Here is a 71812-nt window from a genome sequence, read left to right as displayed (position 1 = left end):
ATATATTATACTTATTTAGTGTAATGTGTCCTAAGAGTGTAGACGTCCTACTTTTTAAAAAATTATCGTATCCATACGTTCCCGTATCTTGTGTCACTTGTCTATGCAATTTATCTCCCTGCTATATGAGACTACTCTATATACCAAGCTAATCAATCAATGTCTTTTTTTTTATATCCAAGAAAAAAGGAATGTTTTTTTTTTTTTAAATTGTGTCTTTTTTTATTATTGAATGATTAAAAATACTCATTTAATTTAATTTTTTTCTAAAAGAATCATTTAATTTAATTTAATAGTCTAGGTTACATGTATTTTAATTTAATTTTAACTTAATTTAATGGCATTATCTTGATGAGATGTAACTAATAGATATTATATTGGTGAATACATTATCTGAAAATATAAAACAACCGATCTTTCTTTCTTACAATAGTGTTAAATAACTGCTTTCACAATTTTATAGCTGTCATTTAGGATAGACTTATCAGCTTTTATATATTATTATATAGATGATTTTAACTTTTTGACAATTATATCTCTAATTAGCGCTTATGCCTCAAATTTAAATGGAAAAATTATATTTTATGAGACCCACATTAAAATTTGGGTTAACTAAACTGCACCATAATTGAACTTATGGTGGTTAGAAATTTTAGTTTTTTTCACTCTCTTTGATGCAAATACGGAAGATTGGGATGGTGAAAAACAACTGCAATCCTGAAGAACTAACCCACTCATTTGATTTCACCGTTTTAGCCTGTGCTTTATAAATTGTTTGTAAAAATAAAAATAGATTCCTATTGAATAATAAGACTGTTCCTATTCTAATATTGTTTCATTACAATTGTTAATGTTTGAATCAATTTATAAGTGTTTCCACTTGGTCATTTATTGTTTCATTTTTATAAAGTGAAGAGGTTGCTAGATGAATTAAAACTTTTTCTAGATGAATTATTATGATACTTTCATCGAAGCTCTATTCAATGAGAAGTTTCATTCAATATACCATAGCTTGAGAACAAAAATCTTTGTATTTCCTTTCACGGCTTGTTTGTTCCTTTGGGCTTAACGACTTTAAAAGACTATATCTAGCAAAAAATAATTTTATAAAAATTGGAATAAAAACAAACTTGATTGATGTTGCTACTTATGATTCACGTAATAGTCATCTTTTTTTTTTTTCCTTGAAAATAATCTTATATTTTATTATTGTCAGTTATTAATATTTAACAAAAAAAAATCAAGAATAACTTTAAAATTAATTATTTAATAATCTAATATTTTTAAAACTTTAAAATTAAGAATAATAAATATGAGTTCAAAAATCTAATGATATTTATATAAAGATTTTTGAAATTTAATCAATATTTGTACCCTTTCACATCCAATAACTATTAATATTTTAAGCATTCAATATTGTCGTTTTAAAATTTTTATTTTAAAATATATAAAATTATAAATAAGTTTAGAAAATTTATCTGAAGCATTAATAAAAAGAATAAAATTCTTAAATTAATGAAGGTCTAGCAATTATGGTTGTCTTACCAAATAATATCTAAAAAATGTATATAACGTAGACTAACATAGCAATCCGCTGGCCTTCGCTTAGTTATTGATAAAAGGAATGAAATATCTGTTAAAACATTTTTTTTTTAATTTGGGATTTATGAAATTATGTATTTGATGATAAATGAATTTGTATTTAATTCACTCCATAATTGAAACTATGGTGTTTCAATATCGTTCTGTCAAATGCAACATTAATATTTTAGACTAAAAATTATGATATCGTATCATTAATTAATGTAATATCATATTAATATGAATTAAATTATGTTTGATAAATTGTAATGCAATATAATGATAATAACATTACATAAAATACTAAACATTGCCTAAGATCTTAAAAATATTAAAAATACCTTGAATTGATATTTTGGTGCATGAAATTGGATTCCCATCCTATATGTAATTTACATAATAGTTAGAGATTCAAAACCATAAATTTTCTTAATGGTATTTTGAATTGATATTTTTTAATTGAGTTGCTAAATATTTAATTTTCTTAAAATTAATTTTTGTATGAAAAATATAATTTATTTTGAGAGATTCTGATTCAAATCCACATAATTTATGCAAAAAGATTCTGTTTATACTTTAAAATTTGTAAACACCATATGTTAAAAGAAAAGCAAATTTATTAAAAATTAAATCAACAATTCACTGATAGATAAATATATATATTGTTTTCACAAATCCCACCATAGAAAATGTGAAGAAATTGCATAATTTAAATGAAACAAGAAATAAAAATAAATAAATAATTAACACACATATTACATAATATTCATATCACTTGGAGGCTTGATGGAGAAAGTAGAGAATGCCAAGCAAAGTGATCGCAAGGAGAAGCAACAAAAGAGGAGAAGGTGGATGCAAAGAGCTCATTCCCAGAGGAGCAAGCAAGAGGAAAAAAGCAACACCCAAAAGACCTATTGTTGAACCAATTCCCCATCCATATTCTTCTTCCATTTTTATTTCTCTGTTGCTATGGCGGCAGAGGCACAAACAGTTATATCACAAACCTGAAAGTTTTAATAGATTTACTTGTATTTATAGGGTTGCATGGGGACTCTTTTGAAGAGTCCTAACGGTTGGCCAAGTATATTCGTATATGAATTGCGATGTTTATGAATATTATTTTTCTTTTTCTGTTTTTCTTTTTTTTTTTTTGGGTTTTTATACTTCTTACTTTTAGTTTTATTTTTATTTTTATTTTTTTGGTTTTTATATTTCTTATTTATTTTTCATTCTTTTTTCCTTTGAAAAACAAGAAATAATCATATATTTATTGGATTAATTTTTTATTGGTAAAAAAAAAAAATGAATAGAACATTTTGCTAATAGACTTTTCCTTTTTGTTATGTACAATCATTTTAAATTTTGTTAAATCAACATGCACGTAAAAAGTATAATCACCGTCAACATGAGTCGATTCGAGTGGAAGGGGTTCGATCATCCTATGCAAATGATGTTGAGCTTTATTCTGGATCTTATGTATGGAAAAAATTCACAATAGAGAATATTCCTTTGCAACACCAAAAAAAAAAAAAAAAAAAAAAAGGCTTATATATTTCTTATTTTATCAATATTAAAATTTCATTCTAATTCTCAAAAGAGGAAACAAAAAATAAATAAATGAACATATTTTTCTTTTTTATTGATCCTTCGATTAACGAAAGAAATATCCATAAGAAATTACAATAAAAAAGTACATTTTTCAAATACTAAAATTGAATCATTTTTATGTTTTAAAAAAAAAAAAAACTCTTACCAAAAGAGATTATAAGCGTTCAAGATGATAGTTTTTTTCAAGCTAAATGGTATAACAGACCATTTTCTGGATTACCCTATTGTGTCTACTTTTGCAATCCAATGTGGGGAAGAGGGCAAAAGTGGAACACTGAATTTATAATATAGAGAAATAGAAGCTATCTTTAAGAAAAAATAAATAAATTATTTTTATAGAAAAACATTGTAGAAAATGTTAATCTTAAATAAATCATGCCAATAATATTTTTATATAAAAAATCATCTAAATGTGATCTAATTGATTTTCTTATTCTTAACACGAGGAATGATAACTCTCAATTTCAAACCTTTCGATTACAATGGCTTTCATCAACTTAGTGATTCAAAATGTACCAATCATCTATCCATCATCAAAGTGAAGGAATACGATGGATTGAAGCCACGAACTTGATTACCCTTATGGATCGTTCTGTCTTTGGCTATTCAGCTATAAGCTTATAACTATTCATTTGGTCGTGAATATTTATATATATATATCGCAAGCATTGTAATCCTGACTTTAAGAGACTGTTTACATAATTTATATTTTATTTAATATGAAAATTTTTAAATTTTAATTTTAATTAAAATTAAGATAATAAATTTCATAAATCTATTTATGATTAATGATAGTTTTGCTAAAAATAATTAATCATATGTATTTAATCAATAATGTATGTTAAAAAATATATGATACGAAGTTGCATATACTAATAAAGATTATTGCCTTTCAAAAAAAAAAAAAAAAAAAAAAAAGATTATTGCATATACTAACAAAGACTATGTACACTTGTATACAGATAATTTCATAAATAAAAACCAAATAGATTGTAGTAAAATACTTATTTCAATGAATAATGAATTAAAATTTTTAATTTATATATTAAATAAAATTCAAAAACAAATGAAATAAAATATTTTTTTTTTTGTAGACGATGAAAATAAAAATTATCATATGGACATATATTAATTAATAATATAAAAGGTGCTATTAATTTGTAAATTGTAATATTGCATCTCTATTTGCATCAAGGGAAATTCTTACATACAACACCAAATCAAACCAAACTAGAGTATACCTGTAAAAAAAATACAAAACAACAATATGTTTTTTAAAAAAACCTTTTTTTTATGGGACTGCGAAATATTTTCCTTGCATTAATATAGGAAATTAATTAAGCTTCTCAGAAAAAAGAGAGGGAGAGAAAATGAAGGGAATTAAATGACTAGTGCAAGCAAAACACACTATAAAGCAGAAAACACCAACCAAACAGAAATTTAAAAACCAAGCCTTGTTCCAATACAACAAATCCCAAACACACTAACCTCTCAGTTTCTTGAGTAACTATTAGATTAGCAAGTACATCTGGTTAGTGCAGCTATCGATCTCTGCAACCTCATTTGTGCTGCCCAAACGACTCGCCGTTGGCCAATGCATGCTGTGAAGAAGTTGCATTGGAAGGATCCCTGGTATATCCACCCATAGCCGCTGCAGCTCCTCCAAAAAACCCATGGTGATGATGAGACATATGGAATGCTGGCGCAAAAGCAGTTGCAACCCCTAATGGACCAAACTCAACATTCCTCTTCACCAATGGCTCACTTCTTATCGAGCTACGGTCCCCTTCCATCTCCCGATAGCGGTGTAGATACACAGTCAAGGGTTCAATGTAGTCATCAAACCCTAGCTTGCTCATTGCATAAAGCACATCCTCAGCTGTTATAGTCTTGCGCTGCTCGCGTTGGCAGCGCTCATTAGCTTCGCTAGTAATGAAGCTTATGTACTCAGACACGCATTCTTGGATTGTCTCTTTGGCGTCATCTGAGATTTTGGCGTGCGGAGGGAGTATCTTGCGCATGATGCGGATAACATTGGCAATTGGCATGAACCTGTCTTGTTCCCTCACAGTGCACTCATTGTCATCACCAGTAGAGTTAGTGTTGTTCTTGTTGTTGTTGCTGCCGCCACTGCCCCCGCTGCGATTGATTTCATCAAGCCTCATGTTCATCTCGGACAGCTTCAGTCCTGCAACAAATTTAGAAGCATACAAGTTAAAAAAAAAAAAAAGAAGAAGAAGAAGAATTTTTATTATAATAAAGCCATAAATTTTTTATTTTACTATATTGAAAATTTTTCCTTTGTACTATTTGGATTTAAGGCAAAAAATAATGATTATTTTGAGAAAAAAAAAAGAGTGAAAATTCAATGATCTTCAAAATTACAGAAGTTCAAACGCGATTTTGAATATAATTAAAAAAATAATTAAATAATTGCTTAATATATTTAGCTTTCTCAATGAGATAAATGACATGAAAGCAAAGGTAAGTTAAGAACAAGGATTACAAGAACTGCCTTCTTCTTCTTTATAATGGGTTTTGTTAATAAGAAAACAACTAAGAAATTTTTGAATCAGAAATGGTTAATAGTTAATACTACGAATTGGAAAGGAGAAAGTGTGTCAAAGTCCACTCTAATGGACCCCACATCCTGATTGTCTTTATATATAAGACGTAATAAAATAGGTTTTGGCCCCTTTTTTTCTTTTGCATGGTTGGACTTGTCTACCCTATACGGTGGACCAAGGAGCGTTTTGAATAAAAGTGAACGGAAAAGTGGGGCTTTTTGAAGGTAGAAAATGCATGGATGCCACGTGTTTGAGTGGGGTCAGAAATTGCATGGACTTCTCTTGCCACTTGTAAAAACCTGCGTGTTTACTGTTTCATTCATTCACCTGCTATTTTCTTTTCCAGTTAATTACCATTTCACACTTGTAGTTGTTGACTCTAGACCACTACGTTTCTCTTGCCAAATGCAAATTATGAATAAATAATTAAATAATTCTACATTGGTTGGTTGTTGCCTTTTATTCACTTGCACTGAACACTTTCTTTCTTTGGAGATTCTTATCTAATTTTATATAATTAAAATTTGAAGATATAAAACTAAAAATAAAAAATAAAAAATAATGAAATTAAAGAAAGCATTATTTGTTTGGTTAACAATATAAAAAATCACTATAATCTCAAAACTTGATTTTGTTCTAAGAATATTTTATTTTAAAAAAAATAGAGAAAGTGCACAGATTTCACCTGTTCAAACCAGAAAATTTTAACAAGCAAAAAAAATCATAAAAAGAAAAACGGAAGGATATATCATCACTCACGGATGATAAACCAGCTACGACATTGCTAGGCTTAAAATGGAGGACAGTTAACAGAGAGAAAGAACCGAAACAAAAGATATAATTTGCATGCAAGAGATGATAATCTCTCTCTGTACATATATACATAAATGTATGCGTTTATATGAGATATAGGAAGAGAGACATTTACCAGAGCTTGTAGTAGGGAGCTTGCGATAGCCATGGAAGCCTCCGCGTTCCATCTTTCTGTTTATCTCTCTTGAAAGGAAAATAAACTCTTTTACTTCCTTCAAATGAAACTGATCAATCAAATGACTGTGCTACAACTAAATCAACACTGACACATTTATAGTAAAAAATAAAGAAGTGGTTCCACGTGGCAGCTGGCGACTTCAACGAGGAAGTGCGTTTTCTCTGTAATCACTAATTAATAAGCTGTAGAGACCATGGTTTTGAACTATCGATAACCGCTACTCTTTCATCGTTGGCCGTCCGGCGGTAGCTTCTTGCGGTTCTGACTCATAGTTAACAACCTAATTTATGTACTAGTAAATTGTGATGCATAGCTGAGATGGAATGTACTGTTGCAAGGGCGTTGAGTTGCCTAAATCCGATCTATCACCCGCTTATGAACTAAACTAACAAGAAATATTTCCTCCATTATAAGATTATTGTCTAAGATTTAATTTCTATTTGGTTGCTCTAAAATAATAGTCTCATTTACATTTTTTAAAATATTTCTTTTCACTTTTCCGCGGTATCTTTATATAATAATCCGTGTAAACAATTAATATAAGTTGAATTTTCTCTAGAAAAAAGTCTTAAAATACTCTTTCCATCCACAAATATAAATGATTTGAAGTTTTTGCATTGTAGTTAAGAAAATAATTAATTTTCTGTATGATAGAAAGTTTCATTAATTTAACTAAATTACCCTTTATTCCATTATTAATAATTGATGTGTTTAATATATATAAAGGTAAAGCAGATAAAAATTTATCAATTACTTCTCAAGCAACTTATATTTATGAACAAAAAGATTACTCTAAAACGACTTATACTGGTGTACAAGGAGAGCAATTAATTTTAAAACCTTTGATACATTCATCCTATTTGAAAATTTCAAAGAGAATACAATCTTTAAAGCTTTTAAGGGTATTATTGGAAAAATAAGAAAAAAATTCCATTTAAACTTACTCAACTAATTATTATTTTTAACCTATACAAAAAATATCTGAGACTATAATTTTAAAGACGAACCAATTAATTGTTTTATTTTCAATAATTCATAAAAAAATAAAGTGGAAACAATTTTTGAACAACCACTGTTTGATTGGTTTGGTGAATTTTTGGATCAAATATATTAAATCTAAGTATACTTCCTTTATAAGAATGTTTTTATATAACAATAAATTCTTCTATAGTTGGATTAAATTGTTACATGTATTTATTCCTAAACTATGTTTTAAAGTACCAATCGAATTAAATTTAAATTGGTTTAAACAGTTTAGTAATGAATTGAAGTAATTCTCTAAGAAAATTATTATAATTATTGATCATATAAGGTTCTACGTGAAAAAAATATTTATTACTCATTAAACAATAAATGTGATAATTATTTAAAAATAAATTATTTTTTAAAATATAACAAATATTATAGACAGAAATAATACTTATATTACATCCCATGAGTAACAGAGCAATAATATTTAATTTAATAAAGTTATTACTCGTTAGATGTAACTGAATACGAATTATTATATTGAATAATAGGTCAATGCTAGTCAGAATGTAGACCTTCTTGTCTCCTAAGTTTTGATTTTATCTTGTCCTATAGAAGTAACGTTGGTTGTGGTTGAGATGTGATTGAGGTGTACAAAGACGTTACTTGAGCCCACTAACAAAAAGATTAAATAATAAATAAATAAATAAGAAAAATCTAATCTAATAATAAGATAAGATACGAGTACCATTGACCAATAACCAAACAAGTTTGCTACAAATACACGTGGAAGCCATGTAAAGCCGCTGTCAGAAATATTATACAAACTCGGAACTCTCCGGAAAAACATACTTTTCTTTCTCTCACTTTTTAGGGATAATATTATATTTAGTGCCTAAATTTTTTCAAAGATTCTGTTTTTGGTGTTTAAACGAAAACTATATTAATTAAGCATTAATTACTATCTATGTTCCATAATATTGGTTACATTTGAAATTTTACATTTTTTAAAAAAATCATTAAATACACGTGGAAGACATGTAAAGTTGCTGTCAGAAATATTATACAAACTCGGAACTCTCCGAAAAACATACTTTTCTTTCTCTTATTTGCATACAATTTTTAGGGATAATATTATTTTTAGTGCCTAAAATTTTTTCAAAAATTCTGTTTTTGGTGTTTAAACGAAAATTGTATTAATTGAGCATGAATTATTATCTATGTTCCATAATACTTATCACATTTGAAATTTTACATTTCTTAAGAAAATATTTAAATGTGTCTAAGTTACAATAAATTATCGAGTAAATTGACTATATTACCTTTAATTTAATATTAATTCTCCAAAAAAAAATCATTAAATTGAAATAATAATTATTGGTCATATACAAAGGGTAAACATGAAAAAAAACTATTTATTACTCTTTGAAACCACAAATGTAGCAAGTATTTTAGAACAAACTATTTTCTCAAATGTTACAAGTATTATGAAACAGAGGCAGTATCTAAATAAACCAATTAAATGTCTCATGCTTATTTAAACCATCAAAAAGCTGATTGTATCAAAATGGGCCTCCTTTTTATATTGGAAAAAATAATTATTTTGTTTTTGAAGTTTTATAAAATTAATTAATTCATTTCTGCATTTAACTATTAGGTATTTAGTCCTTGAGTTCAGGTTCTGTCCTATTAAATCGTTCTTTCGTTCAAAAATAGAGACTTTTCCCGTTAAATGTAGGTAAAAATACTAAAATACTGCTCAATAATTAAAACAAACATTGAATAAAAATTAAATCTCACCATCTCTCATCTCCATCGTCGTCAATTCCTCAAAGTTACCTCCGGTGACCTTGACAAATATATGACAGAGATAAATAGAGGGTGTGGTTTTCAGTGTCTACTTTTTTCTTTTTTCTTTTTCTTTTTTTTTTTTTTTTTTTTACACATTAGCTTAACAATGAATAGATATTGTTGTTGTGGTTCTCATAATCCACAATCTCGATGAGTTGGTCTCATAGTAAAAATTCTGGCATTTCTCGTCAGCAAAGAACACTTAGTTGCCTTCTTTTTTTTAAGTTCTTACAGTCAATTGATAGTGGTTTTTGTTCAGCACCAAAATAGAAAGATTTATGAAGTTTAGACATTACTCTATAATTACTAGTCTTTTTTATGACGTGCATTGCACGTTGATTGTGCTCATTACATACTCATTTTTTATATTTTTTTAATTTTTTTATCTATTAAACATAATTTTTGTTTAGATTAAAATAAATATAAGTTGTTAATTTGTATTATATTTTGTTGTACAAGCTAATCGTGATGCTATTTCTTATGTACTTAATTTTATTTTTATATAATGAAGCGGTCTTAAAATAAAGTTCAACACAATCCCTAGCTGACCTAATATTTCAGTCCCTAATTTATAAATACAAATTCTTAAAACTCTAATAGCTACCCAAAAAAAAAAAAAAATCAAGTCATCCCCAATCCCAAATCAATATTTATATACAACTATAATGAAAAATAATAATAAATTATTTTTTTACTGCTAGGTAAAAGTAGATAAACGAGAAGATGATTTGAATTGTTAAAGATAATCACTTTAGCTACAATGACAGTATTAATTACCGAGTGTATTAGAGAAAAGAATATATGAACATACACACAAATTCTTGAAATTTCAAAAAATGAACCAAAACAGAAATATATAGTTCTAGTTTTTTTTCAAGTTTTCTAATCACTATTTTCTTTCAAATCAAACAGATTAAGGATATAAGAGAAAAATATCAAAAAAAATTAAAAATGCTTAATTAATTAAGATGTCATATATTTATTGCAAGGAAAATATAAGTCTCTTATTAAATTAAAATTAAAATGATAATAGTTACAAATTACTATTTGGTTATGATTGTGATTTACTATTTCTTACTTTCAATTCTCCAAGAATTAATTCTATGATTTCATGATTTCTATATCTACAGGTTTTAGGTAAATTAATTTTTTTTTTTCTTTCCTTTGTAATTATTTCTCCTCTTTCGATTTCCAGTTTCAAGATTATTAATTTTCATTTTGATTTTGTAGATGGTTTGAATTAAGAGTAGCAGTAGAGTTGTGATTAGAATTGATTCTAGCAAATGTACTGTCACCATTTGTCATTTCCATTCAGAACGCTATCACCACCACTGCCCTTTCGCCATTTTCATTACATATCTCTTGTCCTGCTTCTCTACCTCTATTAATTTCTTTTTTCTACTCAACTCCGGAAAAGAAAACTGAAACCCTCTTTGATCTTTGTTTTTGTGCCTGCGTACAAATGTGTTTTTAGTTTTCACTTCTATTTCCAAGTTTTAAGCTTTCTTTAATTTTGTAGTTTAAGAGGTTTCTTTAATTTCAGTAATACCCATAGAAAAAGATGTTGCTATTTGGTTATGATTGTGATTTACTATTTTTTACTTTCAATTCTCCAAGAATTACTTCTATGAGTTTATGATTTCTATATTTGCAGGTTTTAGGTAAATGAAAATTATTTTCTTTCTTTTTTAATTATTTCTCCTCTCTCGATTTTCAGTTTTGATTTTCTAGATGATTTGAATTTCAAAATTCAGGTAATACTTTATTTCGTCACCTGTAATCAATATTTAACTTGCTCTGTAATGGCTTCTATGTTATTGTTTTGCTCTATAACAGTTTCAAGGAGAGAAAGCGAGAAGATGACACGAAATAAGATTAGATTTTTCATTTGCCCTTAATTTGTTCCTTATTGAGAGGATTTTGTAATGCAACCATGCTCATATTTCTTCGACGCAGGAATGATTACAATTTTTGTATATTATTATATTTATCTATATCCTGGAATGTTGGTACCGCGCGTACCCTCATCTAACCCCGGATTAGTAGGATATTGTCCGCTTTGGGTCAAGACCTCACAGATTTGTTTTTAGGCACCTCCCAAAAGGCCTCGTACTAATGGATTGGGTTTGAACCATTATATTTTGATTCCTCTTCTCATTTTTATTCGGTGTGGGACTTGGAAGGATATCTCAACACTCAAATAATAATGTATTTAATTCAAAGACTTCGAAAATTTTTTATGTATCCATAACATGATCCTAAAACGCGACAAAATATTTTTGATATGTGATGAAAGGTAAATTTAAAGACTTGAAAATTTAAACAGGCTTCGTTTAAATTCATTTTATCAAAAAAAAACTTCTAATTATTTTTATTATTTATTTAGTATAAAGTTATTTTTATTATTTATTTAGTATAAAGTTACGAATTAAAAGTTTCTCCAAATAAAGTACAATGTGCATTAAATAAAGCAACCTGTACAATGCGTGGGCCTTAGTTACGTGTAGTCTATTTGAAATTTTTATTTAAAAAAATATATCTAATTAAATCATACAAATATAAAGAAAAAAATATTAATAAAAATTATAATTTTTATTTTTTTATATTTTTCCTAAACAAAATATTTTAAATTATAATCAAAATAGAATAAATATTTAAAAAATAAAATATAAAAATTTTCAAATGTTTTGTATCAACTAATAAAGTGTAATTTTCTATTTAATTGCCTATGATATTATCGAAAATTCCATTAGTCCTCCTCCCTGCTTATTTTCACATTTATATATACTAGTTCTTTTTATGACGTGCGATACACGTTGACTATATTTATTATATGCATATTTTTTACACTCGTTTAGCTTTTTTATTTATGTAAATAAAGTATAAATTCTTATTTAGATTGCAATAAATATAATGGTCTTTATTTATATAGTAAAATATTATTTTTAATTATATATCTTGCACTATAATATCTCATTGAAAAAAATTGATATATTTATGTCACGACCCATTTCCATGGACCGGACCGGCACTAGGACCTGGGTGGGCTTAAGGCCCCCGAAGCCCGTAGTAAGCCTATATTATGCAACCCTCATTTCCACAATCATAACTGTGGATACAGGCCCAACAATTTATTTCAATTATGTATCACTAATACAGTTCATTTACAACCCACTAGAATACAATTGCGGAACTCTACCTGTACATTTATATCATCATTTGTTTTTCGTTTACAGTCTTCTATACTTATGTCTCAACTCCATAGGATTTTTCTTTCTTCTATTACCTGGAAAAAAAATAGGTAGGCAGGGGTGAGCGCCAAACTCAATGAGTAGGGTTAGATAACCCTCTCACCCCACACAATCATACAGATGCTAAAATATTTTTATTTGTTCATCGATTAAATTTATGATCATGCAGTGTCACACAAATGGCAATACAACAGCAACCACAATTATTATCACATTCATATAATCACATCACGTGGAAATTAGTCAGTGGCACCACCTAAAACCCCAACGAGCCGTCCTCACATATGGCTCGCCCTCTCATACATGTGCACCAGGGAGCCGATCCCCCATACGGCCAACTGGTCTAATCCTCACTGACCAGTCCTCTCATTGCTTTTCCATTCTCTCTTTTCTTTTCCATACCAACAGGAGGCAACCCGGTGGTCTCCATCCAATCTAGATCATCAAGTGCTCACAACAGGAGGCCACCCTGCGGGCTACAATCAAATCTAGATTATCAGGTGCGCAACAACAAGAAGCCATCCTGTGGTTTTCCATACAATCCACATCATCAGGTGCACACGGGGGCGCCGATCTCCCATTTTCCCGGCCGACGGTCAAATATCATATCATATTCAGGATCCATATAACAGACCGTCCTCACAAACCCATGGTGGTCCACTTCATCCCAATTCCACACAAACAAGGCATAGTATATTCATAGCACAAGTAATCAAACAACTTTCAATATCAACAGATAGTACATAATAATATGGCAATTCAACAAAATAATGCATGCCAACATTTAGCCGTGAATGCATGAATGCAAGCGGATGATACTAGTTATCTAACACTACTCACAGTTCTTTATCGTCCTCTAAGGAGACTGTTTTCTAGCAACATGCTTCCAGCCGTTTTTCCTCGCATTTCGGAATTTTATAGACCTTTAAAATAAACAATAAAATTCTAAATAAGAATTTTAATTCGAAAGATTATATTAAATATTCGTTCATTAGTTTTGGTTATCAGGTCTTTAATTCACTTATTAATTAAATTATACATATATTTATAGATATATATTGGGTTTCCTTATTTATTTATCTATTCTAATGTATCACTTTTAAATAAAACGTTTAGGTATTTGTTAAGTAATATTTTATAATAATACGAATAATAATAATAATAATAATAATAATACGATTGATAATATAATATTAATAACAATAATCATTTTAATCGTACTTCCTATTGAAAATTCGACAGCATTTCCTCTATAATCAGTACTACCCAAATTTTATATTTTTCCGCATGTCAACATACAGCCCATCCATCGGGCAATTCACATCAAACAATCCCGTCCACCATAACCATCATTTATTAGTCACCCGTCATACATGCATAGGCACTTGTTAATCCTATCTCTAATTCATTTTAAATTTCCATAATATCATAATTACTTATACCGTAAATTATAATTTTCTTCTAGTTATACTTCTTAAAATTCCGGCAATTAACATATATAATTATTAGTTACAATTCATATATCAATATCAATACTGAATTTCTAATCAAACTCATAGCCCACAGTCTAGCAAATTCATTAATAAACAAGGAATTCATTTTAATATACCGTTTCTAATCTCATCATCATTAAACACATTAAAATGAACAATATGGCTGCTGCCATTACACCAAACTTCAAGTCGACTTCATTAACATCAATCATTACACAATCATATCACCCTACGTATATATAAGAGCACATCATTTAAGTAACTAAACATTATTTGAAATTCTATACTTATAAGGGTAAAGTATATTTGCCGACTAACTAGATGCCTTATTAGATAACCAACAATTTATGTAGTGTTATAACTTTTCTAGATAATGAAATAATTCTGAGATTATACAACACCTTTATAACTTACATTTTTAACTTAGTAACCTATTTATCAAGTCGGCGTCAGTTCACAGCTTTGGTACCAATCGACATCAAATAAAAAAAACTAATTATAGACATAAAATCTACACAAAAATAAAACATTCTGTCTTCTAGGAATTTCGGTCACCAGAACCACCACCGGCAAGCAGTACAGCCGCCATCAGCGATGGCCGGAATTGATACCATCCTCTAAACAATGCAAAATTATAGTTGGATTAATCCAAATTCAGAGAGGAGTTCAACCACGCTATCAATTTCATCAAGCAATAACTATTTCTAAACCAATTGACAAAAATCCTATTTCAACGTAACTTAGCAATGATTAAGATATCTCCCATTATTACACAAATTAACTAAAGAAACTATTTACAGAAGAATTAGAGAGCGATAATCGGCCTACCTTGTCGGTAATAGTTGCCGGAGTTGCTCGGAGGGAAGGACAGCGATCGCACCCTTTTGCGATTCGACTATCACTCGTTCGAATAGTTTCTGTGCTGTGAAGACGAAGTCAGAGAGAGAGAGAGAGAGAGAGACAGAGAGACAGAGAGACAGGGACGTGAGGGTGCAGCGGCGGCGGTAGGAGGCAGTGACGTTGGCTGGTGAACGGAACAGAAAGGGGAGGGGAGTCTGTGGTCGGTGCTAACGGGAAGGAGAGGGGGAGAGCTGTCGCGCGCTGGAGAAGAAAAAGGAGGAGAAAAGAAAAGAAAAAGAAAGAAAGAAAAAAAAAAAAGAAAGAAAGAAAGAAAAAAAAATCTGTGCCTTCTAGACCATTCCGGTTCGATTCGAACTGGTTTGGTCTGACTTAGTAATTTGGTCTCATTTTCTTTGGTTTTCGAGTTTTTCACTCGGTTTTTAGATTATTCGTGTGGTTTTCGACATATTAAATTAATTTTCGGATCCGGTTCGATTTATTTTGATTGTTTAGTTCAGGTCCATAATAATAGTAATCATATTTGATTTTTAGGATGATTAATTTATATGTATCTATATTCTTATAATAAATTAATAGCCAAAGTTCCATATTATTTCTCGAATATTTTAAAATGTTCTTAAATCAAAAGTTTCGATAATACATTTTGGGCTTGGGCCCAATATCACAGAATTGGGCTTGATTTGAGACTGTATTTCTATTTGTAGCCCACATGTGAAAATTTTCGATTTTTGATTTAAATTAAATTCAAAAGTTTCGAAAATAAAAATTCGGGGTATTACAATCTTCCCTCCTTAAGACAATTCGTCCTCGAATTGAAACCTAATAGAGGGTAATAGTAATAGAGACATAGATGATCACAACTTTACAATAAGAAATACTTCACATATAAAAGAGTAATGTTATAAACGAAGCGAAGAGAGGTACGATATTCTACTTGTCTTTCTACCTCCAATCATCACGCTTTTGTTTCCAGGGAAACCTTCTCTAATGATCTTAAAAAGAAAAATTTCACTTCAAATCACCCATTCTATAACAATTTCTCTTTGACTAATTTAATCTATTAGACTTTCCACTTAATCCATATCTTCTATCCCAAGTTCTCCAAGACCTTCTTTACGTTCTTCCTTGAACTTGTATCCCCAATTATTTAATGAACCCATACTGACGAAAACAGTAATCTTACAACGAAAGAGGTATGCCATTTGAGGCAATTAATTCTAATTTCCTAAACGCAAATCTTATATCCCATAATATTCTTCTTACTTTATACTAAGGGTGTTTAATGTTTACACATTTTCTCAACTTAAACTTTTATAACTTTACCGGTTTGTATCTGTTTATACCAGGTGTTTAGAATCCAGCAACCAAGATTTCTAGTTGTATATACCAATTCAGTCCGTAATACCAACCAACTACAAATTACATAACTTGAGGAGGCAATATTTGCTCAAACTGCCATTAACTTGCTAAGTTCTCGATATCCAACCATGCCCATACTCTACTAATCTATTCCATAATTACATTCCATCTATACTTGTAACGGATTATACCTTGCATGCTTAAACACTACTTAAATACTATTAGCATCAAGAATTTCACAGTTCCTAAGATGGTGCTGGTGCCACTACACTAACTTAGTTACATTCACATCATATTGATTACCAAACTAAAATCATTTTATTTGTCATAATTTATTCATCCCCCTTTATTTATTTTATTCATTAATTTTTTTTTCATTATTTTTTTTTGCCACTATTTAATCCATTTTAAAGATATCAGAATACTCTCTTAATTATTTCGTTTATTTATTCCCTCTGTACTACATCACACTATTAGTCCTGATCTAGTTAACTACCCGTATTTCAACCTAATATTTATTACACCATAATTATTTACCTTACCTACTATTCATCCATTCAGAGATCCTTAGTAAAATGCTTAAGCATTGACCTTAATTCTATCTTATCATCCAGATGCCCCATCAAGTTATTCCACCCTTCCAACTTATTTTCATTTCCTAATTTAATTTAATATCAAAATTCTCATAGGGGACCAAAATAAGAGTCATAATATTTCAACTAGGCCTATTTGGCCACTTCAAAATTCTCAACAACATCACATTTCTCTTTATCAAATTCATGTGGTTACACGTTACGACATCATTAAATCTCATTCCAACCAAAGATCACATCTTAATCCAGTAGCCACTCAAATTACAATCATATTCAATCCCAAAATCAAATTTGCATAACATCATTCTCAGTTAAACACATGTAACCCAACAATTGAATTCAATCACATTCGTATAATTCAAAGCAAAACAATCATCACCATAACCACATAGGTTCAATTTTTCCTTGGAAATTTCTTCATGAAATTTTCCTTTCATCAATTATACATAACCACACTACCAATTAGTCATACCAGATACAAGGAATCCATTAATTCCGATTAATCAATTCAAGTCACAATCAAATCTTATATCATTAATGTACATATTCACTCCAAAGGATTCCTTCAAATTTAAATAATTCTCTTATGATCAAGTAGACTATCCGAAAAATATCCAAAGGTTTAGATTTAATAGCAATTTCCTTTAGTTCTGATTTGTCCACAGTCTATAAGGTATAGTACCACTAGCTTCCGTCCTTAGTGCATTTGTTTCCAAGTATCACCGATGTTATATTTCCTAATTCAGTAAATTCATATATATTAGTAGTCTACAACACCAAGTGTCTCATAATGTTAAGTTCAATCGACATAACGCATACATTATTATTATACCTCATAAATTATTAGTATTATTATTACTGTTATTACCATTATTACTGTTATCATTATAATTCTTATTTTATGTCATATATACTTATAATTTTTATTATTATATATACATATATATATTTTTTTAATATAATTACTGCCTAATAGCGTTTCACTTCCAAAACCATTAATTTCCTTTATTATCTTTTACTTTTATTTTATTATACGAGGTCCTTAAACTTAGCCTGGCTTATTAAACATCCTACATGTATTAGGAGTTTAATTCTACCCTATCTAATACACTTACCACATATTAAACTCTCACTGTATTAATTCCTAGGTCATAATAATTATCCCTTAATTGCATACACTACCTTTATAACTCTGTTGACTATTCAATTTAATTACCCAACTTATCATTTTCTGCCACACACTCTTTTATACCCCTGCATGTCCTTACATCTCATAAAAATTCATAAATCTTCTACTACTTGCAAATACTTTTATTAACTATTTGCAAATCTTTTCTATCTTAGAAATGATTACTCTTAAACTCTTGATTGTTTTCATTTAGAAGTTATTTTCACATAAGCATAACGAAAGAAACATGAACCACAATTTTTCCCATAGTCATAAAATCTCAAAACATAGAAATATTTTATAAATTCCCTGATACATCACTATTCCTATTTTTTTTATCAATCTTACTAACAATAATTGTTAAGTTATCAAACCTCTAAATACTAACTATCCTTATTTAAATCATACTAATTTACACTCCTCACGTTTCTGTAATTGGCTCTTTTCTTAATGTCTATACAATAACAAGACTAGATCCATTCTTGCTCATCTAAGTCATTGGTAGAACATCAATTCAATAATTGGACAATTATCCCTTAATGTCCCATATCATTCATCAATTCACTTAACTGTCATGGTCCACTATTTATATAGCATAATTATCTTGATTTCTCAATCTAAGTTATTTTCTTCTGCTCAGATCATAGAATCTCTCGTTAAACAATAGTCCTTATTTATTACTGACATAACATCTAGGATGCAACCATTAGTTTAAACATAAAAGGGCTAAATCTCGTTGCATTTAATTCATAATCGTGTCCTATTAAACCATAAGATGTCACAATCCACACAATCTTCATCATCATTTATAGAAAGCAATTTATCTCTTACTAAGAATCACAATTTACTTTTCTTATAACCACCATAATTTATATTATTCCCTGTATTTATACACTTGAAAAGAACTAGCTCATGAATAACACAATACACTTCACTCCACCAAGCAGCAATTACTTCTCATAACTAAAAATCACTTAATATAATAATTCCACCAACATTATTTCTTACGAAAAATACTCATCATTAATTATTATTGCAAATCACACCAAATCATTTATTTATTTATTTTTTAAACCCTATAAATATCATTTATGTAATCACACCAATTAATATATATATCACATTCAGAAGATTACCTCAATAGTCATAATAAATTGCACCAACCAACATCACGTAAACTTTATCAAATCAATACTCTAATTAATTACATCCTAATGTCCTTAAATCCGAATCATCTAGTTCTCTTATTAATTAACACTAACAACGCATTCTCAACATATAGTTTCCGCAGGCATACATATACTCACATTCGTGTATTTTTATGCATGTAGTCCACATCCAACACATTAAATACACTACCATACTTTTATCGTTTAACTTCAACCTATTAACCATATATCACTTATCTTCTTACATAATTAAATTATATATAAATGTTATGTATTTCATAGAAAAAAATTAAATTTTTAAGCTAAGGACACAGTTTCCATTAGAAAGAGTACACTGGTTGATCAGGCCACTGCACTTCCTTCTAATTTCTCCTGCGTTTCAAAGCTTTGACTAACTGTTAATATGATTATCTTTCCCCATTTATTTATGTATTTTATTATTATTATTAATTATTTTATTTATGATTTTGTAACCGCCTTAGTGCAGAGTGCGTCCACCTGCACCAAGACCGTTTTCTATTTAGTGTCTCTCCTTTGTTGGTTACGGCCGATCCCAACGTAGGAGTTTTATATTCAATTTCCTATGTTCCGCAATTGATTCCTAAGGCCCAACTTAATGCTCTGATACCAACTTTGTCACGACCCATTTCCATGGACCGGACCGGCACTAGGACCTGGGTGGGCTTAAGGCCCCCGAAGCCCGTAGTAAGCCTATATTATGCAACCCTCATTTCCACAATCATAACTGTGGATACAGGCCCAACAATTTATTTCAATTATGTATCACTAATACAGTTCATTTACAACCCACTAGAATACAATTGCGGAACTCTACCTGTACATTTATATCATCATTTGTTTTTCGTTTACAGTCTTCTATACTTATGTCTCAACTCCATAGGATTTTTCTTTCTTCTATTACCTGGAAAAAAAATAGGTAGGCAGGGGTGAGCGCCAAACTCAATGAGTAGGGTTAGATAACCCTCTCACCCCACACAATCATACAGATGCTAAAATATTTTTATTTGTTCATCGATTAAATTTATGATCATGCAGTGTCACACAAATGGCAATACAACAGCAACCACAATTATTATCACATTCATATAATCACATCACGTGGAAATTAGTCAGTGGCACCACCTAAAACCCCAACGAGCCGTCCTCACATATGGCTCGCCCTCTCATACATGTGCACCAGGGAGCCGATCCCCCATACGGCCAACTGGTCTAATCCTCACTGACCAGTCCTCTCATTGCTTTTCCATTCTCTCTTTTCTTTTCCATACCAACAGGAGGCAACCCGGTGGTCTCCATCCAATCTAGATCATCAAGTGCTCACAACAGGAGGCCACCCTGCGGGCTACAATCAAATCTAGATTATCAGGTGCGCAACAACAAGAAGCCATCCTGTGGTTTTCCATACAATCCACATCATCAGGTGCACACGGGGGCGCCGATCTCCCATTTTCCCGGCCGACGGTCAAATATCATATCATATTCAGGATCCATATAACAGACCGTCCTCACAAACCCATGGTGGTCCACTTCATCCCAATTCCACACAAACAAGGCATAGTATATTCATAGCACAAGTAATCAAACAACTTTCAATATCAACAGATAGTACATAATAATATGGCAATTCAACAAAATAATGCATGCCAACATTTAGCCGTGAATGCATGAATGCAAGCGGATGATACTAGTTATCTAACACTACTCACAGTTCTTTATCGTCCTCTAAGGAGACTGTTTTCTAGCAACATGCTTCCAGCCGTTTTTCCTCGCATTTCGGAATTTTATAGACCTTTAAAATAAACAATAAAATTCTAAATAAGAATTTTAATTCGAAAGATTATATTAAATATTCGTTCATTAGTTTTGGTTATCAGTTCTTTAATTCACTTATTAATTAAATTATACATATATTTATAGATATATATTGGGTTTCCTTATTTATTTATCTATTCTAATGTATCACTTTTAAATAAAACGTTTAGGTATTTGTTAAGTAATATTTTATAATAATACGAATAATAATAATAATAATAATAATAATACGATTGATAATATAATATTAATAACAATAATCATTTTAATCGTACTTCCTATTGAAAATTCGACAGCATTTCCTCTATAATCAGTACTACCCAAATTTTATATTTTTCCGCATGTCAACATACAGCCCATCCATCGGGCAATTCACATCAAACAATCCCGTCCACCATAACCATCATTTATTAGTCACCCGTCATACATGCATAGGCACTTGTTAATCCTATCTCTAATTCATTTTAAATTTCCATAATATCATAATTACTTATACCGTAAATTATAATTTTCTTCTAGTTATACTTCTTAAAATTCCGGCAATTAACATATATAATTATTAGTTACAATTCATATATCAATATCAATACTGAATTTCTAATCAAACTCATAGCCCACAGTCTAGCAAATTCATTAATAAACAAGGAATTCATTTTAATATACCGTTTCTAATCTCATCATCATTAAACACATTAAAATGAACAATATGGCTGCTGCCATTACACCAAACTTCAAGTCGACTTCATTAACATCAATCATTACACAATCATATCACCCTACGTATATATAAGAGCACATCATTTAAGTAACTAAACATTATTTGAAATTCTATACTTATAAGGGTAAAGTATATTTGCCGACTAACTAGATGCCTTATTAGATAACCAACAATTTATGTAGTGTTATAACTTTTCTAGATAATGAAATAATTCTGAGATTATACAACACCTTTATAACTTACATTTTTAACTTAGTAACCTATTTATCAAGTCGGCGTCAGTTCACAGCTTTGGTACCAATCGACATCAAATAAAAAAAACTAATTATAGACATAAAATCTACACAAAAATAAAACATTCTGTCTTCTAGGAATTTCGGTCACCAGAACCACCACCGGCAAGCAGTACAGCCGCCATCAGCGATGGCCGGAATTGATACCATCCTCTAAACAATGCAAAATTATAGTTGGATTAATCCAAATTCAGAGAGGAGTTCAACCACGCTATCAATTTCATCAAGCAATAACTATTTCTAAACCAATTGACAAAAATCCTATTTCAACGTAACTTAGCAATGATTAAGATATCTCCCATTATTACACAAATTAACTAAAGAAACTATTTACAGAAGAATTAGAGAGCGATAATCGGCCTACCTTGTCGGTAATAGTTGCCGGAGTTGCTCGGAGGGAAGGACAGCGATCGCACCCTTTTGCGATTCGACTATCACTCGTTCGAATAGTTTCTGTGCTGTGAAGACGAAGTCAGAGAGAGAGAGAGAGAGAGAGACAGAGAGACAGAGAGACAGGGACGTGAGGGTGCAGCGGCGGCGGTAGGAGGCAGTGACGTTGGCTGGTGAACGGAACAGAAAGGGGAGGGGAGTCTGTGGTCGGTGCTAACGGGAAGGAGAGGGGGAGAGCTGTCGCGCGCTGGAGAAGAAAAAGGAGGAGAAAAGAAAAGAAAAAGAAAGAAAGAAAAAAAAAAAAGAAAGAAAGAAAGAAAAAAAAATCTGTGCCTTCTAGACCATTCCGGTTCGATTCGAACTGGTTTGGTCTGACTTAGTAATTTGGTCTCATTTTCTTTGGTTTTCGAGTTTTTCACTCGGTTTTTAGATTATTCGTGTGGTTTTCGACATATTAAATTAATTTTCGGATCCGGTTCGATTTATTTTGATTGTTTAGTTCAGGTCCATAATAATAGTAATCATATTTGATTTTTAGGATGATTAATTTATATGTATCTATATTCTTATAATAAATTAATAGCCAAAGTTCCATATTATTTCTCGAATATTTTAAAATGTTCTTAAATCAAAAGTTTCGATAATACATTTTGGGCTTGGGCCCAATATCACAGAATTGGGCTTGATTTGAGACTGTATTTCTATTTGTAGCCCACATGTGAAAATTTTCGATTTTTGATTTAAATTAAATTCAAAAGTTTCGAAAATAAAAATTCGGGGTATTACAATTTATTTCTTCCTTTAAAATAGCAATTTAAATATCAAATATGTCATTTACATTCTCTTCAACATACTGATTCATATAATTTTTATTATACGCTAATTGCTTTTATTTTTCGCTTAAGTACCAAATTGATTTATAAAAATCATCATATAGCTTTTATTTTACGTTTTATAAGTAACTTACATGTTTTGCTAATAACTTCTACTATAACCTCTTTTAGTAAATAAATATATTTTAACAATATAATAAAAAATTAATCTAATAAATAAAATTAAATATTAATTTATAAATAATAGTAAATTTTATTTTCATTTTTTTTGCCAATCAAAATCATGAAATTATTTAAAAATTTTATTAATAAAATTATATTCCTTAATAGAATGAATTAAATAAGATATCAATATAATTAATCAAATTTGAGATGTTTAAAATAACTAATTTTTTATCTTATTTTTTGGCAAATCAAATTAGAGTGCAATTTGTAATTAAAAAAATTTAACCATATCCTTGTTAAATCAAAATCTTATTTATCTAGATATATTTATTTAAAATAATTTCAAAAAAAATAAAAATTTTCAAATGCCTCATGTTTACACCTATTCATTTAAAATAATAATGTTGAAGATAAATTACAATAATAGTAAATAAAAATAAAATAAGTACTAATAATAATAAATTATTAAATTATTATTAATAATTTATATAATAATAGATTAAAATAAAACATAATTAGACGTAATAAGATAATAATAGTAAAATTTTAAATTTTCAAATGCTTAATTATCTATATGTATTTATCTATTAAAAAATTTTAGAAAAACATCCAATCAAATTATAGAGATATTATATATATTTTTATGTTAAAATTTTTAATTGGTTATGACTAAAAATATTTTAGAGTATCTTAAATTTTACAAGGATAATATAGAAAATCTCATTATTCTCTCTCATTCATACTTTTATATATAGTATAGATAAATAGCATAGATAGATATCTTAAGCAGTGCAAATTAGATAAAATATTTTATAAGTGATGACTGTAAGTATTTCAAATTTTGAATTTAAATCTTATAAACAAAACTCGCTTAAAAATAAAATATATTTTCATTGATCTAATCTTTTGTTAATAAAAAATCAAAGACTTTAACTAAACTTGATGGAATTGTTGTATGATGTTTGTTGCTTCATACATTGTATTAACAACCTGTTTACGGAAAGCTATGTCAACTATATAAATGTAAAATTAAGTTTAAGCATCCTTTGAATCTGAACTTTTTAAATAGTTGAAACTTAAATAGATTTAGGATAGGATTAGTAATATTTTACTAGGGCTGTAAATGAATCGAGCAAAGCCGAACTGGAATCGAGCCAAGCTGATGGTATGCATTTTGAACTCAATTTTCTTTTTAAAATGTTTGCAGTCGGTTCTTACCATATTTCTCTTTGTTTTTTACTTACAAATTTATTCATTGTTTTATTTTATTTGTTTCATTTTAGCTTGATAATTGATGGTTTGCTAAAATGAGTTCAAAACATTCTCTCCTTTGTTCTTTAATTTTCAATTTTTGAGGAATTTTTTTTTTCATTTTGGGGGTAAAAATAAATACCAAATCAAAACATTTACAGTTTAGAGCTCTGAATGATTTAAAGAAATTAAAGAAATGAGTACTAGAAAAGAATCCAACAATTGTTTTCATTTACAGTTAAATGGAAACTAGTTGAAACATGGTAAGCTTGCATTGAAAATCAATTGTTTTCCATTTGAATTTGATTTGCACGGACACAGACAATGCTAGTTCCGATGAACTTAAAGCGTTCGACAAAAAAATCAAGCTAGTGAGTTCCACTAGCTGGAAGGGTCCTGTATGCACCTCTTTTTGTTCTCACATGACTCCTCCTTCTCCTCGTTCTCTTCCTCATCTACTCCTCGATGATGTTCTGTTGAATCAGCGTCGCATCTTTTCCTCTGAGGGATCACTTGAAAGAATGAATCCTTCCAATCTTTTGTTTCCAAGAACTTGAGAAGTATCTCTATTACTTGGTTTACTGTAAGGACCTGCACAGCCAACGATATGAAAAGTTAGATGGAAAGAATGCCAGATTCACCTCTTATTTACCATTTATAATAAATCATACAATTTGTTTTAGCTATGTCGAATCCATAGGAGTCAAATGAACATTCTCATTCATACCAAACATGAACATAAAATTCTCAATGAATTTCACAAAATCGTGCAAAATTTATTTACGCAGAAGGGCCTTAAAATTCAACACATTAGTTTACAAGGAAATCGACATGCCATGAGGTATGAGAAGGAATATCCACTTTCCAAACACAGGGCAACTTCATTTAACAATCAAAAGCTTCAGAATTGAAAAGTAAATAAAGAAAGATAATTGCAGTCAAATTTAATGCCTAAAATAAGTTAGGGGTGGTTTCAGGTGCAAGAGCATTAAAATTAAAATGACAGGAAGTTAACAGAACCTGAAATTATAAAAAACAACCATTAAATAGTTATATGCATGTAAAGAGAATTTTCCTAGCATAATCTCCATAATTCCCTCCCTAAACAATGTGGAATTGGATAAAGCTAAATACAGCTTGCCAAACATACACAATTCTCGCGCAGGCTCATTTCTGTCCACACACTCTACAGCTAGGAGGCTGTAGAGCCAAAAAGACACAATGTTTTCCTAGTGTCAATGTCAAACACACAGCTCAAGTGTGTCCGAAACAGCTCCATATGTGTCCAAACCTTTAATATTTTTTTAATCTTATGACACGCATCTGGGACATATATTAGATTCTCTAATTTGTGCCAGACAACTTCACAGATTGACATGAAAGAATTTACTACTGCACAGATTGACATGAAAAGTGTAGCATTTACTACTGCACATTCGACATCAAAGAGAAACTACATGCTCCAAATTTCATAGGCTCTATCCCTTCAGTATGTGAAATGCAAGCAACAAAATACTTGACATGAAAGAATTAACACAAAAGCAAACAAATGACAAGTAATAATCAACTCAGAAGCCTATAGAAGAAGAAATTGCAAATCCGAAGACCAATACCTGAGAACTTGACATCTTCAAGTGATTGCCTATAGGGAGTTTTGCAGTTTGGATTCCTTGCTCTTGAGCTTTCTTCATGGTTAACCCTTTCCACCGATTCCGATCTACTAGGCCACCAACAATATATATTCTTTTCAGATCAAGTTCATCAAGCTCAGTCTCTGCATCTGCTGTAAGATAAACTAGATTTTCTTTCTGGTCTTGCAATGCCTCAATGTACGATCGACTTTCTTTCTCAATTATCCATTTGTCAAATCCTGGAAGTCTTTGCAATTGGCTTTCCATTTCTCCTGCACAACCAGTCAACCAGAGGAGACCAGGGGTCGCACATCTTCCATTCACGGCATAGCAATACATAATCTGCAAATCCATTTAAACATAACAGAAATTTAATTATTTACATAGTTCGTCTCAGAAAGCCTTAAAAAACAAGCATTTAGTTCAATTCCATTTGCTCAATTTGCAGTCTTAAAACGTAAGAATTCATTTTTTGAAGAAAACCCCAAGAACACTGTATGCAAAAAAGAAAAGAAATCCCCTACTCACTTTCCATTATTCCAAACACCGAGGGCTTGTTAGTGCACCTTGGAAATGAATATCTATACTGAAAAACTCCTCTTCTAAGTTTAATTTTAAAAATAAATTTAAAAAAATTCGTTAGTTAAATTAACTCCTTTACTCATAAAAATATACAATTTCAGTATAAATTAAAATTATTCAACCATAACCAAAAAAAAAAAAAAAAAAAAAAAAATCCCATTCTAAGAATTGTATTCTACTCCAAATTCCAGCGCCAAACATAAAATTCTATTTATCATAAAATCAATGGAGATGAATTTTCAGAGACAATGTGAATGTATAAGAGACCTGTTGAACGAGACTGTGAATCTCAGAGGAAGTCATGAGATGAGAGAATTCTAAATCGATAACGATTTTTTGACCGTTGGATTTCGCTTCTGTTAATCTCTGGATTTTATTTTCTCTTTCCTCAGATCGTTTCTCCATTCTCTCCTTCCTTAGCTCTCTTCTCGACTCGATTAGCTTTTCCCTCTCCTCTTCAGAGACGCCGGCTAGAGTTTCTTCCCATTCCTTTCGCTTTCTCTCTGCCTCTTTCTTCTTTTGCTCTTTCATTAACGCCTTCTTCTCTGCTTTTTTCGCTTCGAATTTTTGCTGCTTTAAAAGCTTCTTTTGGGCGTTTTTCGAAAGAGGCTGCGGTTGTGGAGACGGTGGCTGCTGTTCATCTTGTGGAGGAATCGGCTGCAAATCGGATCGGTTGTCGAGGGTGGTTTGTTCAATTTGTGTGTCGTCAGCTACCATTGTTGCGCTTGCTGTTGCAGAGACTTCCGTGCTCATAGAATGTATGGGGTTAAGCTTAAGGTTAAGCGTGGGAGGGTTTAGGTTTCCCATTTTCTTTCTGTTCACATTTGTTATTCGTGTTGTATGTAACACAGCGTCGTTTGTTGGCGTAGTGCTCGTGTCGGTAATAAAATCGGCCGGATTTATTATTTCACCCTCAACTTTTAAGTAGAGCTCGTATCAGCAATAAAATCGGGCCGGATGTATTGTTTCACACTCAATTAAACCTAATATTCTAATTTCACTCCAATTTAATTTTTATATCAATTTTATATGAATTTTGACTTTTATTGCAAATTAGAGTTTTTTATGACGTGCATTACACATTAAATGTGCTCGTTATATGTTCATTTAATTTTTTATTTATATAATATTAGAGTATACATTTTTATTTAGATTGAGTGATACATACAATAAATATTTTTTTATTATATGTCAATATATTGAATCATATAATTTTTATTATACGTTAGTTGCTTTCATTTTCTTTTTTAAGGAAAAAATAAATTAATTTATAAAAATTATTATATAACTTTTATTACATGTTTTATAATTAATTTACATATTTTGTTCATAACTTTCACTATAATCTCTTCTAGTAAATAAACGTATTTTAACAATAAAATAAGAAACCAATCTAATAAATTAAATTAAATATTTATAATAATAATAATAATATTTTTTACCAATCAAAATCAGGAAAGGATTTAAAAAATTATTAATAAAATTATATTCTTTAATAGAAATAGGATTTGAATTATATAAGATATCAATATAACTAATTAAATTTGAGATGTTTAAAAATAATATTTTTTTTATTTTATTTTTTGGCCAATCAAATTAGAGTGCAATTTATAATTGATAATACATAATAGTAAAATATATAAATAATGTATTAATAAATCAAAATATTAGACCCCTAAATAAACTTCAACTAACAAATCATGCAAAATTTCTATAATCCTTATCCTAAATAATTATCCTTGCTCTAATATAAATATCACGATTTTCACCCATAAGGGGATCTTTGAATACCCAATTTCTAAGAACTTAACAATTGGTGCGGTGAGCGTGGAACACACCTTTAAACCCTAGAAAAACCTCAACCTTTTCCTCTTAAATATTATGGCTAACGATTCAGTCGAACACCCTAGCATGGAAGGCCAGGGCAACAACCATGGCTAAGCAACTGAACAATCCATACTACCTCCCCCGCAACAATTGATCTTCAGGTGGCGGATGCCCTAGCCCAAGCATATTCGCAATTCACCACTTTGTTAAAAACGCCTTCTATGAATGGCAAACTACCACCCCAAGATGGACCAATAAATTAATGCCATGGAGAGCACAGTGCACCTCCACCATCACCTAAGCCACAAAGCCACCTCGCATCTGAACAACTCCATGAGATGGAGTTAGAGGCGAATCTTAGCATGATCGCCACCTATGGTCAGGAACCAAGCCACACACAACCGATTTTGGATAGTGAATCTCCGAAACGTCGTCAAAGAACTAGTTAGAGAATGTAGAGAGATAGGAGAGGTAGGGGACTATGGTTTCCAGCAGGACTCATCTTTGTTAGCCAATATTCTTGGTGCAGTCTTTCCTCCAAATTCAAAATTTCGATCTTTTCAACCGTATGATGGATGTACCGATCTCCGGAGCCACTTGGCCACCTTTGGAACTATGATGTATCTTTAAATCAACTCTGAAGACCTCATATGTAAGGTTTTCCCAAACACACTGAAAGGAGCAGCTCATGAGTGGTACCAGACTCAAAATAGGATCTATTCAATCATTCTCACAATTAGCTATAACATTTCGAGCTCGGTTTATAATATGTGTACCATCCCGAAAAATATCATCTGACCTAGTAGACTTAAAAAGGGAAGATGGAGAGACTCTGAGACAATACATCTCCAGATTTCAAAGAATGGCGATGCAGATAGAGAACCTGAATGATGAAGTGGCTATCAATTTTATGGCAAAGAATTATAGGTATAAAACATTATTCGAAAGTCTGAGTATAGATCCTCTTCTAACTTTTATCGAACTCATGGCACGGGCCCACAAATACACAAAACTGGACAAACCTACAAGGCCTAACATAGAAGGTCGCCTAAGGAGGAGAAAGCTAGACACAGATGACACCCCTCCCCTGTAACATCCCTTCCCGGTCCACCCGTTAACCCGAATGAACCGAGCCGAGACGCTACAATCTGGTTGAACTTATGTCCTGTCATGCTGATATCATCCTGTATGCTAAATATGAATACAAAACACTCCCAATTAAACTCTAAACTTCCAACATCTCCAAATAATCATCATAACACAATAACACTTTATATATCTTTTCATAATTGTATAAATCCTCAGTATCATTTAATATCCAGCAATTAATTGCATTCATTATATATATCAAGTCTTCATGACCTAATCATACCAACTATAGTAAAATAGTTCATATTCAATCATTTCCTCCAAATACTTACACCAAAATAATTACATGCTTCAATGATATTTCCAATCACATAAGCTCTAACAAATGTAATAATTATACATGCCATAATTCTTAATTATACAACTCTCAATCTATTATGACCAAATTAATCACTTCTGCTTTGATAGTACTCTTCAAGTCTTCAAGTAGCAACCACGATCTTCAACCTACGCGTGATAAAAATCGATGCGCTGAGTATAAAACTCAGTGGTGCTCATAATTCACATACTTAACAAAGTGTGATGACAACTAACTTAAAATACAAATTTCATAAAAGCATTGAAAATCATAGATTCAGTAAATTTCAACATCAATGTATCTTTATAGCAAAGAATAACTTCTAATGCATAACATAAATAATTTAGTTCAAATTATCTCATAACTCCTTTACATGAACCTTTAATCACACATATCATGATACTATCATGATCTTACCTGCTGTTCATTATGCTGTATGAATTAAATAAATAAACATGTAAGAACACATAACAATATATTTTTATTGTCTTACTTGCTGTTCATTATGCTATATGACTTATGCACTTTTAGTCACATCATATAAGTTATGATTAATAACATCTCATGACTGTATGGCTCCTTAAAGATTCTGTAACGTCCCATTTTTCTATTGAATCGGGTCGTTGTTTAGAGTCGAATCGCGCTGATCCAAAACCCGGTTCGATCCATTAGATTCTAGAGTGGACTAGAATGGGATGTAATTGAAATAAGGAAAAGAAGTGGACCTACTTGAAGGAAACAAAAAGATCAAAGTATAAGGATTAGGACTTGATTTCACTAAAGTGTAAAGTTGAGGTATTGAGTTGTATCATTTTGACACTTGAGGTGCCATTTGGTAATTTTCATATATAAATCAATGACATTCTAGAGACTACCCGTGGATTCCATTTCATTTTCATTTCTTCATCCTTATCTTCATCTTCTTCCTCTACTTTCCTCTTATACTTTCTTTTCTCCATCACGTTTAATGGTGGGGAAGATTTTAATGGGAGCTAAGCATTAATTCAACTTCTATTCTATCCAAGTAAGTAAACCTTCTTGAATTTCATACTTGACTCATTTGGTGATCCTGTTAGATAATTTATAAGAACTTTATTGTATAGGAGAGGTGAGCCAAAGGTAGAAGGAAGCTAAAAGAAGAGCTTAAGCTTATTGGCGTAAAGGTGTGCTATCTCTTTTAGTTTAATCAATATCCTTGCATGAGAAATTGTGTGGTGTGTTGTTAATGAGATAATATTGCTTCACGTTGAGTGGGAGGACTGGTAATGGTGAGAAAACAGGGGATGGAATGAGTTTATGCTGAACCAGAGTTTGCTGGAAATTTTACTAGCAACTTTATCTTGATTTTGACCCCATTTAATGATGGAACTAGGAATTGTCATAGAAGAGTTATTTGTTCCTCTATGTGTTATCTTTACGTGGGCTTTTGAATCATTCAATTTGGAGTTGTATATTGAGAGTTATGGCCAAAAGAACACAGACTGCACAATCTGGAATCACGTCGCGCGCTCGCGCATACTGGAAAGCAAGTCGCGCTCGCGATTCCCTATTGCGCGCTCGCGACTTGAGTCAGGTAGCTCTCTGACTCTCAAATGGCACAACTCGCGCTCGCGACTTTCACATGCGCGGTCGCGACTTTGGCCAGAAGCTCTCTGACTCTCAGTGTGCGCATCTCGCGCTCGCGAATCACACAAGCGCGCTCGCGACTTCATCTCGCGCTCGCGACTTGTGCTGCGCGGTCGCGACTTCAGCCAGAAACACACTGACTCTCAAGATGCACAAGTCGCGCTCGCGACTTTCACATGCGCGGTCGCGACTTGTGCTGTGACACTTTTTTGCCTTTCATTTGCTATGTAATTACATTCCTTTGCTCAACATGCATGCATCCAATCATTTTACAACAAAAATACAACATAAGAACATGGATTAAAACAACATGTGAGCATTCATATGATGTGAAATCAAATCAACATGATGAATTATGAAGTTATGCAACCATTTATGTATTATGATGTTATATTATTGACATGTACATAATAAGCTCCATTGAGGTTAGGGAGAAACCATGTAGATAAGGCTATGTCGCGACATAGAATAGCAGATCTGCGCCCCATACAGTTTGGAACTCCGGCTACAGGCCGTTGAGTGAATATGATTAAACCGTGCGGTGCAAATCCGGTTAGGGGCACCAAAGCGGACAGTATCTCACTAGATCATACAGTGGCATAGGCGAATCCGGTTCGGGGCCTATAGCCTACAGTATTCATACAGTTTATCTTATCACTTAGGTTTCACTATAACCTTATGGAGCTATACAGTTATATCGACTACAAATTGCATAATCATACAGTATACTAAACAACAAGAAAGATCATTAAGGGAAAATGAAAGTATCATGATATGTGTGCTTACATTCCATATGTAAGTAAATGTTTAGTTCTACATATGTATGTGCTTATATGTTTCTTCATTCATTGTGATATTCACTGAGTTTAATCAAAGTTGCAGAGTTCATACAACATAAAGAACATCAGGTAAGATTATGAAAGTATCATGTTATATATGCTTACAAATTTATTTATTTAATTCTTAATGAGCCATACAGTTATGCAATGTTGTAATCATACCTTATATGCTGTGACTAAAGTGCATCAGTCATACAACAGAATGAACAGCAAGTAAGAAAATGGAAATATAATGTTATGTATTCATACATATCTATTGATTTCATGCAGACAACACAATGAACAGCAGGTAAGACCATGATAGTATCATAATGTGTAATATACGGTTCATGTAAAGGAGTTATGAGAGAAGTAGATTAATTATGTTTATGAGTTAGAAGTTTATTCGTTGCTACAAAGAGACATTCATGTTAAAATTTACTGATTCTATGAGTATCAATGCTTTATGAAATTGGTATTTGAAGTTAGTTGCCATCGTACTTTGTTTAGTATGTGAATTATGAGCACCACTGAGTTTTATACTCAGCGCGTCGATTTTCATCACGCGCAGGTTGAAGATCGTGGTTGCTACTTGAAGACTTGAGGAGTCCTATCAAAGCAGAAGTGCTTAATTTGGTCATAATAGATTGAGAGATGTAGAATTAAGATTTATGGCATGTATTAAGAGTTATGGCATGTATAATTCTTTTATTGTTAGAGCTTATGTGATTGTAAAAATAAGTGAAACATGTAATTATTTTGGCGTAAGTAGTTGGTGATAAGAATAATATTTATGAAATGATTGAAGATGAAATAGTTTACTATAGTTGATATGATTAGGTCATGAAAACTTGATATAGATTCTGAATGAAATTAATTGCTAGATATTAAATGCTTTTGAGGATTTATATAATTATGTAAAGATATATAGATAAAGGGTTATTGTGTTATGATGATTCTTGGAGATGTTGGAAGTTTAGAGTGTAATTGGGAGTGTTTATATTCATATTTTGCATACAGTATGCTATCCGCATGACAAGATATAAGTGCAACCAGATTGTAGCGTCTCGGCTCGGTTCATTCGGGTTAACGGGTGGACCGGGAAGGGGTGTTACAGATTCAATAAATAAACTTGTAAGCATATATAGCATTATACTTTCATGATCTTACCTGATGTTCTTTATGCTGTATGAATTCTGCAACTTTTATTAAAACTCAGTGAATATCGCAACGAATAAAGAAAAATATAAGCACATACGTATGTAGAAATAACAGGTACTCACATATGGAATGTAAGCACACATATCATGATACTTTCATTATCATACTTGCTGCTCGTTATACTGTATGATTATGCAATGTGTAGTCAATATAACTGTATAGCTCCATAAGGTTATAGTGAAACCAAAGTGATAAGAAAAACTGTATGAAACTGTATGAATACTGTATGACTGGGCTGCTATGGCCATTATATAATCATATCCACTCAACGGCCTGTAGCCGGAGTACCAAACTGTATGAGGCGCAGATCTGCTATCCTATGTCGCGACATAGCCTTATCTACGTGGTTTCTACCTAACCTCAATGGAGCATATTAATGGTATGTCAATAGATAAAACAAAAGCATAGTAACTATGTCATAATTTGCACGCTTGTGTCATGTTATTTTCACATGCTTGTGTCATAAAATTAACTGCTTCATAATTTCATAAACCTTACTGCTTACCTGTATGCTAATAGCCTCGCCAAGCGGGCAACTTGTGTCATGTTAGTTTCACACCATTTGCATGCTTGCATTTTGTGTTTATACATGTGTTCATGTTGTCTTTTTGCTTTAAAATGATTGAAGGCATACAAGTTGAGCAAAGGAATACAATTGCATAGAATTCATAACTTCATACACCATAGTGTTTATCTCATTTCACATCATTTGCATGCTTGCATGTTGGTTTGATACATGTTCTCATGTTGTCTTTTTGTTTTAAAATGATTGGAGGCATACAAGTTGAGCAAAGGAATACAATTGCATAGAATTCATAACTTCATACACCATAGTGTTTACCTCATTTCACATCATTTGCATGCTTGCATGTTGGTTTGATACATGTTCTCATGTTGTCTTTTTGTTTTAAAATGATTGGAGGCATACAAGTTGAGCAAAGGAATACAATTGCATAGAAAATGAAGTCCAAAAGAGCATCAGAACACAATTCGCGAGGGCGCCATGCAAAGTCGCGAGTGCGAGAAGCGCACAAGAGGGTCAGAGAGTTTACAGGCCAAATTCGCGAGCGCAAGAAGTGCAAAATGAGAGTCAGAGAGTTTACAGGCATAATTCGCGAGCGCGCGTCGTGTTTTCCAGCCTGCGCAGTCTGTACTATTTTGGTCATATCTCTCAATTTACAACTCCGATTTGGGTGATTCAAAAACCCATGGAAAGCTAACACATAGAGGAATAAATAACTCTTCTATGACACTTCCTAATTCCATCATTAAATAGGGTCAAAATCAAGGTGAATTTACTGGTTACTTTTCCAGCAAAACCTGTTTCAGCATGAACTCAATATCTACTTCATTTATTCATTTCATCTCATGCTTTTTCACCATTTTCAGTCATCTTACTCAACATTAAACAACATATTTTCTCATTATCAACACACCACACAAATTCTCATGCAAGGAAATTAATTAAACTAAAAGAGATAGCACACCTTCACTCCAAAAAGCTTGAGCTCTTCTTTTAAGCTTCCTATTTCTTCTACCTTTGGCTCACCTCTCCTATACATAAGAATTCTTATGAATCATCTAAAAATATCACCAAATGATTCAATTAGGAAATTCTCGAAGGTTTACTTACTTGGATAGAATAGAAGTTGAATTAATGCTTAACTCCCATTAAAATCTTCATTACCATTAAAAGTGATGGAGAAAGGAAGGTGGAAGAGGAAAGTAGAGGAAGAAGATGAAGATAAGGATGAAGAAAGGAAATGAAATGGAACCCACGGGTACATCTCCAAAATATCAATGATTTTTATATGAAAATTACCAAATGGTACCTCAAGTGTCAATATGGTACAACTCAAGACCTCAACTTTATAATTTCGTACAAGCAAATCCTAATCCTTATACTTTGATCTTTTTGTTTCCTTCAAGTAAGTCCACTTCTTTTCCTGATTTCAATTAACTCCCATTCTACCCCACTCTGGACTCTAATAGCTCGGACTGGGTTTTGGATTAGCCCGACTCGACTCTAAGCAACAACTCGATTCAATAGAAAAATGGGACGTTACATCCCCAGTAAGAAGATGCTCACCCAGAAGATCGCCCCTCCGATACCCACAAACTAGTTATGATGTTAGAACACCATACTTAAGAGATGATAGATCGCAGCGAGATTGAGAGTTTACTCCTTTGAACATGTCACATTCGGAGATACTATCTGGGGTGAGAGAGCATGGGAGCAAAGTTCAGCTTTACTACCCCAGAAAGATGAATGAGGGGTTACCGAGACAAGAACAAGTATTGCGAATTTCATAGGGACATTGGACATGAGATCGAAGCCTGTTGGCAATTGAAGAAGGAGATTAAACATCTCATACAAAAAGGCAAGCTAAAAGAATTCGTGGGGAGAGCTTGAAAGGAAACTGAAGAAAAAAAATAGGTGAGGCAGTGCAATACTTTAGGCACAATTCACACTATCTTTGGTGGTTCCACAGGATGTGATAGCAACTCTACTAGAAAAAGGAGAGCTGAGAAGTTTATTTTGTCTTACCTCAACAAAGGCTGAACATAAGACCCCTTATCTCATTCTTCGAAGCAAATGGCGAGCATGTACAAACCCCACACAATGATGCTCTGGTAATAGAGGGAGTTTTGGAAATTTTCTTGGTGAAAAGAATCCTAGTGGACAATGGCAGTGTGATCAACTTATTAACTATGGGGGTTTTTAAAGCCTTGAAGCTAGATCAGGTGAAGCTAAAGCTCGTCCGAAGCCCTTTAGTCAATTTAGCGAGAAGGCCAGTCCAGGTAGCAGGATCTATATATATATAACTTTAGAACTTGGAATCGAAGGCATCTCAAGAAGATTTAAATCGAATTCATGGTAACGGACATCCACTTTCCATATAATGCCATATTAGGCAGGCCCGCCCCATACGAGTTGGAAGCAATCACATGCATCAGGTATCTCACTTTAAAATTTTACTTTGATAATAATGAAGTTATGGTTGTGAAGGAAAATCAAAAGAGAGCTCGAGAAGCATACATGGTAGTACTAAAAAGGATACCTCTTGCCCTGCCCATTATGTGGATGTCAGGTGAGGAAACAAGCACAATGCAAGATGAGCATCAACCTTTTAACATACCCAGAAGTATCTCAGATTCAAGCCCAACACTTGTGGGCGAACTGATCAAATGGGAAGTAAAGCTGGGAAAAAACCTAACCTTGGGAGTTGACTGCCCGTGGAAATACAAAGTAGTATTAGAAAAGTGTTAGGAGACAATATCAATAACTTTGCATGGACGACCAAAGATATAATTGGGATTAATCCTGACACCATATCTCATAAGCTCAATATTGACCCAGACTACAAGCTTGTAAAGTAAAAGAAACAATGTTAGGTGCCGAAAAGACAACAAGTCATGGTGTCTATGGTAGATAGATTGTTGCAAGCAGGATTTATAAGAGAAGTTAGCTACCCAGAATGGTTGCGAATATGGTCATAGTACCTAAACCCAATGGAAATTGGAGACTATGCCTAGATTTTACCGATCTGAATAAAGCATGCCCTAAAGACCCCTACCCTTTGCCCAATATAGACCAATCGGTAGACTCAACAGTTAGCTATGAGGTATACAACTTTGTAAATACAGCTACTGGATACCACCAAATAAGGATGAACAAGCTAGATAAAGAGAAGACAAGCTTCATTACAGATAAGGGGATTTATTACTATCAGGTGATGCCCTTTGACCTGAAAAACGTAGGAGCCACATACCAGAGATTGGTCAATAACATGTTCCAACACCAAATAGGGTGAATGGTAGAAGTATATGTAGATGACTTGAAAGAGGCATTTGAAATTTTAAACAAGTTCAATATGAAGCTGAACCTAGATAAGTGCACAATTGGGATAAAAGCAAGCAAGTTTTTGAGCTTCATGATACCACAAAGGGGAATTAAGGGGAACCCTAAGAAGATCAAAGTAATCTTGGAGATGCAAGAACCTACTAACATTCATGAAATTTAGCAACTGAATGGTCGAGTCACAGCTTTAGGACGTTTCATCTCATGCTCGGCTAAGAGGTGCATGTCTTTCTGCTGAACCCTAAAACAACTGAAGAGCTATTAGTGGGACGATAAGTGTCAGCTCGCCTTTGAAAAGATAAAAGAGTTTCTATCTTCAACTCCTCCTTTAAAGTATTTGGGAACTCAAAGAGAATTGAATTTAAGGCAGAGGAGATAGCTTGAGCTGATAAAAGATTATGATTGTGCTATAGATTATCAATTAGGACAAGCTAATGTAGTAGCTGATGCATTGAGTTATAACCACAGAGTTATCGTTAGTTCATGATCTATGGTCCATTAATGCAAAGTTTAAGGAGATTTATGATGACTGGGTGTTGGCTAGTCTACAAGTAAAGTCTTTATTGATTGAACAGATTAGAACAGCAGCACAAAATGATAATGAATATCAAAAGCTTCTTTTAGAAACACAAGACAGTAAAACGCCAGAATTTTCCATTAACAACGAGGGGCTACTACTATTTTAAGACCGATTTTGTGTCCCTTTTGATTTGGATTTAAGGCAACTTATCTTGAAGGAAGCATATAATTCTCCATTTGCTATGCACCCGGGTGGAACTAAGATGTATAGATATTTAAAAAGGAATTATTGGTGGAATGGTATAAGAAAGACATTGTTGAATTTATGGCTAAATGTTTAACCTGTCAGCAAGTTAAGGCAAAGCATCAAGTAACAGCAGGACTACATCATCCACTTCAAATTCTAGAGTAGAAATGGGATAGAGTGACTATGAATTTTATGATGGGACTTCCACTCACTCAGAAAAAGCAAGATGCAATTTGGGTGATAGTGGATAGATTGACAAAGAGTGCTCACTTCCTACCTGTTAAATCATATAATAGTTTGGAGAAATTGGAAGAATTATGTATTGATGAAATAGTCAAATTACATGGAGTGCCAGTATCCATTGTCTTTGATAAGGATCTAAGATTTACATTTAGATTCCGGGTAGTTTGTAAAAAGTCCTAGGGAATAGATTAAATTTTAGTATTGCATTTCATCCCCAAACAGATGGTCAGTCTGAGAAAATTATTCAGATATTAGAGGATATGCTTCGAGCTTGTGTACTTGAATTTGAGGATAGCTGGGATAGATATCTACTTTTAATGGAATTTGCTTATAATAACAGCTACCAGACAAGCATTAGAATGCCTCCATATGAAGCGTTGTATGGTAGAAAGTCTAGAACACCTTTATGCTGGGATGAAGTAGGTGATAGACAATTGCTAGGCCCAGAGATTATTTAGCAGGCTGAAAGAAGATCAAAGTAATTAAAGAAAGATTGAAAGCAGCCGTAGATAGTCAGAAATCCTATGTGGATTTGAAAAGAAGAAGTACAGAATATGACGTGGGTGATAAAGTATTTCTCAAGGTTTCTCCTTGGAAGCCAGTTGGACATTTGGAAGAAAAGGAAAGTTGAGACCTCGTTTTATAGAACCTTATGAAGTACTCGAGAGAATTGGTCCATTGGCATATAGATTAGCCTTACCTCCAGAGTTAGATAATATTCATAATGTTTTTCATGTTGCTATGCTACGGAGGTATAAATCTGATCCATCTCATGTATTGCCTCTAGAATTGATTGAAGTTAATCCTGACCTCACGGGTGATGAAGACTAGTGGCTATCTTAGCTAAAGAAACTAAGCAACTTCGGAATAAACAGATTCCTTTGGTTAAGGTATTATGGAGAAATCACTCAAGGGATGAAGCTACTTGGGAACACGAGGAAGATATGAGGAGACAGTACCTATAGCTTTTTCAAAGATCTATGATAGGTAAATTTCGAGACAAAATTTCTTTAAGGAGGGGAGAGTTGCAATATCCTCAATTTGATAATTCTAGGAATTCTAGTTATCATGTTAATTAGCATTATCCGAATAGCGATAATAATTGAAATTATCTTAATTTTAATATGTAAAACTATTAATTGGAAGTTAAAATGCAAATCAAAGTTAAGTTATGTCGTGAGGATCAAATTGGAATAAGATTAAATGAGTTTAAGCTTTGACAATGAGAAGTTAGCACGTGAAGCTCATTAAGCTAGCACATTGATTTATCATTTAATGAATTGATTATTAAACACCTAAGACATATGATTAAAGGTTAATTATGACTAGACTAATGATAAAAAATATTTAGGTGCAATTGTGTGAAAAAGGAAACAAAGAAGGATTAAGGTGCAAAATGGCAACTAAAGGACATTGGAGGAGTGTTTGTGGAACTAAAGGACATGGGAGAACGTGAATGAATGTTTTTAGTAGTGTTTGTAGAAATGGATTGTTACCAATGTGTTCTCAATTATGTTTAATATATGAAATGATTTATAGTTTTATAGCTGCTGATAGACATAGTTATTGCCCTGTAGATATCACTTCATTTGTTGAAGTTGATATTGTGATTGATATGGAAATGAATGATAAACAAATGATATTGTTCCCTCTTAAATGAGGTTGAGATTGTCCCTCTTTGTTGAGATATAAATCACAGATTGAGGTTGAGATAGTTTTGTCTTAATGAGCTCATAGGACAGTGATGACCCTTCTGATCAAGTCTATTTAAGATGTTGAGACTAAATCGAATGTTGTTAAGCTTCTTGAATTGATGCTTTTTTCTATAATTATGATGCTCGGTAACCATTTTTACACAAAGGCAATTTCATGATTTTGAGCAAAGAATTTTTATCACTATTGTTGATATACTTTATTACTAAACTCTTTACTGAGTTAAAAGAAATATTGATTTTCAAGAAAGATTAAATGAAAATGATTCTTGTATAAAGTTTTATTTACAGTTATGGTTAACCTTGGAAAAATGTGAATTTACACTTGATTATATATATATATATATATATATATATATATATATATATATATGCACCACCAAGCAATTTGCTTAGCAATAATGTTTTCTGTACTATCGAAGAGAAAAGAAGGGAGAAAGCAGAAGAGTGAGTCTTGCTAATTGCAAAATTCCTTTTTGAAAATTGTAAATGTAAGAGCAACTACTGTAGCTATTGTATATAGTTCCTTTTTGGGATCTTGTATGATGTATAGAACATTAACAGAACAAACATATGTAATTAAAGTTTATGTAAACTCTGAAAATGCTAGTATATAGTACAATATATATATATATATATATATGTGTGTGTGTGTGTGCGTGCGCGCGCGCGCGCGCGCACATGCGCTTTTATTATTACTTAAAGTAACTTACTCTTATTATTATTTATATATGAAAGTGAGATTGATTTCATATGTGTTGCATTTCAATTCTGTTTATGGGTTATGGAACCATTTGCGATGAACGAACTTGCATAATTGTAAAACAAAAATTTTATGATATTACTTGTACTTTCCCCTATATATATAAATTTATATTTTAAAAATGGAAAAAGCTTTTGATTCTGCTTCTAAATAATGTTCTTGAAAACAAATTAGCTAATGGGGATGTGTTTCAAAATTATTTTATTTAAGTCCTTTGTACTATGTTTATTGAGTTCTTATGTAAAGTAAGTGCTTAATAAGCATATTACGGACAACATGTCACATCAAGTGTGACATGTGTATAACTTAAATGTCCATTTAACTAAGAATATATTCAAAAAATATTTATGCTATTATAAATAATGTTGTAGTTCTCTTTATTACAAATCATTTTGATATTTATTTTATTTAAGTCCTTTGTACTATGTTTATTGAGTTTTTATGCAAAGTAAGTGCTTAATAAGCATATTACGGACAACATGTCACATCAAGTGTGACATGTGTATAACTTAAATGTCCATTTAACTAAGAATATATTCAAAAAATATTTATGCTATTATAAATAATGTTGTAGTTCTCTTTATTACAAATCATTTTGATATTTATCATTCCTGATTTATTTCAAGTAGCGTTTTTATTGTTATTTTTAAACATTTAATAATTCATAATAGTTTAATAAAAATAATAATTATAATAATTATTAAAATAATATTTCAATAACCGTGTGTGAAAAGCTATTTTTTGACTAGTATAATATAAATGCAAATCAAAAAGCTCCAAAATAACTAATGAAATTAGCAGCTATTGATTAGGACCTCTATCAGCAATAGTCCTACAATCAAATGAATTAGCGGCTGATTATCAGCTACCGATTAAAACGTTTACTAAACGCCTAAAATCTAGTTGTTAAACACAAACATAAATGAGAATAAAATTATTTTTATTGTGGTGCGCATTAATAAAAGAAAATTAAATTGAATCTTTTTCATTCCTTTAATGAATATATTATCATAATTTTTGCCTTTTCCTCTAATTTAATATATAAACCCTACAATTGAGAAGGTGATTAACTAAAGATTTGGTTGCAACAAATGGATAGGATTACAAGAATGAAGACACAGAGGAAGAGGCAAATCTATAAATAAGCTAAAATTTAGGGGCACCATAAAATAAACTCACACTCTCACGTGAGGTGTAATAATATTATAGTAATAATAAATTAAGTAGATAGTGATCTGAAACGTCAAGGTAGCATTTCGCGTGATTTCACTTGCATTTAGAGTTCATTTCGCGTTGTTGTTCGAAAATTTCGAAACCCAACCTCCACTTGTTATATACACAGAAAAATCGAAATCTTTAGGGAAAAATTGAAAAAAAAAAAAAAAGCAGGAAAAAAAGTGGAAAAGGGGGAGAGAGACAAAACCCAGTTTCCGTAGCTTCGCTTTAGCCCTATCTGTATAAGAGAAGAAGAAGAGAATAAGGGAAATAATCCATGAGAGTGCTGCTTGTTCTGGGTAAAGACTAACGAGCGAAGAAAACCACGACGGTTTAATGGCACTAAAGCTTGAACAGCAGCTCAAGGAGTTGGGATCGAAGCTGGAGACCCCTCCTCCTACTAAAGACACTCTTGTTAAGCTCTTAAAGGTACGCATTTGTGCGAATTGTTAACTAATTACTTTAATTTGGTCAGCTTTGTGAACGTGGGTGGGAGAATAGGGGTTATTAGTGTTTTTTCTGTTTGGTTGCTGAGAAAATTGTGGGAACTAAACGAACTAAAGCACAAATTAGGTTTCTTGTTTTTGTCTTTTATGTTGTGGCGGTTCGCTGAATTAGGTTATTTGGAGTTACTGATGTAGCTTGCTTAGGGTTTCCTTAACGTGAGCTCTGAAAAATGAGGTTTTCATACGTCAAATTTGCGCTCTTTTTAGGTTGCAAGTTAGTGTTTAGTGAACTAAGTTTTTGTCTGGAGGTTTAGGAAAGTCGTGTGGTGAAATTTGATTGAAATAGGGTTTATCACTGCATGGTTTCTTTCAAGGTTTGCAGCTAAAAGGGGAAAATTAATTATAGATTAAATAATATAATATATACCGTTCAACATTTCAACTTGTTTCTGTTATGGTGGATTGAATTTCTGGAGGGTAAAAATTTATGCCTTCGATGGACGCTTTTAGTATTTCTATTTGATTTAGTGTGGCTCTGGTTCTTGGATGGGGCTACTGTACCTGTAGACATTAAATGAATAAATTGGTTCTTTGTTAGGTGATGAGCTCAAGGTGCTTTTCACTTGAAGGGATCATCCCATGTTGAAATTTTATTATTAACAAGTCTTGTCGGTTAATAATTGGGATATTTGGTGTTCGTCTTGGACTATTTAACAGTTGAAGTTTTCACCTGTTGGATTAAGTTGTGCACTATGCCATAATGCAACAAATGGCCAAGGCCAAAGCTGATCAATAACTTACTCTAACTTGAACAATTGTTAAATGATTATGCATGGGAACAGGGCCAAAGGGGTGATATTACACGGTCACATCTAGACCTGAAATTTTAATGTTTGCAATTGGCTATTAGACATTGATATTGTGGGTGCAAAAGTAACAATCATAAGAGAGAGCTAATATTGAACATGATGATGAAGCCTCTTTGCAATAACGAGATGATATTCTCAAATATGTCAATGACGACTAGGTGTCAGATATAAAATTGTTAAGGTTGATTATGTGGATAACTTTCACCCATGGCCAATTTGCATTTAACTTTATTGTGGTAACCTTTTTCTCAGGAAAAAAAAAGGTTTTGGCAACCTAATGCGATTTGTTGCACCAAAAATCATCAATTTAACATTTTTGTGCCGATAGTCATTGGGGCTAATTCCACTTAATATTGGTGGAGATGTGGTATGGCAATCCTCAAAAAATCAAGTGATGGCCTCAATTGAGAAAAAAAGGGGAAATCAAAGGTAGTTTTGAGGGGCTAATTTTGCATGTCTTTCAGTGAAATAGCTCATATAAACTGCCACATCAGTTTTCTGGCAAACAGTTGGAATGTGTCTCCAGTAACTTCAGTGAAACTAAATCTGTAAATTTGTGATTTATGCTCCAAGCCTACAACTAAATGAATGTTAGTTATTGTGTTGAAGTTAAGTTTTAGTTCAAGTGACGCAAGTGAAATTTACAATCACGAAGTAAAAGATTCACTGGCAGTGATTTGAAACAAGTTGAGTCTGAAAGCTATATAGAGTTACTTGCTTTCCATGTGAAAGGTAATTATTTATTTGTTTTCTGAACTGCACATGGAGTTGTAAATTTATTTAAGAAGGCCACAGAATGGTTACATCTAATTTCTTGTTCCCTTTATTCTTTTGGTTTCTATGTGATACAAGTGATTACATCTGTTGAAACTAAGTTATCTAGCCTCCCTTTCCTTCTTCTTTTCCTTTCTTATCTTCCTTCTGTCTGACCTGGCTGAAATGGCCTATGATTTGGATCATGTCATATTGTATTTCCTTTGCCTTCTAATATATGAAAAAACCTACCTGCTTACCCATTTGATGCATGTTAGTTTTTCTTTCTTTGTGGGCCCAAAGCTGCTGAACTTAATGGGGCTTCTTTGTGATTCCAATCATTTTTATGGATTTGGACTTTCAATCTTCAATTTTGCTCATTCTGTCATCTAGCACAATTTTCTTTAATCTTTGGCTTTTCTGTTGTATAATGTTCTGTATTTCATGAATATGCATGCGATATTGGGTTCTAGGTACCAAGGCTGTTTTGCTGCACTGTTAATCATGGTTAGACTGAGAATATAGTACTTCATGGGGATTACATTACCTTTGATGCTTTTGCTTGTGTTTCTTGTGCTAATGTGCAAAGTTATGGTTCTTGTTTGGTTTTTATGTAAACCTCTGAAAATTTTCCTTTGCCTGCAGCAAGCAGCTACATGTCTTTCTGAGATGGATCAATCACCATCAGCTATAACAATGGAGTCAATGCAGCCGTTTCTTGATGCAATTGTTAAGCCAGAATTGCTAAAGCATCAAGATAGAGATGTTAAGCTTCTAGTTGCAGCCTGTATTTGTGAGATAACTCGGATTACTGCCCCTGAAGCTCCTTATAGTGATGATGTTTTAAAGGTGCGTATCTTCTATGAAGCTTAGCTAATTTATGGAGTTTAAATGACGGACTTTAATATCACAATTACCTGCTACTTTATTGCACCTAATTGATCTACGTCTCTCTGCAGGATGTTTTTCACTTGATTGTAGGCACTTTTAGTGGGTTAAGTGATACTGGTGGTCCGTCATTTGGAAGAAGAGTTGTTATTTTGGAGACCCTTGCCAAATATAGGTCGTGTATTGTGATGTTGGATCTGGAATGTGATGATCTTGTGAATAAAATGTTCAGTACATTTTTTACCGTTGCCAGGTGTGTTTTATTCTGTGAGTCTTGGGCTAACATTTATAGGATAGTGCCTTTCTTTCACATTTTTGTACCCTTCGTTTATTTAAATGCTGAGATGATTGTTCTCTTGCCAAAATTTCAAACCATGCACTTAAGGATTGCAAATGAGCAAGGTTTTCCATGCTCAGATGGTTGGTTATGAAACAAGCTTTAAATGTAGGCTTGCACACTTGGATCATTTAGCCATAGTTCACGTTTCTCTTTGCTTCATCTTTCCCATTATATGCATAACAGTTACTGTCATTAAAGTAGGATCTTAAGATCGATGCGCATTTCAGACATTCTAAACAACAGTCAATTAATTTGAGATTCATTTTTATTATTTATTATATATATTTTTTGTTTTTTAATTTCTGGAAGGGAGTGCTGTACAATTTTTAAGGATGTTGGTGAGATTAATGTTGAATGTTTTTATGATTGGCATGTAAGAAAGGACAGGTCCAGTTGGAAAACTCAAACACAGACAATTGCATATAACACAAGTACACATATCATGACTGGGTTGCTTTTTATTTGCTTTTATAATTATGCAATAAATGAATTTGTGATTCCATTTTACCAATGGAAAAGAAAAATGCAACATGTGCTGCTTGCTTTAGTATTTCTGTCAAGAAGGTTTATGTGGTAAAAACATATGGGAAAATGCATATTCGGCTTTGCATTATTCCCTTTCTATTGAGGAATTTTATTTATGTGATAACTATTGATCTCAAAAGTTGCACTTATGCAGTGATGATCATCAAGAAAGTGTATTGTCATCCATGCAAACAATAATGGCTGTCCTTCTAGAAGAAAGTGAGGATGTCAAAGAGGATCTCTTACTTGTCATATTATCTGTATTAGGTCGAAATAGAAGTGTAAGCATTTCCTCTTTGTTTTTCATGCTATTTATGGTGATTTCTTTTTATTAATATCACTTCATATTCTTGCCTATAATATTATATTATTGTATTGCTTAAGAAGGAGCTTTTTTTATGATCTCAACTTCCAGGATATTTCTTCAGCTGCAAGGAGACTTGCTATGAATGTAATAGAGCAGTGTGCTGGAAAACTTGAAGCTGGAATAAAACAGTTCCTTGTATCATCAATGTCAGGAGATAACAGGTCTGCAAATAGTCAGATTGACTATCATGAAGTTATATATGATGTTTACCGTTGTGCTCCTCAGATCTTGTCAGGAGTCATTCCTTACCTTACAGGGGAACTATTGGTAATGACAGATTTTGTGCCCTGCCTTTCTTATCTGGTTTGTATCATCATGTCATGTGCGAGTATTATCTTACAGTGCTTTTTGGAAGAAATGGTATTTGCTCAAGTGAAACAGTTCTGCACAGTTGATTTAAATTAATCTTGAGCTTAATATCACTTTTTGGAAGAAATGGTATTTGCTCAAGTGAAACAGTTCTGCACAGTTGATTTAAATTAATCTTGAGCTTAATATCACTTCTACTGTTTATACATAGAATCCTATTTGTTGTTTCTCAGTACACAATTTTGAATATTTGCAGACTGATCAACTCGACATTCGTTTAAAAGCAGTGGGGATAGTTGGAGATCTTTTTGCTCTGCCAGGCTCTACCATCAGTGAACCCTTTCAGCCAATCTTTTCAGAGTTTTTGAAAAGGTTGGCTGATAGAGGAGTAGAGGTCAGAATGACTGTCCTGGAACGTGTCAAAAGCTGTCTGCTGTCAAATCCTTTGAGACCTGAGGCTTCTCAAATGATCAGTAAGTCTATTGAGTGATTCTACAGAGCATGTATTTGCTCGGTGTTTATTTTGATGTATTTCATTGTTTTCAGCTGCTCTCTGTGATCGACTATTGGACTATGATGAGAATGTCCGAAAACAAGTTGTTGGTGTCATTTGTGATGTGGCATGCCATGCGCTGAATTCCATGCCTGTTGATACTATAAAACTAGTTGTGGAACGTCTTCGAGACAAATCTGTATGTATGCTTTTCCTTCATTCTAAAGTGTGATGAATTGTTTCTTAATTAGCTGCTAGCTATCATTTATAGTATTTCAAGTTGTATCTTTTTTTTTTTCCCTTTCTTTTCTTCCAGCTACTTGTTAAAAGGTATACCATGGAGAGACTGGCTGAGATTTTCAGGGTTTATTGTGTGAAGTCCTCTGATGCCTCAGTCAGTGCCACTGAATTCGATTGGATTCCTGGAAAGATTTTGAGGTGTTTTTATGACAGAGATTTCAGGTTAGTTGACTTTTGTTTGCTAGCTGTACCAAGTCGTTTCTCTTTCTTCTCTCTCTCTCTCTCTCTCTCTCTCTCTTAAAATTCCAATAATTAATGGTTGTCCTTCTTCCTTGTCATCAAAATGCTGGTGGTGGTGTGTTTATCATGCACCACTGGGACTTGGGGGCTTTCTGTTGTTAATGTAGATGCTGTTTTATATGTATGCTGAATAGCATCGTTTTAAACATCAGCAGAATGCCTGAGACAATTTAAAATGGATTAGAATTTGAGAAATACTTTTTCTCCTCTAAATTATGGTTAAACATTTTTGTAATGTTTTAAATCAATTTTGCAGATCAGATACAATTGAATCTGTTCTTTGTGGGTCCATGTTCCCAACTGAGTTCTCAGTGAAAGATAGAGTTAAACTCTGGGTCAGAGTGTTCTCTGTATTTGACAAAGTGGAGGTTAAAGCTCTTGAGAAGATGCTGGAGCAGAAGGCACGGTATGTTATAAATGCTTGGTTGACGTCAGGCAACTGCAGCTGAGATTTGATAAACCTTCCCTCTTTTAATTTTATGTATTTGATGCATTGTGTACTCATTTTCAGGGGATTTCCTCTTGGATTGCAGGTTACAACAAGAGATGCAGAGGTATCTATCCCTCAGACAGATGCATCAGGTTTGGAAATTTTGGAGATTGAATTAATCAAATTGAGGCCCAAGGGATTGAGCTAAGAATGTCAAAAATTAAATTACTGTTTTCTTGTCTGAGTACAGGATGGAGATGCTCCAGAGGTCCAAAAAAAAGTTCTGTTCTGTTTTAGGATCATGTCTCGGTCATTTGCCGAAACCACTAAGGCTGAGGAGAATTTTCAGATACTTGACCAATTGAAAGATGCCAATATCTGGAAGATTTTAATAAACCTGCTTGATGCAAACACTGGTTTCCATCAAGCTTGTATTTGTCGGGTAAGCAGTGAGATTGTTATGGGTTCAAATAAATTTGTACTAACCCACTGATACCAGCATGACCGTGTTGGCTTTTTGAACATCCCATCAGACCATTGCTGGTGATTTAGTATTACCATGTTGTATTATTGGTATAAAGATTCCTCCTACAGGCATGATCCGTGTTTAGCTAGCAACATGTGTTCTTTTGCTGCAAAGGCACACTCTCTTGTCACTATCATTGGATTACCAACTGCTTTTACGGCTATCAATGGATCAAATCATTACTTACTTTGGAGAGTACTACTGCAACTACATTTTTTTTACTTCCCAAATTAACCAGGCAACCTGTCACTAATATGATTTTAGTTGAAATGTTGAGTAATTTTTTTGACTATAATTGGAATTGGTTTCTATGAATTGTTCATATTGACAAGAATTGGACCCAATATCAACCTCACTTGAGTACCATTGTTGTGTTACTAACCAGGGGGATTGATTAGATTTTGATGATAAAATCGATGTTAATTGCAAATATCATAAATTCTAACTCATTGAGTGAACTAATTGAATTGGTAACATTAAGTTTGATCTTGTTTTCTTGATGACTTGGTTGATGATGAATCTTCATATTGCAATTCGTTTTTATGGGGAAGTTTCTAACATGGACAATCCTTTCATTTTTGCAGGAGGATTTGCTTAAAATACTTGGTGAAAAACATCGGCTGTATGATTTTCTGAGTAATCTCTCGTTGAAGAGTTCTTATTTACTTTTCAATAAAGAGCATGTAAAAGAAATTCTTTTGGAGGCTGCCACCCATAAGTCTGCTGGAAATATGCAATTTACTCAATCCTGCATGGATATACTGGTGGTAAGAACACACGTCTATGCTGAAATTATTCATTAATAACTTGCCTGTATTCTTGCAAGGGATGTAGTTCTCACTGCTCAGCCTTTGGTAGTCTTTCTGATGGTTATTGTGACTGCATCACTTGAGTTGAGAACTTTTTGCTGTACCATCACATATGAGATTTTTCTTATGTGTTATCATTATCTTTGTAGCTCTATCATGAGCTTGCTTCGTCATAAACTTTGATTATACAGTAGTATTATGTGATTTATTTTTCTTAGTTTCTTTCTGCTTTCTTTAAACAATTTTGAAATTTTGTGCGTGTAAATCTTCAGCTTCTTGCACGCTTCAGTCCAATGCTATTTGGTGGGGCTGAAGAAGAATTACTCAAGTTTTTGAAAGATGATAATGAGATAATAAAAGAAGGTGCTTTGCACATTTTGGCAAAGGCTGGTGGTACCATCAGAGAACAGCTTGCGGTGTCGTCAAGGTGCGGCTCTGGATAATATTGATATCTTATGACCATTGTTTTTATATATGCTCATACACTTCTTGTTGCTTACCTGTAGTTCAATTGACCTTATATTGGAGCGTCTCTGCTTAGAAGGGAGTCGAAGACAGGCCAAGTATGCTGTGCATGCCCTAGCAGCAATAACAAAAGATGATGGACTCAAGTCCCTATCTGTTTTATACAAGGTTATTTTTTATCCTTGTATTTTTTTTTCCTTTTATGCACCATTGTCATTAGATCTATTGAATTATGGCCATCTTGATGTTTATAATAAAAATGGTATTTACAAAAATTGATGTCTCTTGATTTGCAGAAACTTGTTGACATGCTGGAGGAAAAGAGAGATTTGCCCGCTGTACTGCAATCTCTGGGATGCATAGCAGAAACTGCAATGCCAGTTTTTGAGACCAGAGAGAGTGAAATTGAAGAATTCATAAAAAGCAAGATTCTTAAATGTAGCAGTGTATGTCTTTGAATATCCTTTTGACTTGTGTGGTTACTACCCATTCATGATAACTAATTTTGATATTTGCTTCATGATTGCAGAAAGCAGAAGAGAATGCAAAAGCATGCTGGGATGACAGAAGTGAACTTTGTTTGTTGAAGGTTGGTTATTTTTTCTTGATGTTTTCATTAATAGGATGATTTGGTAATATCAGTATTATGCTTGATGGTGCCACTGGATTTGTTCTTTACCTTACTCGTAGAGGGTGAGGAAATTGATCTTAAAACCTAACTTTGTTTAGGAGAGAGGAGAAATTATGAGAAGGGTATTTGAGGGTTTCCCACTATTTTTTATTTACTTCAGAACCCTGAAAATGCTTATCCATAAATTAGGCAAGGGGAAAGACATTTTATTTTATTTAATCAATTGCAAACTTACATTTTCTTCAAGAATCCGAGATATCTTTTTCCTTTTAGCTTCTTTTAACTTCATTTTTTTTTGGGATGTATTATGTTGGTTATATTTTTAGCACTTCACATCCCTTCTGTTTGCATTCTAACTAAACAAGGTGAGCAGAATTAATGTTTTGAGAATAGTCTGAACAAGATGATGGTGAACTCTTTACTTCCCTCTTCCTACATATTTTTGTATGACAATTCATCCCCTTCTCTTCATACTTCCTAAACAAAAGGTTACCTTTGCTCTACTGATATTTATATTGATGTAAGTAGTACTATTACAGTCCTATGTTGGATTACACCTGCGATTTGCCTGCAGATATATGGTATCAAGACACTGGTCAAGAGCTACTTGCCTGTCAAAGATGTGCAACTTCGCCCTGGCATTGATGGCCTTCTGGAGACCCTTAGGAATGTACTTCTTTTTGGAGAAATATCAAAAGATATTGAATCAAGGTCTTATACTCAAAAATTTTTTATAAATTGTATTACTGTAGTTTGTTGATGATTATTTTGCAAGTTGTTCCATTTCATGTACAGTTTGTCTTATATACAGTTCAGTTGACAAGGCTCATTTGAGGCTTGCTTCTGCAAAAGCGGTTCTTCGTTTGTCAAAGCACTGGGATCATAAGATACCTGTTGATGTCTTCCACTTAACCTTAAGGACACCTGAGGTAAGGTCCTTTGAAATGCTCCTTTACATCAACTATACCTCTTTGAAGTGAATGATTAATCTTGTTTTCAATTTTTCTCCTCCTTTACCTATTTCTTTTGTGTTTTGTAGATTGCTTTCCCAGAAGCTAGAAAACTTTTCCTTAGCAAAGTTCATCAATACATTAAGGATCGGCTTCTGGATGTGAAGTATGCTTGTGCTTTCTTTTTTAATACATCTGGATCTAATCCCCTTGATTCTGAAGAGGTATATATGTTAAAACTGATTTATTGAAAGTTATTATTATCAGCAGCCAACTGAAGTGTGTATCATGCTTGATTCGAGGTGAGCATTCTGAATTTATCTCTTATTTAAAATGACAGGAGAAGCAGAATCTAGCTGATATCATTCAAATGTATTACCAAGCAAAGGCAAGACAACTCTCTGTACAAAGTGATGCAAATCCCTCAGGAGCATATCCTGAAGACATTCTTCCTTATTTGGTCCATGTCCTTGCTCATCATTCATGTCCTAATGTAGATGAATGCAAGGATGTTAAAGCATTTGAAACAATATACCGGTATATCTACTTGCAGCTTTTGTTTTATTTTGAATGTGTTTTATGACATTATTTTTAATGATATAGTTTCATAAGTTAGAGCCAAAAAAAAAAAAAAAAGGTCTTAAGAAGAAAATGGAACTGACATAGGAGATACCACTAATTCTATTCTGTACTTTTTAGGCAATTGCACTTGATTCTTTCTGTTCTGGTGCATAAAGATGAAGATGCCAAGTCAGAACCTAGCACAAACAAAGAGAAAGAGAATTTAAAAGAGAGAGAGAATTTATCTGCAATAGTTTCTATCTTTCAAAGTATCAGGTGTTCAGAAGATATAATTGATGCTACAAAGTCAAAGGTTGTGCACTATATTCAAAGTTTGTTGTCATTGTTAAATTTTACATAATTATTTGAAGGTCAAACAAACAATGGGTAAAAGTTCAATGATTGCAAAACACCAGCTGATTTATGTAATCATTGACATTCACAGAATTCACATGCTATCTCTGAACTTGGGCTGTCAATCACCAAGCGCTTAGCTCAAAGGGAGGATGATTTACAAAGGTCGGCTTCATCAGTTTCCCTGCCTCCAATACTTTACAAACCGTATGAGAAGAAAGAAGGGGACGAGCTGGTACCTTGTCTCCAACTTCAAATTTTTAATTTTCATGTTCATTTGATTTTTTTTTTTAACTATATTGACCGATGGAGAAGAATGTGCCAATTTATGTCTATAGATTAATTTTGTTATGTTGCTGTATTTTAAATTTTAATACACTAGATTCACTTGTTTTGTTTCATATATTTTAATATGTTCTCTATCTTTAGTTGAATACCATGGTATTGATGCCATTCCATGTGTTTTTGATAGGCAACTGAAGGAAAAACATGGTTAGCTGATGTGCATGTCTTGACTCAACTTGAATCACTTAAGCTAGAAAGTGATGGAAAGGTATGCTCTACTCCTTAAGGGTGCTTTTTAGCTACAACATAATGTATTGCGATATTTGTTGCCACTTGTAACTTGTGTGCGCTTTCTGTGATCACATCAGATTAATTCAGGTATTCCTGAGGATGAAGTTCTAAAGGATGCTGAAAAAGAAGCAAATGAGGTGCCTCTTGGGAAAATAATAAAACAGTTAAAATTGCAGGGCACCAAGGATGGCAAAGTTAAAAAGAAGTCTTTATCAGCTAAAAAGAAAAATGCTGAAAGTGATGTTGATATCCTGAAGATGGTCAGGGAAATCAATTTGGATAATTTGGGGGCCTTATCTAGTAAGTTTGAGTCAAGCAATGGTCACAAACATTTTCCAAGTGAAACAAAGTCGGAACCAGGGCACCAAATAGCTAAAAAGAGAAAGGTTACTGATGTAGCATCTGTTCCAGTACCTAAACGACGGAGATCAGCTTCTCATAGTGCTTTCAGACTATCTTCGAGCAATTTATTTAATCCGCTTAGTGCTTCAGGGGATGATTCCAGCCCTGATGCAAAGGATAAAAAGTATGTCCGAAGGAGCACCGAGTCTGACTTGTTGGTATCATGTGTGCGAAAGAATATAAGCTTCTCGTCAAAACATAAAGGCAAAAGCTCTGATTTTGGTGATAATAGTAAGGAAAATGAGGATAATGATGATTATAATCTGAAGGTAAGCTTTTCCCTTTTACTTAAGAGGTAGCAACACCTTAATAACTTTGAATGGTTAATTTCGTTGATGTTCATCTCTTATTACTTCTTCTGTTATAGAAGTCTATTGAGTCAGGAGACACTGATAACATTGATGGAAGTAATAACTTCAAATCTTTGACTGGAAGCATGAAGAAGAGAAAAAGAAGAAGCATCGCAGGGTTGGGAAAGGTTAACATCTTTACATGCTTTTTGATTAACATCATCTTACTTTCTCATTTATATGTAGTTGTGTATTATTCTTGAAACTAATATTAAACATGGTTAAATAGCTAGTGCACAGCTTTGTGACGTGATCCTAGCTTGAGTGGACAATTTGAATGTACCTTTTGATTTTTTATATGTTGTTACTTGCTTTTCTCTATTTCCTTCTCTGTTATTTGCCTTATTATATTTGGAGCTTGCACTTGTTTTTGGTGGCCTAGAATTAGTTTGTACTGAACATCTATGCAGATATTGCTGGTATCATATCATTTTTCCTTCCAACACCAGCATGATTGGTGCTTTAAGTTATTCCTAATGTTGTCTTGGCATTTTTATTTGGCCCATCTTTTCCTTGTTCTTTCTTTTTTTTAACAATGTTTGGATCTGCTTCAGTAGTCCCCTTTTCTCCCACTTGTGATTTTGAGGCAGTTGTAGAGGTATAACTGGTTGCTCTAACCTGCAAACCCTATGCCTGAACCCATATCAAACCTGAAATAACTAATTTTTAAATTTAAAACGTTATCAAAAAACCCAAAATTTGTAAATAAAAATCCCCAAATAATATTAAAAATTACAGAAGAACTCAAAATACCTGAACAACCCAAAATGAATTCCCATAAGTCAGCCTATGAGACACACCCAAACTGACCTTAATTTGCCTATTCCGATGTGCTTGGCACCCTGTATTTACTTGAGTTCCACAATTGTTCTGTTTTTCTTGTCCAATTTTATTGTTGTTTGAATATTATCAACTATTGCAGTTGTCAGTCTCTTTTTACTGGTGATTCTTTCAGAGCATGCATGTAATTTGTTTTCCTTTTCAAGTTATTTACTTATCAGGGTTTTCTATGTGCCTTAATAGTGCTTTGGATAGTTTCCTTGCTAATATATGATTATTTCCCTTTCTTTCCAGTGCACAACAAAGAAAAGTGGCATTGATATGGAAGAGGTAATTGGTTGTAGAATAAAAGTTTGGTGGCCCATGGACAAGCAGTGAGTCCTCCTTCATCTGTACTTTTTTTTTTGAATATTTATTTATTTATTTGGTTTGGAGTGGTGTTGGGGGCTTGTGCGAGATCATTATTTCATTCAAGGTCAAACTTTCATTGAGAACAATATTTCCTGGCTTTGCATTCTCACATCTTTGTTTTGGTTCTGCACTTTAATTGATCTCTTCCAGTGTGCTAGTCAAACCACCTAAGACGACTCTTTCCTCTCAAGGAGTCATGAGCTACGCTGCTTTTCAGATTTAATTTTTATTGTTTTGTTGATGTATTTCAAGATGCTCAAATCTGGTTATGCTTTTTTTTCTGGGTGTTATCATTTAACAAGAAGATGCATAATTCTGGAAAGTAGTACTAGTAATAGGGGTGATATAGAGTTTGGTACCTGTTATTAAAAAAATTTTGAGTTGAAAATTTTTACTATTAAGGTATTCCTTTTGTTCAACAAAATTTTAAAAGTTATATCTAGCATTTGCAGTAATATCCTTATGGTGAATTATATTTGTTTTAATCAACAGATTTTATGAAGGCACCATCAAGTCGTATGATCCTATAAAAAGGAAACATGTGGTATGGTACTTTCTGCATCATTCTCCCTATCTCTCTGATTATGATTCTTATTCCCTCATATTTTTTTTCTGTTGCTACTTTGCGAAGATATTATATGATGATGGAGATGTAGAAGTGCTCCGTCTAGAAAAAGAGCGCTGGGAGCTTGTGGACAGCGGTCGCAAAACTATTAAGGTTCTACTATCTTATTTTCAGTACTTGTGCTAAAACAATTGAATATATCCTTTTCAATAAAGCTACCAGCAGTGCTTATTTTTTCCCCCTTCACTATTTCAGAAGGCAAACTTATTGAAGCATACCCTGTCAACTAAACTGTAAGTATTGCCTTCTAACTGAAGGATTGTAAAGCTTTCTTTTTGTGAAACTGAAATTTTTTTATAAAAATATTATCTGCATTTGCAGTGATCTGCTGTATTTCTACGATTATCCATGTCATCTTGTCTTAGTCATGGCGTTGTTTCTTGGTAAAGCTTGCTTTTTCTCTGAGAATTCCTTGTCTAATATTTGTTTTACCTGTTTTACAGCTCGCCTGCACAGAAAAGAAAAAGTGTGGGTAATTCACATCAAAAGAAGAGATCAGAAAATATGTAAGTGTGAGAAGCCCCATCAGTGGAGCAGTCTTCTACTTGTGTTTTTATTTCTCTAATGGCACCATGTATTGGTTGGTCGATTGTGTTTGTGTTTTTATTTTTTTTATTTTTTATTTTCAGAGTTAAAGGCAAAAGAACTCCCAAGAAAAATTCCAAGCGCATACATAAAGAACCTGAGGACAAGGACGACTCTGATGTATCAAATCCTGAACCCTCTGAGGAATCTAGAGGAGATGAAGCAAAACCAGGTGATGTACCTACTAGTTTTCAAATTGATGTCAGTTACTGTGCAATGTCTGTGTTCTTGTGAAATGCTAAATCAACCTTGCATGCTTACGTTTCACAAAATATTTATAGAGAAAATTCATGAGTTAATGTGGATCTATTATTTGTTATTTAGGCAAATTTTATCATTTAAATTATGTTTGGTAATTTTGAAAAAGAAGTGTTAGTGGTTGTATTTTGTTTGTTTGGTTTACAAGTTCTCCTATTCTCTTGATGTTTAAAACTTGCATGCAAGCTATATTTTTATATCATCTCATGAGTCATAATTATATCGCTTTCTCTCAGGTGATTCTGATGGGGAACATGCTGAAGGGGTGACACAAAACCCAACAGATATGGATGAATCTGACAAGGAAGTGACATCAATTTCTGGAGAAAAACACTTGGAGGACACACTGGAGAACCAAAATCATTCCGAGGAATCTGATGGAGAAGAAAAATCCAATTTGGAAGTTAAAGATTTTGCGGATACTGAGAGTATACCAGAAGATGCTAAAAAAGATGCGGCAGAAGAACCCCATTCAGAGGAACGAGAAGATGAATTAAGTGAAGGCCTAAAAGAGGAATCTAATAAAGACAAATCGGACTCTGAAGGGGATCAAGATGAAGATGCAATTGGGACTGGTCAGAAAAGTCTGGAGAAACTAGATGCAGAATCGAGTCCTTCCAATGCTGGGGATGCTGAATTCTCTGACAATGAGCCTCTTGTACTTGCCTTTTGAATTGCATTTTAGATTATTTTGATCCATCGAAACATGTTTAACATCCCAATTTCACTCTTATAAAATGCAGAGCAAATGGAAGAATAAAGTACGAAAATCAGCATCAAGACAAGCAAGATGAGGATTTGAGGCTGCAAACTGCCAACTGGACAAAGAAGACACGAAGCCTTGGTTTGGTTCTGTTTTAGACTCTAATCCATTTTGTTTAACTGGAGTAGCTGGCAGGAGGGTGAAAGAAGATGAAAGGTATTTAATGTTGTAAACACACTAATAAAATTTCAGAAGTGGTTGCCTCTGATCACATACGAATGTAAAGTAACAGTAGGCTCTTCAGTAGGAATGTAATGTTAGTCTCAGTAGTGTCCTGTCCTGTAATTGTGTTTGGACTAGTGGTAGAAGAAAAGATTGGTATAATGGTTCATGGATTGTAGTGTAGTCCACATCTTTCTAACCACCAAATGATAGGTCACTTGTACAGTTATAGCTGGGAACAGTGTTGTATGTTAGAAATATTCATGTTTGATTTTTGACACCCATCAAAGTGATAATGTTAGACTCTCTTGTTTGCTTTAATATTTAAGGGTGTAACTTTGGATCTGAATATTCTAATCCATGTCAATCCATATCGAAATTTGGTTTACCAAATGTTAATTTGAAATGGAATTTTGGAATACAGAATTTAAAATGGAATGCATTTTTTAAAGTATTGGTATATGAAATATGGGATGGAAAATGAAAATAAAATTCCATATTTCAATTTATATATCAAAATTTTATTTTATTATTTTTAATTTATAATTATATATTTTAAAATAAAATATTTGAATAAAATATCGTTAATTCTTCATATTTTGTAAGAAAGTTTCAATTTCATTTTAAAACTACATAGTTTAATAAAATATTTTAACCTCAATCCTAATTAGTAATTAAAATATATTATGTGCTTGAATATTCATATATATGATTCCAAGTTATAATTTTTTTACTTGTTATTTGATTATATGGTTTAAAATAATTTTTTTTAGTAGATTTAGCACATTTTAATGTATTTGGTGACTACATATATTGATACATCTTACCTTTTGTTGATTTTATAATAATAATAATAATAATAATAATAATAATATTATTATTATTATTAATTATTAAGCTGTTAATTATATGAACTGAATTATTAAATGTTAAGGGTAAAGTATACCCATCATCTATAAACACGTAAGATTAAATATTTTGATTTTTAGTTATATGTGATATTAATTTATTATTTTTAAAATTTAATTATATCTTTTAGTGTGTATATATAAAAATATGGTAATTATCCCTTGTTTAATTTAAAATTTACATATTAAGAAATATCATAATACATTAGATTTATATTTGGTTAAGAAATTTGGAACTACCGAATTTCAATGGAATGATATGAAATAAAATTTTAAATTCCAAAAAATATTTGAAATGGAATGGAATGCAATTTTAAATTTCAAAATATTTTTGAACGGAACACCACAATTAATATCAATTTGTATAATTGGTAGGAAGCCACATATGCGTGTAAAGACTCTGAATTTTAGGGCACTTTGTCTGTTCATCTCAATTTCATCTTTTATAGCGATAGTAATTTAACGTCAATTGGAATTAAAGTTAGCGAAATATGATTTTCAATAGGGACCTTATGAAAATTTTCTCTTCAGCTGCAAACATCCCTCGTTACAAAGCGGGATGGATCACTTTTGCTTGTGAAGAGAGTGAAGGGCGTCATGAATTCGTGTTTAAGCAGCAGGTACTAGGGATGGCCGGTTCATGGAATCCCCTCTCCAAAATTTTTTACACATTGAACTTGAAATTGCCCTTGAATTGCTTGCTTCGACTAATGGTTTTGATCATGGTTTTCTCGATCATGTATATGTTTTGTAGAAAAAAAAAAATACAAATTCAATTCTAAGATTAGGTTTTCCTTACAAAAAAATTAGTGTAAATTTTAAAAAATATTAGTTAAATTTTATTTTAAATAACTTTTAAAATGCTAATATCATATAAAAAATAAAATTAATTAATTTTATAAAATAATCAAATAAATTATCATTTGATGTTATCAAAATGTTATTAATTAAATAAATTGTAAGCTTTTTTTTAAAAAAAAATTTGAAAAATGCTTTAAATAATGTAATTTTAGACTTATTCAACTAAGTGTAAATCTGTTGGGTTAAGTATTATTTGATTCAGTCATCCTTAATTAATTTTTTAATTTGTAATGGTTAAAATTCATGAGTAAATTATCTTAGGGAGTCAATGTAAGGATGTGGAAACTGTGGAGGTCAATTTAGACGACTGCGTTTTGACAAACAACAAATAATTTAGTATTGCAAAAGCTGCCGCATGGGGTACGTTAGGATAATTTTCTTTCCCAGAAAAGGAAAATAAAAATGAAATGATGATAATTTTATTTTTAATTTATAATCAAGTATTTTGTAAATTACTAACTTAAAATTGACTCGTCTTTCTATTGGGGTCTGCTGTTGAAAATGGACTTCTATTCTATGCCTAACTAACGTAGAACGAGTCCTCTAATTTCAGTTTCATTTTCTAGTTAATCCAGAAGTCATGCAAGATTTTTCCGAGACAGAACACTGCTTACCAAAATTTCTATATAGAAAATAATCTGAACCTTCCTATACGTATTCTCCCATTTCACTGTCGCAAACTAAGAAAGAAACAATTATCTTAACTAGATTCTAAATTGGAAACAATATTTGCTTTCACATTTATCAGTTTCATACTATTTTAATTCGCAACTTCAAACTGCCAAGGAGACGAAACTTGCACTTCCATGTTCATGAGCTTTAAAATGGATATCCAGTTTTTCTTGATTATTCTATTGTTTCTTCTTATATCACCTCTCATTTCTTTATCTGCTTCTGATTTTGCTTTAAGGTGGAACTCGCATCTATCTGTGGAAAATCCAGAGGACATTTTGATTTCACCAAATGGGGTTTTCTCTGCTGGATTTTATCCTGTTGGTTTCAATGCTTATTGTTTTGCTATATGGTTCAGCAAACCATCTTGCCAAAACAACTGCACTGTCGTTTGGATGGCAAACCGTGACTTCCCAGTTAATGGCAAACGCTCAAAATTCTTGCTGTTAGAAAATGGTAATCTTGTATTAACAGATGGTGGCAAGTCCACTGCTTGGTCGTCAGGGACTGTATCTCTATCCCCTACAGAGTTACGCCTCCATGATACTGGTAATCTTGTGCTTCAAAATGCAGAAGGTGTTGTGGTTTGGCAAAGTTTTGATTCACCTACCGATACTCTTCTTCCTTTCCAACCACTCACCAGACATACTCAGCTAGTCTCATCGCGAAGTCGCACCAACTTTTCTTCTGGTTTCTACAAACTAATCTTCGATGAAAATAATATTCTTCGTCTCGTCTACGATGGTCCAGATGTTTCAAGTACCTACTGGCCATATCCATGGCTTCAAGACTGGGACTATGGAAGGTTTCCATACAACAGCAGTAGAATTGCCTCTTTTGACTCGCTAGGCAAGTTTACTTCTTCTGATAATTTGGGTTTTATATCAACGGATTATGGAGAGAGACTCCAGCGGAGATTAACAATTGATTATGATGGGAACACTCGATTGTATAGCCGAAAGGAGGACAGCGCAATTTGGATTGTTTCATGGCAAGCCAAATCTCAAGTCTGTGAGATTCATGGAATTTGCGGACATAATAGCACATGCAGCTATGATCCGATTTCTGGTATCAAATGCTCGTGTCTTCCGAAATATAAGATAAGGAATACTGCTGATTGGGCTTTTGGTTGTGAACCGGAATTCAATCTTTCATGTGACAATGACACAGAGTCCAGTTTCATTCGACTTAAACATGTTGAATTTTATGGCAACGATGCTTGGTTCTACAAAAATGTCAGCTTAGAGTACTGCGAGAAAGCATGTTTACAATCATGCAATTGCAAAGGATTCCAGTACAGGTACGTTGGGGATAATCCAATCCCATATTGTTATCCTAAAATGTCATTGCTTAACGGGCAACGTTCCCCAAGTTTTGGTGGAGACTTTTATTTGAAAGTTTCCAAAAGCAATCTATTCTTAGGTAAACATACAGTTGTTTCAGGATTCGGGTTGGATTGCTCCGGTGAGCTTGAAGTGCCTTTGAACAGAAAGTACCAAACAAGCGGTGAAAATGGGACCTTGAAATTCATACGTGATTTCACCTATGGGTTAGGGGGAACCGAGATTGTTGTCATCTTTGTTGTCTGTTGTTTCTTGATTAAGTCTAAGAAGGATTCTGATGAAGCTACACAAAGTTACCATCCTGCAGAAACTGGATTTAAAAGATTCACTTATTCTGAGCTCAAAAAGGCAACTGGAAACTTCAACGAGGAGATTGGAAGAGGAGCAGGAGGAATTGTATACAAAGGGATGTTGCCTGACAATCGAGTTGCAGCAATCAAACGACTTAATTTAGCTAAACAAGGAGAGGCTGAATTTTTAGCAGAAGTCAGCACTATTGGGAAGCTTAATCATATGAACTTGATAGAGATATGGGGCTATTGCGCGCAAGGGAAGCACAGGCTTTTGGTGTACGAGTACATGGAGCATGGATCCTTGGCAGAAAATTTATCTTCAAAAGCACTTGATTGGCGAAAGCGGTTTGAAATTGCCATAGGCACTGCAAGAGGACTCGCTTATTTACATGAAGAATGCTTAGAGTGGATTTTACATTGTGATGTAAAGCCTCAAAATATACTCCTGGACTCAAACTACCATCCAAAGGTATCTGATTTTGGCTTATCTAAGCTACTAAGCAGAGGCAAGCAAGAAAACTTCTCAAATATAAGAGGAACTCGAGGGTACATGGCTCCTGAGTGGGTTTTCAATTTGCCAATCACATCCAAAGTGGACGTCTACAGTTATGGGATTGTTTTATTGGAGATGATCACCGGAAAAAGTCCAGCAACACTAGCTGATCATGGCACAGAAACATGTGAGGAGATTGAGCACAAAAGATTAGTGACACTGGTGAGAGACAAGAAAGTTAAAGCTAATGGAATATCCTCATGGATTGAAGACATCGTGGATCTTAATTTGGAAGGAAAATATGATCAAGATAAGATGGAAACTCTTGTAACATTGGCCCTGCAATGTGTGGATGAAGACAGAGATGCTAGACCTACTATGAGCAAAGTCGTTGAAATGCTTCTGCACCTTCAAAGTCATTAGGCTAACACTATTTGCTTTCATTATCATTATTGTCTCTGAGTTTGTATCGTTCTTGGCACTTAAGGTTTTTCTTCTTTTTAAATAAAAAAAAAAAAAGATTTTATAATTTCAATAAAATCATCCATTCTATATATAAATCTAGAAATAAAAATGAATAATGAGATTTCCGAACGACGCCTTTAATAAAATTTGGATATTTTAAAACAACTTTAGGTTTAGTTAATCAGAAAATTACATTTTATTAGTTGATGAAACATAATTTATGGTAATTATAATAATGATTGAAAGTTATTATTTTGATTATATTTTATAATATTTTATTTACGAAATAGATAAAATAAGAAAAAATATATTCTTTTTTCTTTGTATTTATATGATTTGATTGGATATAATAAAATTTCAAATAAAATATACATAATAATTTATATAAAAAAATAAAAAAGTATATATATTACTTTTATTAATATTTTAATATTCTTTTTTCTTTATATTTATATGATTTGATTGAATATACTTTTTTAAAAATAAATTTTCAAATAGAATATATATAACTAGTCACTTTACGCGGATTGTTTTGATAGTTTATAATTTATAAATACATATTAAAAATTTTTTTTTCGGCAAATTACTTTATTGTTAAATATTTTATTTTATAAATTGTATTTAATATATTATTATATAAAAAATTTATTTTTCCCGTGGATTACTTTATTAAATTATCGTATTGTAGAAATTTTAATAAATTATCATGTTTATAGAAATTTATTAAATTCAAATTCACTGCTTCAAGTAAATTATTGATAGAAATGAAAAAGCATCCGCCATTACTATCCTGCCAAACGAAGCTTTAGCAGTAAACTGCGTCTTTTACCTTCGCATGCTTCTAAAAGAAGATTCAAGAAATCTTCGAATATTTTTGCACAAAATCAAAGCTTTAAACCTTAAAGTGATTATAGTAGTAGAAAAAGAAGCTAACCATAACCATACTGAAACATCCACCGCCCAATCCTGAGAGATCCGACGGCGGATGTCACATTCAGTGCCGGAGACACCGTCTAACTTAACACAAAATCATAAAATCAAATTATGAATTAGAAGTGATTAAGTATCCACAAGTTTAGCGAGTAATTTTTTTTTGTTATAAAAATATATATTTAACTTATGAAAAACGATTTGGGAAAAATCCTACAAATTAACTGCAAGAGTTTCCCTTAAACTGAGTTCACAAAAAATGTGAATACCAAAACACTTCCTAATCCAAATTCCAACTCCCAACAACTCCAATAACAATTAAGCAACATAACAACACTTTTATATCTTCATAACTATATAAATCCTCAATAGCATTTTAATGATCATTAATTAAATGCATTCATTGTATATATCAAGTCCTTATGTTCTTAATCATACCAACTAACTTAAACATATTTTATATCCAAACATTAAATAAAATATCATGCTTATCTCCAAATAAATACACCAAAATAATTTATCATTACATGCTTAAATTATAATTCAAATAACATAATCTCCAAAAATATAATAATTATATATGTCATAATTCTTAATTACATAAATCTCAATCTACTGCTACCACAATAGTCTCTTCTGCTCTAATGCTACTCTTCTAGTCTTCAAGTAGTAACCAAAGTCTTTAAACTGCGCGTGATAAAAATCAACGCGCTGAGTATAAAACTCAGTGGTGCTCATAATTCACATACTTACTAAAGTTGCGATGACAACTTACTTAAAACATAAATTACATAAAATCATTAAATTTCAACATGCATTTACATTTATAGCAAAAGAAATATCAAATAAACTATTAATTAATAACATAAATAATTTAATTCTTTATATCATAAATCATTTACTTGCACATTTATTATACTAATACATATACTATTTATTTTTAAAACCATGTACCGAAATATCATGCTTTGAAAATTCATTTGATAACATAATCATTAATTTCCAAAGTAAGGTTTACTAAAATAATATGATCTCATTCGTTTGATTGCCTTACAAATATTTTCAAAGGGGCTCGCATACACTTAGGAGAAAGAGAAGCAGATATGTTTTCATAACCTTTTCATAATGGCCTTAGGTCGCCAACCTTTTCATAATGGCCTTAGGTCGCCATTTCATTCATAACGTATAGAGCGCGTCCGCCCTAACATAAGACACTCACGTGTCTAGCATATGATCATAACTTCTTATCATAATGGCATCAAATGCCGAGCATGCTCATCATACATAATAAAATCAAATCTTACATCAAATTCACACCAAGTATATTAGAGCCCAAAATCTTTGTTTTAATTCTTAATTCATAACACTTCTCATAAAACTTATCTTATTCTTTAGTCTTCTTAAATTCATAATGTAAACTTACTTTAGAACGTAAGTAACTCATGAAAACTTTATGCTTAAACATAATTACTTAACATAGAAAATTTCTTATTATATGAAATCATACATGTAAGCATACTTTAGAACTTAAGTGGCTCATGAAAAATTCATACTTAAACATAATTATTTAATATAGAAAATTTCTCATAAATTCCTTTTCTTTTAAAACTTTCTTAAAGTCATAATGAAATTTATCATAATAAATTTCTTATCATATAAAATCATACTTTTCTTATTCAAAATTCAAAGCACATACACCTTAACTATCCATTTTTTTAAAACTCTAAACATATAAAAGTTATCAAAATAATCATACTTATGTCATCTATATATATATATATATATATATATATATATATATATATATATATAGTGTGACATCCCAGGTTTGGGGCACAACACCTTAGGCGAATCCCACATCGGCTACGCACAAGGTGGAAGTCCTATACATAAAGGGTGGCAACCTTGAACATGGTAGACGCGTTTTGGGCTGGCAGAGTGGAGGTTTCCCTGGCCCAGAAACAAAACCGTGCGGGCTTGTGTGGCCCAAAGCGGACAATATCTACCATGGGCTGGGCTGTTACATATAGTGTAACATAAAAAAAAAAAATTAAGTAAGCCTTACCACCGTAAAGTGGTTCGGCCTCTTAATGAAAACCAAGGGGAGGAATTTCCCTCTCCAATCAAGCATTCTAATATAACTCTTATACACCAAAGTATCCATTTCAACCCTCATCATGCATTATCTAAACCAATTCCACACTTTTTCCCGAAATTTCCAACAAATTTCCCCATTTATATCCATTTAAACATATCCACAATAACACTTTTCAAACTTGTCTGATTTTTTTATCAAAGAAATCCTAAAACATACAAATAACTAAGAGAAACTTCCTCACACCTGATTCTTACATACTTTTATCTAAATAAACCTATGTTTCAAGACATAGAAATTTTCCAGCATTAAAATAAACTTGACATTTGCTATGTTCTTAAGACATAACTTGAGTTATAGATCTCCAAATTGAGTGAAGTTAAATTCACTAGAAAGCTAAGACAAAATGATACAAATGTTATAAAGGGATCACAGTCCAGATCAATTTTTAAGATGGTAAACAAAGGCTAGGAACACAGACTAACAGTCCAAACCTGATTCAGCAGAACCAAATCCAATGTTTATTAAATTCCTACTTATCCAAACACTCAAATTAAACCAATCCAAAACCATGGAAGTCTCAAGACATAGGGAAACAACTCTCATGAAGAACTCAGAACATAATCTTGCCATTATAGTGGTCAAAATGGGCACTCAATTCAGTGATGCATGTGGCCCGATGTGACAGAGTCAATTTGGGTTTTTCAGCCATAAGTTGAGCTATATGTATCCAAATTGAACACAAGAGGACGAGTTAGAAAGATAAGAAGTAGACCTACAACTTTCATGAAGAGCTCAAACATAAATGGAAAACAAAAAGGATTGAAAAATAGTCCTTAATCTCACCCAATAACACATTTTTCCAAACTTTAGCTTACTTTAACCATGAAAGAAGATGAAAGACAAAGTTACATGGTAGAGATTTCTACCACATACTAAATATTCATCAAACATCACCCAAGAGCATGTTATTACAACCAAAGTTCAACAAATCAATCATTTCATACAAAATTCCAAAATATATACATGATAACATAAATGCACAAAATCAAAAATTAAAGTAAGGTAAGTGTGTTTATGAACACTAACCTTCAAAACAAGCTTTAATAAGCTTTAATCAAAGCTCCTTAAGCTTTGGTCTTGCCCTTACCCTTGGTAGAAGGCTCTTCACCCTTTTACCAAGTAGAAAAATCACCAAAATTCTTAAAATTTGTCACAAAAAATCACTTCTCAAGCTTTAATCTCTAGGATTTATTATTTAAATAAAGTTGGATGGGGTAAATTTGGTGGATTTAGCAAATAAAAGATGAAGAAAAACAAAGAGAAGAAGAAGAGGAAGTTCGCGTTAAAAATGGAGAAGAAGAAAAAGAAGAAAAGTGTTGCTCAATAATAGAAAGTTGAACATTATAAAGTGATCACAGGGTATTTAGGTCTTTTCCCACAATTAGATGGCTAAGATTAAGTCAATAGTAATCTCATCTAATGGCTAAAAATATTCTCCAATTAAATTCCTTCAAAATCTTATTTTTCTCTACAAAATTTTCAAATTTACTCCATAAAAATAATTCCTCAAATTTCCTTAATTAATATAACATCATAATTCACTGTTAACTAATTATCTAAATTCTCTCAAAATATTCATTATTTACTTTCTACCCATAAAAATCATGTATGCATACTCCAAAAATATTAAATAAAATATAAAACATAAATAGTAATTTCTTCGGACCAAAAGAATACTCATTCCCGGACCGTTAGTACTATTTATAGACCGGTGGTACTATTCACAGACCGATAAACTACTATTTTAAAATAAAAAAAAAATGGGGCATTGCACATCCATTCTTCTTCCAGATATTTCTAGAAGCTTTAGATCACTACACAACCATATTCGACTCTTTAGAAGCAACAATAGCGCCAAATAGCAGAGAAAGATAAGACGTGGTGGTGGTTTTTTTTTTTTTTTTTTTTTATCTTTATGACATTTTCACCTGGTTTATTAATGATAAGGCGAGTTAATTGTTTTATACGTATATGAGTGTGAATGTTCCTTATACATTTACTGTTTTTGATTCATTAAAAGCATGTCAAGCAGATACATGATTGACCTCCTCACATGGGTAATCATCTTTGTTTATTTATGTGATAAACAAAGTTAAGACTGGTTTTGAATGATAATTAGAAGAATTTGTGCTTAAAATAAAGGAGTCAATTCATTTTTGAGAAATAAGATCTACATAACATGATGATGTTATAATGGATATAATTATTTATAAATATATTGAAATTTATCTTAGTCGCCAGATGTGAGTTCTTAGATGTATTGAGTAGACTAGTGAACTCAAGTTAGACATTAAGTATGTCTGAACTATTATATGCATAGTGTTGAAAACTAAATCTATGTTTTAGTAGACATGCACTCCATGTGGAAGGAGAGATAATAACACTATGACATGGGCAGCATACCACGTGTGCGAGATGACGACCAAATGAGTTGCCAAGGTAAGTGATCTCAAATGTTGGTTATGTGAGACCCTTATGAGAATAATAATTCTCTAAACCGGTACCCTTATGACGTTTGACTAATTCTTGAGATATAATTCAGAGATTTCTATCTTAGAGTGTTGCCAAAAAATCACGATTGATGCGATTGAATTGGGCATTTCTAAAAAAGCGAGTTGAATTATGATCGAGAGAATTCATTTGAAGGAAAGATTATTTTGCAGTCACATTTGAGTTTTCATGTTCACAGGTCGACCAATTATGTTTATAAGTAAATATAATTGTGAACATGAAATATGTTGTGCGATGCTATATTGATGTGATAAATAAAATGTGATAAATAATCTGGGTTATTGCATACTTTTCTACTCTAAAGAGGGTTTTTTTTTTTTTTTTGAGATGCTATATATCTTTAAGAAATCTATATTAGAGAATTGTCAAAGTATGCTGGTTGCACGGTCTATCTGCTACGTATGAATGTCCAGCTACGTGCGGGTAAAGTCTTGTCATGTGTGAGTGGGAGATGTTAGAATTAATGGAGGGGTACGGGTTCGCCCATGATTGACCTTTTTAACCTGGGTCCATCAATAATACGTGATAATAATTAATATGTCTAATTATTATTATGAGTATTTAAATAAATTTAAATATCTTAGTCGGTTATTATTTTAGAGCATTTGTGTTTTAGTTGGATTCCTTCAACCTACGGTAATCCAACTAAATTTAAAGAAAAAAGAGAACGTGTTCTCTTTTACGTAGACACAAAAGTAGAAACAAAAAGAATACACTTTAGAAAAAATCTGATTGCTCTCTCATCACTACAAGAGATAGTAGGGGTTTTAGAGTGTGGACAATAGGAGTAATTCTTTTGATTGTGATTTCTCCTACTGTCAGCAAACTTATAACGCAAGGCTAGAGGTTGTTCATCTGCTGCACTACAAGAGGTAGGTATTCGACCCATTCCCTTTACATATCATGTATGGGTACTTGATCTCTTGTTTTTCTTAACATTGGTTCAATTGAATTTATTTTTTAGAAAAAGGTGCTAGAACTTAATTTACTTTTTTTAGAAAAAAGCTTGAGCTTAATTTTTTTTTTTAAATGAAAAGGGGGTACTTATAGTAAATATAAAAAATCAACTTTGCACAAATATTCTTAAAAGTAATCGTTATATAGTTGTTAGGAGGGTTAATTTGGATACAAAGCACATACAAAACATTGTATGATTTAGATATATCATGTCGTGTTGAAATATTTGAGTTCCAATAATAAATGAGTTATTTATGCAATAAATTTGAAAGCAAAAAGAACGGCTAATGCATAAATTTGACCTAAACTTTGTCAACTATCCTCATGACTCCTTAAACTTTGCGAGAATTCAATAATAATCATATACTCTTCAATTTCAATAATAATTGTGTCCCTCACCAAAGTGCAATATCTTTCTTGGGGTTCAATTATGACCCAACACTTCCGTATTTTATTTTGGCGAAGAACATAGTTATTATTAACATGTGAAAGTGTATGTTATGATGCATTCTCCGTAAAATTCAAGGACTCACAACAATAATCATCAAAATTATAGGGTTAAATTTATGCATTAGGCCTAAAAAGAAATTACAAGTTCTTATGTGTGGCTTATTGAAATAGTGAAAGTATATGGCCAAAGTAAATAACGTAACCCTTGAACTTTGACGAAAAAATTGTATGGCAACTTAGACTTCACTTTTTGTAATTATTCTATGCTTATGCGGCTAAATTATTAAAACTACCTCAAACTTTGCTGGTAGTTGTAATTGTATCCTACATTCAACTTTCTTCTCCTAGTACCTCAAACTTTAATTTTAGTTATAATAGCACCCTAATTTCAGATTGTACCCAATTTAATGAATAAAATATTATTTTATTAGACTCAATTTAACCTTTTCTCCTGAACTAGACTCATTCCCACTACCATTGCTTATAAATAAATAAATAAATTTATTTATTTATATAATATTAAAATAAAAAATATATTCATCTTAAAAATAAAATACTTTTATTTATTTATATAATATTGACAACAAGTAATGATTCCCAAAAAATAAAATGATGCCATAACAAATAAAAATTCATTTTTATAAGAGATTTAACCTGAGTATAAACAATATTCCATGCTTAAAAAATGACAAAATAAAAATCTAAAATAATATTTTATGTGCTTATATAACTAACTAAAAATTTATTATTTGACTTGGCTTTTTTTATGAATTTAAATTCCTAACCAATATTAGTTAGGGCATTGTTAAACAATAAATTTTTAGTTAACCTGACCATAAAAGAGAGTATAGGTCCAACGAAAATAATATTTTATCATTAAATTGAATACAATTTAAAATTAGGGTGTTATTATAACTAAAATTGAAGTTCATGATATTAGGAGAAGAAAATTGGATTTGGGGTACAATTAAAACTACCAGTAAAGTTTGGAGTACTTTTAATGATTTAGCCTCTTTATACTAAAAACAATAAATTTTTAAAATTTTTGACTGTTATATGTAAAATATTGATTTCTTACGTGGTTAATAAAACTTTTAGAATAATAATTTTTACATTTTTCAACTATTCAATAAATGTTTAATTGATCAAAATTTACAAGTTAAGGTTTTCAATAGGTCAAATAAAGTATTTAACGGATCCAATTTTATAAGTTAAAGTATCCAATAGGTCAAAGTAAAAGTTGAGGGTGCCATAATTTTTTCATGAAAAATATATGAGTAAATTTATATATTGAGACAAGTATGTCATTGTATGCAGTAAGAAATGCAAGAAGAAAAAATTACTAGAAATTGATATCCCTTTTGAGTTGATGCTAAAAATATATATGTGAAGGAAATTAGAAAAATTTATAAATGATAGGTGAGAAGTTAAGCAAATGAATTTAGAAGAACACAAGCAAAGTTACTCGCTGCAAAAAGCGGGTTAAAATTAATTTTATTGATATAATCATTAATTTTATTGATATAATTGCTATTTATTATTTACTCAAATTTTTATCTATCTATAGATTTTTTGTTTCCCTATTTATTATTATTATAAAAATTACTAAATTTATACAAAAGTTTCATTTTTATACCTTTATGCTATGTTTGGTTTAATATAATGCAATGTAATATAATCAAAGATGTAATGCAATGAAAAATGTAATGAAATTGAATGTAATTGAGATTCCATTACTATGTTTAGTAATGTAATTGAAAAAATTTATAAAATGCAGTCGTCGTTCATTTTTTATATTTGTTTGAAAATATGTAATGTAATAAGCACTACCACTGCCGCCATGACTTTACACTTCCTCTACTAATCCTTGCAATCAATTTTGGCTTCACTATCCAACCATAAGGTTAGGGTTTCTGAAACCTGTTTATGGTAAAATCTAACTAGAT

At 32.0% G+C, this 71812-nt stretch overlaps 4 protein-coding genes and 2 long non-coding RNA genes across 7 annotated transcripts; 2 read left to right on the top strand and 4 right to left on the bottom strand.

Annotated features, from left to right (window-relative positions):
* Positions 1-4483: 4483 nt before the first annotated feature.
* On the bottom strand, positions 4484-6813 carry NF-YB6 (nuclear factor Y, subunit B6). Its single transcript, NM_001308744.1, has 2 exons — positions 6685-6813; positions 4484-5377 (listed from the first exon to the last, which is right to left on the bottom strand). Exons 1-2 carry the CDS (start codon positions 6734-6736, stop codon positions 4749-4751), a joined length of 681 nt encoding a protein of 226 aa, NP_001295673.1. The 5' UTR covers positions 6737-6813; the 3' UTR covers positions 4484-4748.
* A 7803-nt stretch (positions 6814-14616) lies between these two features.
* LOC149498428 (uncharacterized) lies at positions 14617-15427 on the bottom strand. The gene is made up of 2 exons (XR_016319480.1): positions 15140-15427; positions 14617-14928 (listed from the first exon to the last, which is right to left on the bottom strand). It is a non-coding gene; the product is annotated as an uncharacterized LOC149498428 (long non-coding RNA).
* A 6719-nt stretch (positions 15428-22146) lies between these two features.
* On the bottom strand, positions 22147-22957 carry LOC149498427 (uncharacterized). The gene is made up of 2 exons (XR_016319475.1): positions 22670-22957; positions 22147-22458 (listed from the first exon to the last, which is right to left on the bottom strand). It is a non-coding gene; the product is annotated as an uncharacterized LOC149498427 (long non-coding RNA).
* Positions 22958-25119: 2162 nt separating this feature from the next.
* Positions 25120-28048, bottom strand: LOC105636208 (tRNA (guanine(9)-N1)-methyltransferase-like protein). Its single transcript, XM_012219417.4, has 3 exons — positions 27425-28048; positions 26558-26917; positions 25120-25535 (listed from the first exon to the last, which is right to left on the bottom strand). The coding sequence occupies exons 1-3, from the start codon at positions 27962-27964 to the stop codon at positions 25326-25328; spliced, it is 1110 nt and encodes a 369-aa protein (XP_012074807.1). The 5' UTR covers positions 27965-28048; the 3' UTR covers positions 25120-25325.
* Positions 28049-42782: 14734 nt separating this feature from the next.
* Positions 42783-58146, top strand: LOC105636207 (binding protein). 2 transcript variants are annotated; one of them, XM_012219415.3, is made up of 33 exons: positions 42783-43086; positions 45371-45574; positions 45685-45866; positions 46633-46759; positions 46894-47112; positions 47411-47627; positions 47701-47846; positions 47964-48109; positions 48444-48593; positions 48721-48769; positions 48868-49059; positions 49728-49910; positions 50225-50379; positions 50459-50585; positions 50714-50863; positions 50947-51006; positions 51623-51759; positions 51860-51977; positions 52088-52222; positions 52339-52535; positions 52698-52872; positions 53005-53148; positions 53386-53466; positions 53567-54160; positions 54262-54369; positions 55316-55395; positions 55925-55976; positions 56064-56150; positions 56253-56290; positions 56501-56563; positions 56687-56814; positions 57137-57558; positions 57644-58146. In XM_012219415.3, the coding sequence occupies exons 1-33, from the start codon at positions 42994-42996 to the stop codon at positions 57692-57694; spliced, it is 5010 nt and encodes a 1669-aa protein (XP_012074805.1). In that variant the 5' UTR covers positions 42783-42993; the 3' UTR covers positions 57695-58146. The 2 variants fall into 2 exon arrangements, with proteins under 2 accessions (XP_012074805.1, XP_012074803.1); XM_012219413.4 differs by having other exon boundaries at positions 54259-54369.
* A 2076-nt stretch (positions 58147-60222) lies between these two features.
* LOC105636206 (putative receptor protein kinase ZmPK1) lies at positions 60223-62938 on the top strand. The gene has a single exon (XM_012219412.4). The coding sequence runs from the start codon at positions 60401-60403 to the stop codon at positions 62816-62818; it is 2418 nt and encodes an 805-aa protein (XP_012074802.2). The 5' UTR covers positions 60223-60400; the 3' UTR covers positions 62819-62938.
* Positions 62939-71812: the final 8874 nt, after the last annotated feature.

The sequence above is a fragment of the Jatropha curcas genome, chromosome 2 (assembly GCF_041381405.1).
Source record: "Jatropha curcas cultivar XTBG-Jc1 chromosome 2, XTBG_Jcur_1.0, whole genome shotgun sequence".
NCBI lineage: Eukaryota > Viridiplantae > Streptophyta > Magnoliopsida > Malpighiales > Euphorbiaceae > Jatropha > Jatropha curcas.
This window is presented reverse-complemented; position numbering and strand designations above follow the sequence as displayed.

Excerpts from the sequence above, each read along its gene's own strand:
- LOC105636207 (XM_012219413.4), top strand. The coding sequence starts at position 42,994 with ATGGCACTAAAGCTTGAACAGCAGCTCAAGGAGTTGGGATCGAAGCTG. Across the intron at positions 52,873-53,004 it reads TTGATGCTACAAAGTCAAAG|AATTCACATGCTATCTCTGA; the intron begins GTTGTGCACTAT and ends TGACATTCACAG. Across the intron at positions 57,559-57,643 it reads TCTCTGACAATGAGCCTCTT|AGCAAATGGAAGAATAAAGT; the intron begins GTACTTGCCTTT and ends TATAAAATGCAG.
- LOC105636208 (XM_012219417.4), bottom strand. The coding sequence starts at position 27,964 with ATGGGAAACCTAAACCCTCCCACGCTTAACCTTAAGCTTAACCCCATA. Across the intron at positions 26,918-27,424 it reads TTCACAGTCTCGTTCAACAG|ATTATGTATTGCTATGCCGT; the intron begins GTCTCTTATACA and ends ATGGATTTGCAG. Across the intron at positions 25,536-26,557 it reads TGAAGATGTCAAGTTCTCAG|GTCCTTACAGTAAACCAAGT; the intron begins GTATTGGTCTTC and ends TTGGCTGTGCAG.
- NF-YB6 (NM_001308744.1), bottom strand. The coding sequence starts at position 6,736 with ATGGAACGCGGAGGCTTCCATGGCTATCGCAAGCTCCCTACTACAAGC. Across the intron at positions 5,378-6,684 it reads GCTCCCTACTACAAGCTCTG|GACTGAAGCTGTCCGAGATG; the intron begins GTAAATGTCTCT and ends AATTTGTTGCAG.
- LOC105636206 (XM_012219412.4), top strand. The coding sequence starts at position 60,401 with ATGTTCATGAGCTTTAAAATGGATATCCAGTTTTTCTTGATTATTCTA.